Source organism: Nicotiana sylvestris, chromosome 8, assembly GCF_000393655.2.
Source record: "Nicotiana sylvestris chromosome 8, ASM39365v2, whole genome shotgun sequence".
In the NCBI taxonomy this organism is placed as follows: domain Eukaryota; kingdom Viridiplantae; phylum Streptophyta; class Magnoliopsida; order Solanales; family Solanaceae; genus Nicotiana; species Nicotiana sylvestris.
This window is the reverse complement of record NC_091064.1, coordinates 222,098,342-222,170,430: the sequence shown is the minus strand read 5'-3', so window position 1 is coordinate 222,170,430 and position 72,089 is coordinate 222,098,342. Positions and strand designations below refer to the sequence as shown.

General features: G+C 35.0%; 5 protein-coding genes and 1 non-coding gene across 12 annotated transcripts; 1 reads left to right on the top strand and 5 right to left on the bottom strand.

Annotated features, from left to right (window-relative positions):
- Window positions 1-3,715: 3,715 nt before the first annotated feature.
- On the bottom strand, window positions 3,716-8,889 carry LOC104225138 (UDP-glucose 4-epimerase GEPI48-like). Its single transcript, XM_009776906.2, has 9 exons — window positions 8,373-8,889; window positions 7,293-7,342; window positions 6,867-7,002; window positions 6,675-6,776; window positions 6,203-6,430; window positions 5,758-5,836; window positions 5,381-5,463; window positions 4,465-4,556; window positions 3,716-4,187 (listed from the first exon to the last, which is right to left on the bottom strand). The coding sequence occupies exons 1-9, from the start codon at window positions 8,553-8,555 to the stop codon at window positions 4,088-4,090; spliced, it is 1,053 nt and encodes a 350-aa protein (XP_009775208.1). The 5' UTR covers window positions 8,556-8,889; the 3' UTR covers window positions 3,716-4,087.
- A 9,399-nt stretch (window positions 8,890-18,288) lies between these two features.
- On the bottom strand, window positions 18,289-18,361 carry TRNAA-CGC (transfer RNA alanine (anticodon CGC)). Its single transcript has one exon. It is a non-coding gene; the product is annotated as a tRNA-Ala (tRNA).
- A 3,007-nt stretch (window positions 18,362-21,368) lies between these two features.
- LOC104225140 (nucleoside diphosphate kinase 3-like) lies at window positions 21,369-25,318 on the bottom strand. Its single transcript, XM_070152834.1, has 7 exons — window positions 25,044-25,318; window positions 23,517-23,651; window positions 22,546-22,583; window positions 22,386-22,436; window positions 22,001-22,168; window positions 21,802-21,914; window positions 21,369-21,722 (listed from the first exon to the last, which is right to left on the bottom strand). Exons 1-7 carry the CDS (start codon window positions 25,126-25,128, stop codon window positions 21,599-21,601), a joined length of 714 nt encoding a protein of 237 aa, XP_070008935.1. The 5' UTR covers window positions 25,129-25,318; the 3' UTR covers window positions 21,369-21,598.
- A 7,292-nt stretch (window positions 25,319-32,610) lies between these two features.
- On the bottom strand, window positions 32,611-40,026 carry LOC138868156 (uncharacterized). Of its 6 annotated transcripts, none has more exons than XM_070152836.1 (8): window positions 39,901-40,026; window positions 36,935-37,073; window positions 36,732-36,848; window positions 36,461-36,543; window positions 35,223-35,286; window positions 35,008-35,128; window positions 33,654-33,808; window positions 32,611-32,998 (listed from the first exon to the last, which is right to left on the bottom strand). In XM_070152836.1, exons 3-8 carry the CDS (start codon window positions 36,792-36,794, stop codon window positions 32,915-32,917), a joined length of 570 nt encoding a protein of 189 aa, XP_070008937.1. In that variant the 5' UTR covers window positions 36,795-36,848; window positions 36,935-37,073; window positions 39,901-40,026; the 3' UTR covers window positions 32,611-32,914. The 6 variants fall into 6 exon arrangements, with proteins under 6 accessions (XP_070008937.1, XP_070008936.1, XP_070008938.1 ...); XM_070152835.1 differs by having other exon boundaries at window positions 36,952-37,073; XM_070152837.1 differs by having other exon boundaries at window positions 36,732-36,843; window positions 36,952-37,073.
- Window positions 40,027-54,523: 14,497 nt separating this feature from the next.
- Window positions 54,524-62,300, bottom strand: LOC104217307 (uncharacterized). 2 transcript variants are annotated; one of them, XM_009767515.2, is made up of 5 exons: window positions 61,104-62,300; window positions 58,851-59,925; window positions 55,883-57,281; window positions 55,717-55,800; window positions 54,524-55,254 (listed from the first exon to the last, which is right to left on the bottom strand). In XM_009767515.2, the coding sequence occupies exons 1-5, from the start codon at window positions 61,777-61,779 to the stop codon at window positions 54,628-54,630; spliced, it is 3,861 nt and encodes a 1,286-aa protein (XP_009765817.1). In that variant the 5' UTR covers window positions 61,780-62,300; the 3' UTR covers window positions 54,524-54,627. The 2 variants fall into 2 exon arrangements, with proteins under 2 accessions (XP_009765817.1, XP_009765819.1); XM_009767517.2 differs by having other exon boundaries at window positions 61,119-62,300.
- Window positions 62,301-68,863: 6,563 nt separating this feature from the next.
- LOC104217308 (NAD(P)H-quinone oxidoreductase subunit S, chloroplastic) lies at window positions 68,864-70,054 on the top strand. The gene has a single exon (XM_009767520.2). It carries the CDS (start codon window positions 69,013-69,015, stop codon window positions 69,742-69,744), a length of 732 nt encoding a protein of 243 aa, XP_009765822.1. The 5' UTR covers window positions 68,864-69,012; the 3' UTR covers window positions 69,745-70,054.
- The last annotated feature ends 2,035 nt before the right edge of the window (window positions 70,055-72,089 follow it).

Genomic DNA, 72,089 nt, shown 5'->3' with positions numbered 1-72,089 from the left:
CTCTCTAGAGCAAGGTGGGGAGTTCTTGGAGCGAGGGAGTTGATGGTCTATCGGAAACAACTTCTCTACCTAGAGGCGGAGCCAGAATTTCAAGTTTATGGGTTCGGATCTAGTCGTATTAAACTACTGGGTTCTAAATTAATAATTTATATATGTTCAATAAATTTTTTAAAACAAATATAGGGTTCGAATCAAAGTTATCGGGTTCGACCGAACCCGCTCGGAATACTCTAGCTCCGCCCCTGTCTCTACCTCAGGGTAGGGGTAAGGTCTGCGTAGACACTACCCTCCCCGACCCCACTAGTGGAATTATACTGGGGCTCTCTAGAGCAAGGTGGGGAGTTCTTGGAGGGAGGGAGCCGAGGGTCTATCGGAAACAGCCTTTCTACCTCAGGGTAGAAGTAAAGTCTGCGTAGACACTATCCTCCCCAAACCCCACTAATAGAATTATACTTTTTTTTTCTTTTCCTTATAGTAAAACTACATTATGTAAAATGGGACGGAGGGAGTAATAGCTCTTTTAGTCCTTTAATGGTTAGTAAATTATAAATTTGGTTATTGTAATGTTTGGTGAAGCACATTTAACTTTCAATTAGACTAAAATGTGCATTTATCCCTTCTTAGTTCATGGGCATAATACATAGTTTACCCCTAAACTTGAGGTCAAATCCCCATGACACAATCCTTCAATATAGGTAATTTTTTACACACACGCAACCTTTTAAAAAGTGTATAAAAAAACACATTACTTTTGCTCATCTAGCATTGCGTGATTTACACCCAATAGAACCAAGTGAGCATTAACTTTTTTTTTTGTGTATGGAGCTATAAATTGACGTCACGCGTTCAGTTCTTTTCGTTTTCCTTTTTTTTATTTATCTTCTTTTTTTATCAAACTTTTTAATCAATCTTAAATTTATTTATTTTTAAATATTTTTTGGCCTCCATATTCACCATCCCTTCATCACTGCTCCGCCACAATCCTTCATTATCGCCGCCCAGCACAGTGGCAGACCCAGAATTTTGTGCAAGCGTGTTCAGTCGAAGAAGTCCATAACTAACATAAGCGGTATAAGCCGTATAAGTGGGTTCAAAAATAATTTTTATACAAAAGTTACCTTGCTTTAGCCATAATTTATACATATATACAGTATTATTTTTTAACGAAGCAGGTTCAATTGAACCCACTTCTCACCACTTGGGTCCGCCCCTGGCCTAGCATTTATCTTTCACTAATTCGTAGAAGTATATTATTGTCAAATATGGAGTGACATTACAAATTTGAATAGTTCACTGGTAATTAAATGATTTAGCACTTAATAGTTCGTCAAATAATATACTAATTCGTAGAAGTATATTATTGTCAAAGTGCACATATCAATAAATTGAAAGTTAAATATGCCTAATCAGAAATTACAAGGACCAAATCAAGAATTTGTTGATATTTAGTGGACCAAAAGGACAAACTTTCTTTTTTACTTTAGCATTTTGCAAGAATATTCTTTTCTCTTCTCCTCTTCCCCTCCCCTCCCTCTATTTATCCCTTTTTTTTTCGGAGGGGGGGGCGGGGGGGGTGGTTTGAGAAAATATGGACCCCCTTACGGATAAGTTTTGAAGTTAGCTTGTTGGACCGGGTGAAATTCAAACATAGCCAGATTTACAAGTGATAATTGAAAAATAGTCACAATTTCAAAAGTAATCGAAATTTAGCTACTTTTCATGTAAAAGATAAATCTGAACGAAAACATTGTTCAAAATCCGAAAAATATTCCGGCATAATATACTGGAATTCGAATTTTTTACATGTAAACTTTCAGCATAATATACTGGAGTTCCAGCATAATATACCGGTCCAGAATAATATGCTGGAAATTCATACACAGGTGCTCCAATCTCCAGTATATTATGCTGGAACTTTTCGTGGTGGAGTTCCAGCATAATATGCTAGAAGTTCATACATAGGTGTACCAAACTCCAGTATATTATGCTGGAACTTTTCGTGTTGCAGCAAAATAGTGGCTATTTTTCAATAACTTTACAAACACTGGCTATTTTTCAATTACCAGTTCAAAAACTAACTAGCCCGTGCTATTTTCACGGTTGGACGTATGTTATTGATTATCTTTGGGTTATTGGCAAGTTAGGTTAGAAGTTGATTAGCAAGTGATCCAAATGGCCCAATGTTTAATGGGCGGTGCAAAACTAGATAATGACACTTAACTAATTGTTTTGTCAAGAAAATTCACTAGGCATAACATTACTTGATTTTGATACATAATGATTAAGCAAATATCCTTTAGACGTCTAATGTAGTTTGACCAACTTCAACAAATTATTTATCTTCTCTGTAAACACCATATTAATCTAGCTATAGACAATTACAGGTAATTGACTTTTAAATAATCTAACGGTACAAAAAAAATTACTTTATTCAAACGTGAAAGTTAAAGTATTAATAATTCTATAAAAAAAAAAAGTGATTGTAATTTTTTAAAATTTCTCATTCGGTATGTCAAATATTTGTATTGGAGTTTCGGCTAATCGGATTTGAGACAGCAGAGCCCATTAAAAGAGGAAAATCGCTTCGTACTAAAGGAATTAATCCAGATTCATGAAGTGTATGGCCCATTAAAAAAGGGAGGCGATTCATACTAAAGGAAATTTTATACCAAAGACTTAAACCCGAGGCTTCTGATTAAGATACAAAAAACTAGAAAATGAATGTGTTAGCTATTCAGTCGTAGATATATAGTGACGTAGAAAGAGTAATAAGCAAAGTTGGCAGGATATATAGTGGATTTGATGGAACTATTTTGCCTTCTAGCTAAATTTAGACAAGTGTTTTAATCAGCCTCTCTACCCTTCGGGGTAGGGGTAAGGTCTGCGTACATATTACCCTCCCCAAACCCCACTTGTGGGATTATACTGGGTCGTTGTTGTTTGTTTTAATCAGCCAGGATCATAGAACTTAACGAAATTGACTTATATACCTGTCTTTCTTTCTTTCTTTCTTTTGTTTTTTTTGGTCTCTTTTTGGATTTACACCGTCCATCTAGTGACACTGGACATGTGAGCTACAACATATTATATTGTGAATTAGATTGACTTTTTTCTAAATTGAACAAGAACAACAATTCCAATATAATCCGACAAATGGAATCTGAAAAGCCTCACCTTATGAAGGTAGAAAAGCTCTTTCCGACAGATCCTCGACTTAAAAAGGCATAGTCACAATACAATTGAAAAAAGCGGTAACAAAAAGCAGTGACTTTTGACGAAGTTAACAGAGATATTTATGTGAAGATGACTACAACAACAAGAGTGGATTGCTCTAGTAGTAAGCGCCCTCCACTTCCAACCAAGAGGTTGAGAGTTCGAGTCGCCCCAAGAGCAAGGTGGAGAATTCTTGGAGGGAAGGATGCCGAGGGTCTATCGGAAACAGCCTCTCTATCCCAGGGTAGGGGTAAGGTCTGCGCATGCACACTATTCCCAGCCCCACTATTGGAATTATATTGGGTTGTTGTTATTGTTGTTGCAAGAACTCCCCACCTTGCTCTTGGGATGACTCGAACTCACAACCTCCTGATTGGAAAGTGGAGGGTGCTCACCACGAGAGCAACCCACTCGTCTATGTTATGATGACTAAAGTAGATATTTCATGCTCTCCGAGAGGGCTTCGCCGCGCCAATAATTGTTGCACCATAATAAAAGGAGATAAATAAAGAACATTTCGCCTCAATATAAATCAACCACGCCTCAATCCCAAACAAATTTGGGTCCGCCATATACTGCTAAAACAAGAAGACTAAAATGCCTGATAATTACAAGCAAAGGAATGAAAGAACAAATGAAATACTGCTATAAGCTTAAACTGAACAAAGCTATTATTCATCAACTTTCCCCCTTTTTATCTTTTCACTAAATAATGAAAACTCCACTTACATTTTTGAAACTTTAAGCTAAAATAATATAAACATTCCCATCCCCTCTACAATCCTAGTACTTAGTATATTCTAAATCATCCCTTCAAAGACTGATGGCCACTGGTTGGTAAAATAATTGTATGGATACATTATGCAGTTTGACTTCAGTGACAATTTGATTCTGGAATTCCTTCATAACCATAGGGATTCTTACTAGCCCAGTTCCACTGATCCCTGCACATCTCTTCGATACCATATTTCGCCCTGCAACATAAGCCATACTGTTTAGAGGCGAATCCAGGATTTAAAGATAGTGCGCGCATCTACTAATACACATACGTATTTTGTAAAAATTTCTCTCGACTTGTATATGCATAGATATATATTCTGAGTTTGGGATGAAGGTAACATGTGCACCTATTGCTTATATGTCGGAACGGCCTATGTTATCGGTGTGTTAAGAACCTTAAAAGGCAATGTAAACAGATCACTTAGTTAACTACATTTTGCATGAGTATATATATTTGCAAATGTCACTTACTTCCACTTTAATTCACGTTCTGCTTTCTCTGTAGCAGCATATACAATTTCAGCATCCCCGGGCCGTCGACCAGACATCACCAATGGAATTTTCTAAAAGAAGCACAAAGAGAGGTAATTAGTCCACCACCATAAACATTCATAAAGGCCTTTACAACAACTAGAAAGTTCTAGAATTAGCAAAGTCTTTCCATGGTTCGAGCTGTGGAAACCACCACTTGCAGAAATGCAGGGTAAGGCTGCGTACAATAGACCTTTGTGGTCCGTCCCTTCCCCGGACCTATTATGGTCTATTGCAAGGAATGAGACTTGAGTCCCACGTCGGTACTACAAAGTGCTGATGTGGGGTTTATATAGCCTTGGGCTCTCCCACCTCAATAGCTAGCTTTTGGGGTGTGGTTTTCCCTGGATTGTATCAGGACCCCGCGCAAAGCGGGAGCTTAGTGCACAGGGCTACCTTTTTTTCTCCACAAAGAGGTTGAAAAAGAAAAATGAATATCACTTGGTGATGAGATGGAAAAGAGCTAGCACTCGTCTTTACCCGGTACCTATTCGGGCAGGATGTAGCAAGTACCGGGTGAATATCTAGGTGCATCAAGCATGTTTGACACCAAAAAAGAAGAGCTAGCAGTTGTAAGAAAACACTAGTAACCACAAATAGCCTCCCAACATTAGGAAAACTGTGAATTCCTTTTTCCTCCACCATTTAGGGAAAATGGAAGCAACATTATCCCCATTTGAGTTTTTTGCAGGAACATGCTCCCAACTCACAAAATCAAATGACAAATCATTCCAGGAAGACTGAATTCAAAGAAAACCAGGGAGTGTGCATTATCCTCAACAAGAATCAGAATATGAGCTCGCAAAGGCGGACATAATGATATAAGTATAATGGAAGAATGCAATAAAAAGACTACCTTTCCTGATGCCTTCTCAAATGCAGCCACCATTTCCAAGACTGAAGTTCCTTTTCCGGTTCCCAAGTTGTACACTTCACAGCCTAAAAGAATCGATCAAAATCAGCATAGTACAACAACTCGAAAACGAGCCAATGTTAAAAATATTAAACTATCATGATAAAAACTCTGATGTTTCTTCCATAATATTACTTGTATGGAAGATTTGTTCAACCGACATGTTAATGACACGGGGAACATAAAGCAGAAAGAAGCACGCATTATTTGAAAATAAACATTGTGATTGAAAGAACATGAATCCGAAAGGACACTTTTCAAGCACGGTTAAGAACTTTAAACATGAAAATAAAACAAGTATTACAAATAGAAGTACACACCTACGGAAGGATCGGATAGCTTCTGCAAGGCAGCTATATGTCCATCTGCTAAATCCACAACATGAATGTAATCACGGACCTGAAAAACATAATCATTCTCTGAGGAAAAGCTCATATAAGGGAAATTTATGATATTTTTGTCACATTTTGACAAACTACAAAAAAGAAACCAGAAGTCCAGAACAATGCATCTGAACAATTTAATGTGAATGCAGTAACTTATGGTATTGCTTGACATTTTTTTTAAATGAATTTATACATTTAAAAACTACATGAACAGTATTGCAAATCACAAGGTTTTAATTAATTAATTCAAGAAGTGTTTGAAAAAATGTGGACATCTCAAATTATAATTTTGTCATATAAAATAGGACGTAGGAATAACATTGGAAGTTTAAACATTTCTAACACAACTAAAGATTTGCTATTGAAAATACAGTCATACCCCTGTACCATCCTTTGTTGCATAATCAGTTCCATAAACTGTCAGCGCCGGTCTTCTACCAACAGCAACTTGTTGAACAAAGGGCATAAGGTTGTTGGGAATTCCACGCGGATCTTCACCAATGTGGCCACTTGAATGAGCACCAACAGGATTAAAGTACCGCAGCAATATGATTTTCCATTCGGAGTCAGAGGATCGTACATCACGGCATATTTCTTCAATGAAGAGCTGACCATTGATTGAGTCTTGTTAGATTATGAACAGACAGGAACAAACAGAATAAACGTAAACAGAATTCTTCAACCAATAAGAACCAAAAAGTAAAACTACAACAAGAAAATAAAAAGGAATATACAAGACTTGCCCTCTTATCAGCAAACTAGACAGAACAGTAGCCAAATTAGGCTACATTTCAGTTTTGAAATTCAACAACTTGAGCGCTGAATATGCGAGATGAAACAATTGAAAGTACCTTTGTCCGCCCATAAGGATTTGCAGCACTTAGGGGGAATTCCTCGGTACAAGGAACCTCTTTTGGCCAACCATAAACAGTAGCTGACGACGAAAACACAAGCTGGAGATATGGAGAAGCAAACCAGTCAAGACAATGACTTGCAAGAAAAGAAGATGTATCTTAAAAGTTCACTGAAGTGCGAGGAATTACCCTTTTGCATCCATGCGCTGCCATGACTTCCAGGAGAGTAATTGTTCCTATAAGGTTGTTGTTAAAATACATCAAAGGTTTCTGAACACTTTCACCTACTGCTTTTAGTCCAGCAAAATGGATAACAGCTTCAAATCTGCATCGAATACGTAATTGACGGCAAAACAATGTATCAAAAGATAATATATTTCAGCAGAATAAACAATATGCTGATACAGACATTAAACACCTATGCTTCATTGCTTATTTTCATGTGAAAGAGTACATAATTCATGCACAAAGCTGATCAAATTTAAGACTCAACACAGCAAATAAACCATCGCAGCGTACAATAGTAATCAATGTCGATGAAGCTAGAAAGAAATCCAGTCTTATAAAAACAACTAAGACAGATTTTTTTCTTTTGCGAGGGATGGTAGAACTTACTTGTTAGACCGGAAAATCTCCTCAATTGCAGGCTTATCACGTAGATCCACCTGCATTATAAGACAAAACAACCATAGAATTCAGTCACAAACTTTTTTAAAAAATAGAAACAAGAAATCAGCTTAATCCTTGTAAAGTAAAGGTACTGTTATACAGGAAAACTATAATGAATTAGAGGCAATAAAGGCAAAGGTGTTCACAAAAGAAAATTTTACTGTGGCCTACACAATACCACCAAGCAGAAAACACCAAACTAAACAGACTACTGAGAATAATTTGCACCCAAATTTCTGGATTGTTAACAGTTTGTCTACACATAGAAAGAAAAAACAGTTTGACAGTTTGTTAAATGGAGAAAGAAGCACATGATACACCAGAAATACTTATTCTACCTTACAATTCAAAAAGAAACAAGAACACAGAGATTGACCACATACAAAAATTTTACTGATTAAACCAATTTCAGAACCTAATAAAAATCCAATCTTTACATTAAAAAAACAAAACCCGAAACTCAAATTCATACAATTCCACCTTTTTCCACAAGCCCCAGAATAATTCTCTTTATTATGCTCATGGCATAAAATTCAAAGAGAAAAAAGAACAAAGAGATTGACCACCTAGCAACACTATACTGACTCAAACAATTCAAGAACCCCATAAAAATCCAAACTTTACATTAAAATAAGAACCCAAAACTCAAATTCATACAATTCCACCTTAACCATAATAATTCTGAACACACACACACACACACAGACCCATGAAAAGGAAAAACAGAAAAATTCAAGAACCCCATAAAAATACAAACTTTACATTAAAATAAGAACCCAAAACCCAAATTCATATAATTCAACCTTATCCATAATAATTCTGATAAACACACACACACACACACACACACACACATAGACCCATGAAAAGGAAAAACAGAAAAATTCAAGAACCCCATAAAAATACAAACTTTACATTAAAATAAGAACCTAAAACTCAAATTCATACAATTCCACCTTATCCTTAATAATTCTGAACACACACACACACACACATGAAAAGCAAAAACAGAGAGAAGAAAAGTACCTTATGAAAGGAAAGGTTAGGGCCATATTGAGAAGCAAGTTCCTGAACCCTTTTGATAGCAATTTCAGAAGAATTATCCAAATTATCAATCACAACAGTTTTGTAGCCACCAAGCAGTAATTGCAACACAGTGTGACTCCCAATATACCCTGCTCCCCCTGTCACCAATATACTCTTTGACATGATGGTAAATGCCAATTAAAAAAAAATTAATTCCAACAATAAAAGAAGAAGAAGATTTGGGTTTTGTTTAAAAGAAGATATAAAAATCCAATCTTTAGTTATTGACAAGACTCAGACTTGAAACAAAGACTCCTGGTCTCCAACCCTTTTATAGGTGTATTTATGGCAAAATAACAAATAAAAAAAAAAGAATTTCTTTGAAACTATTTACTTAAGTTGGGTCAAAAGAATTTTCAAGAAATTTTTAAGGGAGACGCTAAAGAGAGGAAAAGAGGAAGAAGATGAAGAAGAAAAGGGACACGTGTAGTGTAGGTCTAAAGTCTAATGGTGGCTTGAGGAAAAGTGTTTATATGAGAAAGAAGTGTTTATATGGGTAAGGACTCTCTAGATTCTTGATTCTTATTTGCTCCAGAATATATTCTTCTATTACTGTTAACTCATGATTATAAACCCAAATAAGAAAAGGTAAACTCATGATTAACCCAAGTTCCGGAAAAAAAATTATGATTTAACTATTATTTTATAATATTTTATTCCACTTATGTCAGTATTTTAATGTAAAACTAAAGGTGAATTATGATGAATAAAAAATTAAATACGGAAAAATAACACTATATAGTCACTCTCAAAATAATAGCCGAAAAAATATATAATTTTTGTATATATATACATTATGTATGTATATGCAAAAATTATATAATTTTGATACATTTTTTCGATTATCGAATGTAAATAGTTTCTGGCGATGCTCAAAGTGATAATACCCATAAAAACAATTTAATTTAAAGTAATTTAATTATCTAAATATTAATTTGGTTATATTTGAAGGAATATAGAAGATTCACGTAACGGACTTCACCTAGTTGAAATTGGTAAGGAATTGATTTATTTGATTCAGCTTATGTTAGGTAGATAGTTTATTTTAATACAAATATTAAGACTTAAATTCGTGATTTATATATTATATAAAAATAACTTTATCATTACTTCGAGGATTCCTCCATATTAGTACTACAATGCATAACTAATTTGCTTTTGAATAAAAAGAAAGATTACAATAGATAAATAATACAAAAAAGTTTAAAATAGTCAGATATTCTAATATTTGGAAATAACGAGGTAGGTAATTGATTGATTAAACTACTCCTATTGTTTAGTATTTGTCTTTCTTGTTTTTTTTTTTTTTTTGTTGGTTTTTCGTTATGTTTTATGTCACTTTAGGATTCGTGAAAAATATATTATTTTTAAAAAAAATTCTTCTTGTCCAGTCCCAGAAAGCGTATTTTCTGTTAGCAGTTTTTTTGGATCATATTTAATTGCAAAAAAACAACATTGAAAATTGTGGGGAAGATAAAAAACAATTATTATGGTATGTTGATTTTCGAGGGGTATGTTTCCTTCTGTTCTTTCTTCTAGAATTTCTCATATAGACATTCTTGTTTTTTTTATATATTTGAAATTGTCTTTTTCTATTTGTTTTGGTTGAGTCATCAAGTTATTTAATGTTTTGTTTTTATGCAAATCTTATCAACAAAACCTGTAATCCGTTGAAATTAATGTTTTTTCTATTTTTGCAAATCTTATCAATAAAACCTGTAATCTGCCGAAAGTAGCAACAATGCATTTTATTATTATTCTTTAACAAACTTTCCTTATGTATGATATTATTTTGGCAGAATGGTTTTAATGCAAGTATATGACCTTTTTTGGCGTTTTGAAATTCAATGCAATTGTTAAAACATCATGTGACACTATAAAAACAAAAATGACAATATATATTGGTACTGAAATTCATAAATACTTCATAGTTATCCTTAGTGATCGTTTGGTATGAATACGACTTATGCTGGGATAAGTTTTGTTGGGATTAGTTATCCTGTTTTTATTTTTTATCCACTATTTGGTATGTTGTATTAAAAATAATAACTGCATAATTTCTAAGAATGTATAAGTTATCCCGACACTAATTACCCACCCCCCTATAAGGTATAAGTTATCCCGGTACTGATTTTAATCCCGGAATAATTTATACCAGGTTTGCTAACCAAACAACGTATTAAAATTATATTAAATTTTTATACCAGCACTATATCTACTTAAACCTCATACCAAACGACCCCTTAGTATAACAAAATAGTATTATCAATTATTCTCAATAATTTATTAGTTAGAGTCGAATATATAGATAAATGATCAAAAAGAACTGATAATAATCGAATTAAATTTTTTATGTTTTATGTTAACTTATTATACCTCATATTTTATTCTTTTTGGGACTAACTATACTTTATGTAACTATAGACGGAATATCCTTAATATTTAAATGGTGTTAAATTTTCACATTTGTGGGCAGAGTAACATAAATAATATTGGTGACATTGTATAATCTTTTGTCAAGAGAATTTAGGCATATTCCAAAGAATTATTTGTAAAAGTTGGAGTCACATATCATGTTAGCATAATTTGTTACTGAAATGCGTTTATTATTGCATTTTTATTTCCAATAAACGCATGACTTATAAAAGTTGGATTCAGACTAAAACGTTAGCATATTAGTTACCAAAATGCGTTTATTGTTTTTTTTTTTTTTTTGTGGCTAAAAACACATAAATTAAAGAAAATTTTATGTTAACATTTGGTATTAAACTTCCAAAAGATAATAGGAATTCTCATAATCAAAATCCATATTGAAGCTTAATTTCTACGACAAGAATGAGGGAGTGGTAAGTACTCCGTCATCTTTAATCAGAGGTCTCAGATAAGTACCCTTAATATGGGACTTCTAAGTCAAATTTAAATTTGATCAAGACTCTAATGTAGACACTAAATACTGAACGGAAAACAAAAAAAATTCCCTCAAACTTTTTGGAATTGTTACACAACTAGCCGGTTATATTCAATGTTTACTTTTTCTAGCCGTTATACATAGATTATATATTGATTATAGATAATTACACATATAGTATATATGAATTATGCATATGTTATATATCTACCGAGTATTTATAGTTTACAAGATTAGGTGGGGAGCTATTTGGGTTAATTCTTTCTTTCTAGGTTTGGCAGTAGGGATTGGGGGGTGTAAATAGGTAAAAATAGCATGGGCTAGCCAGTTTTCAGACTGGTAATTGAAAAATAGTCCGTATTTGCAACATCATTGAAAAATAGCCACTATTTTGTTGTAACACGGAAAGTTCCAGCATACTATACTGGAGATTGGTGCATCTGTGTATGAACTTCCAGCATATTATGTTGGAACTCCAGCACACTGAAAGTTTCAGCATAATATATTAGAGATTGAAGCACTTGTGTATGAACTTCCAGCATATTGTAATGAACCAGTATAAATATATTGAACTCTAGTATATTATATTGGAAATTCACATGTAAAAAATTCGAAGTCCAGTAAATTATACTGGAATATTTTTCGGATTTTGAACAGTGTTTTCGTTCAAATTTATCTTTACATAAAAAGTGGCTAAACTTTGATTACCTTAGAAACTGTGGCTATTTTTTAATTACCACTTGTAAATCTGGCTATTTTTAAATTTTACCCGGATAAATAGTATGTTCAAAAGTTAGATGTACACATTGTGGTCTAGTTTTTGAGGGTACCACACCTTTTACATGAATAACAACCAAAGATAATGTTAAAAGGAACTTTATCTTTTGCCAATTAGCTTTATTCCAAAACAGAGTAAAAGTATGGTTTATCGCATTCTAATGGGATCTTTAAAATTCTTCATTCTATTTTAAAAATATCAAAATAGTTTACTAATAGTAAAAGGCCAAAAGATTGTCTTGATGTACCCTACACTAAAAGGGGCAAACTAAAGGGTTCCTCCTATTAGAATATACTATAAGTCATGCGTATTGTTATACTATTCTTTATGAACAATTATTTATTTATTTGTTTAAATTCAATAATGTTTCATTTTAAATAGATCATGTGTTGATTTGTGCGTCCATTGCTTACATAGTAGATGATTTAGTGTATAGAATTTAGCTTATACACGGAAGATTAAATCATCGGTTCTTGTAAGACATAAAAGTTAATGTTCACAATCTAATGATGGAATTGGATAAATCATCGGAATGATTGTAGCACAAGATTAAATATAATTTATCTTGATTATGAGAATGGTTTAATTCCAACTTCTTGTGCTAGTACATTTTGTATGTATTAAACGGATCAAGTAGAGATGAGTATTTTATACTGACTTTATAAAATAATTTCTCTAGTCCATTTAATGTACTTATACTCTTAATACTAATATAATTATTATTAGTTGTGTATGTCACTTGTTGTTTTGATTTATTAAAAGGCGAGATTCTTTCGCGAGTCAATAAGCCTGGTAAATTGGATAACAATGATATACATTGGCGAAGTAATAATTAGTTGATGGAATCCATGTCTCGATTTTGAGATTGATGATACTCCTTTATGAAAGCTTATAAGTTTTCATGTGTAAACCCGGCCGGTGGATTTTGTATCCGACACATGAAATAAGTTAAGTGTAAGTCTAAAGGAAGTAATCAATAAATTAAATAGTCAGTAATTTAATTTGATTGATTAGTATCTGAATCTTAACATGAGGAGTTAAATAAGGTTTTATGGAAGAATTTCGAAATTGAACTAAGGAGTGCAATTACGAATTTTTAGTGGAATAATTCGTAATTTATTATGATGGAAATTAATTTCAGAATTTCGAAATTAATATCATAATAGGAAGCCTTGTTAATTAAATTATGTGGTCCCTACTGTGCCTAAATAATAGAAAATAGTGGAAACAGTTACTTAGTGGGAAAGAAAACGTGGAAAAGGTCCCTTAGTGGGAGAAGGAAACCTAACAGGTTTTGAAAACGATTTTGACCTAAAACGCAGCTATATATATGGATATAAGGGCTGGACGTTTTTGACAAGATTCTGACTGCGGTTTCTACTAGAATTTTGCCCACCCAAAATTCTCCATTTTCGGTTATTATTTGGGTAACACAGTAGAAGACTGTGGAAATCTGCTGGTGTGTTTTCAATTGAGGAACTAGAGAACGATATAAATTTGTTGTGTTTACGCTTCAAGAGGTAATCCTAAAATCTCCATACGTGCTAGTTGTTTAGATTACACGTGAATAAGATTCTTTTATTGCTTCCGCTGTGGTATATATTCCTACACCTCCTAGATTAAAGGAATGTTTGTTTGAGCCCGAAGTTTTTTTTTAATCTTTGATTAAACCCCCCAAAATTTAATTTTTCTAATGACATACTATTTACTTAAGGGAAAATTTCACATTAGAACAACTGAGTTTCATACTTTTCAATTTTATAGCTCATATTTCAATTTACAACCAACTAGCCCAAAAATAATATGCTAAGATTCAACATCCAACTCAAATAGGTTCTCAAAATTACTATTTAATTTTTAAAAAAGATTCCTCAAGCTTTTAAATTAATTTTCGAACCAGTAACTGTGAATCAAATATTAATTCAACAAACCAAATTCATTTGGGTGGTGAAAATTAGATTTTTTAACAAGCTTAAATATGTGGGTTTAAATTTCGAATTTGATTTTGTGAGAAATTTGGAGTGGGTGTTATTTAGACTTGTTAGAAATAGTATAAGGAGGTTGTATATAAAATTTGAAGTTATTTAATGGAGATTTGGACTGGTTTTGAACGAGAATTGCAATTGAAAATCGTGGAAGAAGTTCGTCTACAGACGCCTGTATAAAGGTGTATAAAAGTGTATAATAGTGTATAAGGTGTGTTTCTACACTCATTTACACTATTATACAAGATTATACATAATTATACAAAAAACTGACTTCGTCTTTCTCTTTTCTGAAATTTAACTCAAATCTTGCTCAAATCACTTCAAATTTAAATTTTGAACTTCTTTTGATATTTTCAATCAATTGGAATAACACCTAATCCAAACAACTAACAAATTCAAAGAAACCCATTTTCAAAAGCAAAGCTTTGAATGGTCTTCAATGGTGGACTTCTACTCTTCAACGTTCTTACATTACAAGCATGTGACACATTAGGAGAATCAGAAAATACACGGCCCTTGAAGCATATGTAGAAGATGTGAGAAGAAGAGAGAGTGAAAACAATGGTTGTGAGAACAAAGAATTAACTCCATAGCTTTTAGAAGCAATGATTGTAAGAAGACAGGTTTTGAATTTGCAAGTGCTTTCAAAATATGTACAATGTGAGCTAGGTAGGGTAAAACTTAAAACTATGGGCCATTTTTTGTTATGGCGTGAAGTCATATGTATTTTCTTGTAATTCTTTCTTTACTTAATTTGTTCTACTTTATGTGAAATAACTTCCCTATTAGTGCGTTACAAAAGTATGATATTTTTATATATTTGTAAATAATTTAATTTGAAGCTTATTTTGGTCTTAGTATACTTTTATAAGCACAAAATCCCACGGTATATACAATATATATATATGTGTGTGGATAATCTTATAAGTGGGGTCTGGGGAGAGCAGTGTATAAGCAGACCTAACAGAGGTCGATCCAGGATTTATGCTTTATGGGTTCAACCTTCAAGATTTTTGGCATTGAACCTATTATATTTTTTAAGTTATGGGTTCACAACTATTATTTATTATAATTTTAGTAATTTTCACTCATAAATTTATGCTTCGCGTCAAAAATACTAGGTTCAGTTGAACCCGATAATTTTAAGCTCCATCCGCCCGTGAGACCTTATCTCTATTTTATAAAAATAGGCAAAAAATCCCACGATATATGTATAAGACCATAAGTTTCCAAAAAACAAAAAAACAAAAAAAACTCATATTTCGTACCAAATTAAACATCGCCATAAAAATTAAAAACGGATGAGTAATTAAGTTTTTTTTTTAAGAGAATTTAGTTGAACAACTAGGATAAAAGTCACAAATTATTCATGAACCACCTTTACTGCATTTCCAAGTGTCAACTCATAAGTAATCATTTGACTTTAGTCTATTTTAGTCTTAATTAGGAAAGACTTATATTAAATTTATTTCCAAGAAATTTTACACTTTTGGTAGTTGTCAACTGTCATATTGTCACCTTCCTTTAATTATGGCTAACGTGTTGTAACTGAAAAAAACAGTTGATTTTCTTGAGGATAATGAGGTATCACCCCTCCCTTTTTGACTGTCACATTAATTTAGTAATATTAGCCACGTGAAACCCACCCACCCCAGGGGAATGGAATACGGGAACTCAGTAACTCTTATGTAAACCCTGTATTTATATTAAAAATTTACTAAATATTTGTAAATATCTAAATGTGAACTCAGTTATTATTACATATTAATTTAAAATTACGGTAGAAACCCGTAAGCCTCAAATCCTGGATCCGCCTCTGACCCACCCTCTTGGAAAATAATACTATAAAGTAAATATCCAGTTCAAGAAAAGGCAACTTTCTTTTGGTTTGAAGGAATTCGAAAGGTCTGAGTCAGACCTGTAAATGGCGCAACAATATGCGTTGTGTATTTATTTTTTTATGATCGTTTATTAGTATTCGAATTCCATTAATTTTTGGATGATTGTTACGTATTATTTCATAATATAACATATTATATTATGTTGTAGTGTATTATTTTGATGAATACGACACTTGAATAGATTGTATTATTTTCCGTCGTCTCATGATGTCGTGTATTAATAATATGAAGAATAAACTTACACTATTATAAAAAAAAAAGTAGGGTACGAGGTAAAATTATTATATAAAAAAGTAGGGTAAATAATAAAATATGATTGTTTAATAACAATAAAGTCTATCGGAAATCGTCTCTCTACCTTCATATGGCATGAATAAGGTATGCATACACTCTACCTTCCCAAATCTTACTTTGTGGTATTGCACTGATTTTATTGTTATTGTTGTTAATAATAAGGAAGGTCAGAATGAGAGGAGAAAAAAAGGGCAATCATACCAAATCGGTCGTCACGTAAAGTAATACTTTTTGTAATTATGTAATGACGGATTTAGCAATACGATACAATAAAATTTATCAAAAAAAATATTTTATTAAAGTAACAATACGATACAATACAATAGATAACAACCATCCAAACGAGCTGTAATTTAACTAATTTACATTCACACTAAGTAAAGCTCAGTATAAGGAAGACTCTCCTTATCAAAAGTTTTTTATTTTATTTTAAGACTCTAACCCAAAACCTCTAGTCGCTACACCTTCTAATACATTATATTTTTCATTCATTTTTCTATGTCTAGAAAATATTTTATTTGGAAAGATAATTCGGAAAAAGAATACTTGCGCTCGATCCTTGTATCAACTAAAGATATGTGTTCTACACATATATATTTTTCACTTAATCTCATGGTTAGGTAATGCATAATTTACTTTAATTTATGGCTCTTGTGATTATAAATTATTTTATTCGTGATAAACACTAGCTAATTAAGTACGAATATATATTTTTCGTGATTTTTTCCGTAGTATATCTCACTTTTTGAAAAAGAGTTTGAATATAGCGATGTTTACCTAACTTCATAACTAGAATAACTACTAGCTAGAAGGCAACCGACCTAGTTTCCTAATTGGACCACGAATTTTACATGCAAGAAGGACAAAGAAAAAGATTAGAAAATGAATGTGGATTAGGAGCTAATTTCCAAGGATTAAATATAAAAAAAAATATATATAAAAAAAATAGTTCTTACAATGAAGATTTATTTAAAAAAAGCAATTTTGTTGATTCATTACCTTTGAGAATGAAGGAAAAAATAGATTTATATTTTAATAGGGAAACTTGGTTGATATTACTATCCTTCGAAGAGTTGAACAATTTTGACAATAATTTATTTGAATTAGAGTGTGTAACTATAAAAATTTGTGCGTTATATTACTCTTTTTAGTAATTTTTTTTTAAATATGTAAAGTATACTCGAAAAGTATGGAGAAATTGTTATTTAAGATTTACTCAAAATTAGTTGTATTCAGGGGCGGATTTAGGGGGGCGTAAGGGGGTTCACCCGAACCCCCTTCGCCGAAAAAATACACTGTATATATAAGGCAAAATCTGTTTTTTACCTCTATATATTAAGTTTTGAATCCCCTTAACACAACCCAAAAGTGTAGTTTAGTGGTCAAGGGGGTTCAAAATCTACATAAGGTCTTGTGTTCAATTCCCACTAAATACAAAATTTTTTTTTGAACCCCCTTCGTGGAGATCCTGCCTCCGCCACTGGTTGTATTGATTTTCGTATTTAATATGCATAGGAAAAAAAAAGGAAAGAAAAGATGATAATTGATAACCTAAGTTTTAATGTTTTATAGAAGGAACAGTCTGTATCTTTTTTTATTTTCTTATTCAATAATGTCGAAATGAAGTCACTTTGGTCTCCCTTCATATATATTCTTTTTTTTATTCATTACGTAGTCAATGCTAAACATCACATTAAGATTTAAGACTTGAAAAGTCGGTATACGAGGAACTTTTTGCAGTCAACAAACTCATTTATCAATTTTATCTTTACATAAGATTAAAAAAAATTGTTAGTAAGAATCAATTAGATTTTCTTTTATTCGATTACAATATTTTCAGTTATCTTTTTTTAGAAAAAAAAATGAAGAATGATAATATAGGAATAAAAATCTTCGGAAAAAATGGTAATAAAATTATTTTACTTCTAACCAAAAAAGAGGCCATGTGATGCTACAAATTACAAAACATTGAGAAAAATTAAGAAATTGGAGGTGCGGGGAATCGAACCCCGTGCCTCTCGCATGCGAAGCGAGCGCTCTACCATATGAGATACACCCCCTTTGTTGAGAGGGCTTGAGATTAAACTAAATGAAAGGTTTCCAAGGAGAGGTTTGGACACGATGGGAACTATTTGGAGAATTAGAAGTTGCAACTGGAACGAATGGCGAAGCCACATGGTCACGAGGGTGGTCAAGACCACCCTTCTTCAGAAAGTTGCACTATGTATGTAGGTAAAATATTATGTTTTAAAGGTATATAACATATATTGAACATTCTTTGTCGGGAATTTTTTTCCACTTATTTCATATTTGAATACCCTTGGAAAAATTTCTAGTTTCGCCACTGCTTAGAACGTATGAAAATGGTAATTGAGTCACTAACTAATTATTATTGTTTTAGTTTATCATGTCGTATTCCAAACTTATTAGCCAAAAGTAATTAAGATTTGCGCCGCGTAGAGCTCATTAGGAAAGTGCTTTTTAACATAAAGTTTTCCAATTTCCAAAACTCTAACATAAGACATATAGTTAAGAATGGATAAATCATGTCAATCTCACCACATGCCTTGATGGTACTAACTAATTATATTCTTAATTTGATATGACATATCATATGGTTATTCATTGTTCTTAGTTTGGATGAGCTTATTTTAAGTAGCTTTTAAGCCAAAATAGTGTTTAAATCATAAGTTAGGATTTCTAGCTTTTGGCTTGTTTTTGTCTTTTTAGCTTAAAAATAAGTGCTTAAAAGCATTTTTTTACTTTATTCAAACACTATAAAATGGCTTAAAAACTATTTTGGCTTAAAAGCACTTAAAATAAGTCAATCCAAACGGTAGTTTAGTCGGACCAAGTAATGTTCTTACTCCTTTTTCCAAAAAGAGACGTATACGTCACCCATTTTTCAGTTGTCTCTAAACCGTCTATCCCTTTGAAACGTAAAATAGATTTTGGTTTTCCTTTTCTTTTCCCACCTTATCACCAGGGGGTATTCGTCGGTCGGTACGGTACGATACTTAAATATTTCGGTTTGGTATTTTTGGTATTCGATTTCTTAAAATCCTATACCAATATCGTACCTAATTAAATTCGGTATGGTTCGGTTTTTCTCTTTTCAGTTTCGGTTTATTCGGTTCGGTAACTTTGGTTTATTCAGTTTGAATACTAACTAATGCATAGAGTCATACACTCTAATATTCTTAATTAAAGTACTCAAAAATACAAAACTGAAAATGTTTGTTGACAAAAATTTTGTCCAAAACTAGCAAATAAAAGAATATTTGATCATTAGAAATGTCTTGTTACTTGTTTAGAGTTAATTGATGAATTTTGAGAATAAAGAAAAGTAAAATTTTAATTTTTTTATATTTATGCTATAATTGATAATATGTGTTTTGTGTAATATAATATAATATTTCGGTACGGTATTGGTATTTCGGTATTTTATTTTAAAATACTAAATACCATACCTAATATTAATTTTTGTAAAAATTTAAACCAAATACCATACCATACCAAATACCAAAATACCGTATACCAAATACCAAAATTTTTAGTTTCGGTAAGGTAATTTGGTAACCAGCCCTACTTATCACTATACTCTTAGTAATAACTTATTCATATTCGATGTTTATACTAAATCAATAAAAATATAATATATATTTGCACATAAAGTTCTATCACATAATTATATTTAATTAATGGGTGTTCTTGCTTTTCTCATCTTCTACTGTCATATGAATAAACATGAGCTTCAAGGTGTGGTGAGAAGGATAAAATCATTCCAGTCTTATTTAGAGATTTTTGGTTCGAACCCTCAGAATGAAAAAGTTCACGTAGGGAGGCTTCCCCTTAAAAAGGGGTGAAATTCAAAAATGATTAGATTTACAGCTGGTCGTTCAAAAATAGCCAGATTTACAACTGATCGTTCAAAAATAGCCCAGTTTCAAAAGTAATCAAAATTTAGCCACTTTTCATGTAAAGATAAATCTGAGCGAAAACACTGTTCAAAACCCGAAAAATACGCCAGCATATTATGCTGGAGTTCCAACATAAGTATACTTGAACTTCAGCATATTATACTGGAGTTCCAGGAAAAGTATGCTGGAACTCCAGCATAATATGATGGAGTTCCAGCATAAGTACACTAGAACTCCAGCATAATATACTGGAGTTCCAGCAAGTATACCGGTCCAGCATAATATACTGGAGTTTGGAGCACCGGTGCTCCAGTCTCCAATATATTATACTGGAGCCAGCAAAGTATACCGGTCCAACATAATATGCTGGAGTTCATACACAGGTGCACCGAACTCCAGTATATTATGCTGGACCGGTCTGTGTTGCAGCAGAATAGTGGTTATTTTTCATTAACTTGGTAAACGCTGGCTATTTTTGAATAACCAATCCGAAAACTGGCTATACCGTGCTAATTTTACCTTAAAAAGGCGTTATGAAATATAAAGCTGGGTTGGTTTGGTGTAGTACGTCCGAATACCAAAAGGTTAAACAACAAAAAATTAAGATGCGTCCTTTTCTACAAGATACAAGAAAATGCTAATTCCGTCTAGTTGCATAATCAAATTCAGTCGTTCAGAACTCGTTGATCTTTTCTCATCTTCTACCATCATCTGAATTAATAAATGAGCCTTTTTGTTTTAATAGTAGTTATTTTGCAAACTACGTGCGAGTTAATTAGGAGTTGGAAATTAGTTTTAGTATGATATCTTTTATTTATATATGGCTATTACTACCTAGAGTTTGACTGCATTCTTGGATTCGATCTTGTTTCATTTTACTGTTATTCCTACTTGTTGCAATTACCTGTCCCTTTTCAATCGTTCTCTAGCCGAGGGTCTATCGGAAACAACCTCTCCGCCCTTCCAGGGGTAGGGGTAAGGTTGCGTATATCTTACCCTTCCCAGACCCACTTGTGGAAAACTACTGGGTTTGTTGTTGTTGTTGTTGTTAAGTGAGTGTCCATGATGCAAAAGGGTGCGAGTTAACATGCCACAATCCATAACGTAGTGTCAATGAGTTAGTTAAAGCAAAACTAAAAAGGAGCAATAATTCCAACTGATCTTTCCACTGGGAACAGAAAGAAAAAATCCAAGAAAAATGAGGTTCAGTATTACAGTACAAATGATTATTGGAGTGATTCACGTAACAGTATGCTAGAGGTAAAGTTGCTACCAGCCTAAGGAAAAATGGCATCCGATTTATTCTTGATAAATTATGAGTATGCTACTCTTCATGCCGATTTAATGAAAATTTAGATTAAGGTAGAATAGGTTCGCTCAGTTGTCACCATATACCCACTTCTCTGAATTGCTTGTGTAGTTAACCAACTCTTCTGGTTTAAACCATAGGTTGATCTCATCCTTGGCAGTCTCGGGTCCATCGCTACCATGGATGATGTTCCTGTAATGCAGCTTGTGTTAACAGTATTATGAAATCATTCGAGCAGAACGACTTTGGGATCAAGGGAAAAATTTATTACCTTCCGACTACAACAGCTAAGTCACCTCTGATGGTTCCTGGTTCAGATTTCTGTGGATCTGTGGCTCCGATAAGCTTCCTTCCGTATCTGATTACTCCTTCACCTTCCCAAACCTGACGAAAAGTTGTATGGAGTTGCTCATAAAGAAACAGTTTTGGCAAAAAAATAAAATGACATTTGACTGTTAAATTTCTCTAACCATTGCTAGGACAGGGCCAGAGCTAAGGAAATCACATAGGCCATTAAAGAATGGTCTCTCTGACAAGTCATGATAGTGCTTCTGTGCGAATTCCTTGGAAGGAATCACAACTTTGATTGCAACCAGCTTGAAACCCTTGCGCTCAAAGCGCGCTATGATTTCTGAAATCTAAAATGCAACAAAAAATTATCAACCAATCAGAAAGAGAATATATTTTCCCATCGCACGAGTGCTAGACGGTGGGATTGTGACCAGAGATGAAGAGAAGGAAAAGGCATCAAAATATGAAAATGGCAAGTACTTAAGCTGCCACTTCAATAGGGAAAGCACATTAAAGGGAGGTTATATAAATAAAGGAAGCAGCAATGAAAACCAGTTATCGTACCAGGCCCCTCTGCACTCCATCTGGCTTGATGGCGATAAAGGTGCGCTCCATCTTAAAAGAAGAAAAAAGCAGATCATGTATGCTATTAAGAAGAATGAATATAATAAAAAAAATGAATGATATAACACCTCAATCAAGAGGAAGGCTGAGTATAGGGTACCTGAGCAGCATGTGCTTCTTGCTCTTGGAGCATGTAAGCTAAACGATGAAGAGAAGGGGGAAAAATGAAATTAGAATACAAGTTACTAATTCCCCGAATAAGGAAATAAAGCAACTGGTGTGATCACTTGTAATATGATTTCACTCTTCTTTTTCTTTTTCTTTTTAAATAAGTTCAAACATGATTTCACTCTTAAAACGTTCTGTATCTGCATGTGCTAAAGGATAGAGGAGAAGAGAATGTGAGTGAGCTTTTTTTAGAAGATAAGTAGCTTGTACATTGAAAAGGAAAAATGTGAGTGAGCATTCTTATGAATCGAGAGGCATATATAACCAAAATGAAAAACAAAGGAGGTTTGTACGGGAGAAATGGAACGAAATGCTCAGATTATGAGCACAAGTACAGCAAACCATTTCACCACATACCCATGCACGAGTATTGCCTATTTGTTATAGAAGAGGTTCCGGATGCCATAATGCCAATGTTAAGCAAGAGACAACGCTCCTCTTGTATTGATTTCCCACTTGCACCACATTAACTATAAGGAGAAAAAGAAAAGAACTTTACTCTGAGCCACATGAAGCTATTAATCATTATTCTTCTACGTACAGGTGATGGTACTTAACCCTCACACTTTCATGGAATTTTACTTTCATCATAAGAAGACCTTTTTCCCCAGACCCACCAAAAACCAAAAACGGAAAAACAAAAATAAGGAAAACCGGTAGTAGAACTGAGTATTTCTAGCTCCTCATATAGGTGCAGACGAGGTTTTAACGTGACTCTTGTAGTAATCGTCCTAGCAAGGCGTTAAACATATGCACATAGATGATAATAACTATTTCCTAGAAAAGGTACACTGGTACAGGACAGAAGTTTACTCAAAAATCAAAATTTCGCCACAAGAGGCTTCACATATGGGTGTGCAACAAGTCATGAAATAAGCTTGAGGAGCAACATTATATACAAACCTGCTGCAGGAAGGGCAAGGACACCAGAAATCCAAGCTCTAGATGCGTTTCCAGATTCTGTCCTGCCATATGAGGCTAGAGAAGGCACCACTCCTCTCAAAGAAACTGTGGCTGCTGCAGCTGCTGCTCGCCCTCCTGCAACAAATATAGCTCAGAAATACATCTTTTATTCGGACTCTTCTAATTAGTATTACTTTTTAATGGAAATCAGCTTTTTTTATATAAGCACATATATACAACAACAACAACAACGACCCAGTATATATAAGCACATATATATAGTCATTAAACATAAATGATACATAAGGCATCCATTCCAAGTCTTTTGACTCCTTCATCTGTCTCCCCCCCCTTCTTCTTCTTCCCTTCTTCCTTTCCACCTTCTCTTGAGCCGAGGGTCTATCGGAAACAACCTCTCTATGCGTATACATCACCCTCTCCAGACCCCACTTGTGGGATTACACTGAGTATGTTGTTGTTGCATCCATTCCCAACAAGTAATCAAACACATAGGAAAACCGATCATCTTCAATTAGCAAAGCTAGGTGACTTAAAAAGGTCACAAAAGAAACACTATCTTGATCATTAGTGCAAGAACAAGCACAATACATTAGTCATTAAAATTAGTATGGGGCAAATCCATGATTTGAAGGCCACAGGTACACCACTTAAAATATATAGGAGTACAAATTTTAGCTTTTATTCTTAATTTTTTAAATACAAATATAGAGTCCGAGTTTCAGGCAGATGCACATGTTGGATCCACAGTATACTGAAGATCAAAATTAATCCTTTTTTATACACGAGTATAAAGGTTGAAACAAGTAACAACCACTATCAATTATTAACACATTTACAATATATATATACTAAAATATTCCCTAAAATCGAAACATATATACTACTCTAAAGTAAAATAGTTTCTTCTCCCATTACTAGTTTTAAGCAACAACAACAACAACATACCCAGTATTATCCCACACCATGGGGTCTGGGGAGGGTAGTGTGTACGCACACCTTACCCCTACCTTTGAGGATAAAGCATTACTAGTTTTTAAGCATTTTCTAAAATATTATTCACTAATTAGATTTTGATTCTTATGGTACTTTTACATAATTTCTGAGTATATATAAATTTTACATTAAAAAGGCATATGCTTCCAATGACTTGTCCTTTTTGAAATGGAAGATCAATTATCAAGCTTAAAGCTCAAAACTTCATACTTTTAAATAACCAGCTCAAAATCCATCAATTAAAAAGGGGTATTATCACTTCTAGCCCGCGCCAGAAACTATTCACATTCAGTAGCCGAAATAATGTATAAAATTTATATAATTTTTGTATATAACATACATAATGTATATATATACAAAAAATATACATTTTTTTGGCTATTATTTTAAGAGCGACTATATAGTGTCGTTTTCCCAATTAAAAATGATTGCAATTACAAATCTCAATACATACTCGGATTATAAGTGACATAATTAACAATGAAAATGAAGAAAATGGAATGAAAAATTTACCAGAAAAAGCACGAGAACTTTGCTTGGAGGCAGAAACGAGAGACTTCGCAGCTCGTGAAGCAGATCTGTAAATCTGAGAATTCATCACTTCGGCTTTTACAAGAAAAAGAGAGAAAAGTAAGTGTGTGTAAGTGTGAGCATGAGAAAATAGACTGAGCAAATTTATGTGATGTTCCCAATGGTAATATCTGAGAAGGTCATATGAACCACGCGCCTTTGGGAGCGTGAGAGCGAGGAGTATGGTATTCGGCTGGGTTTAAAACCCTAGCCCAATTGTTGGGCTGAAATCTGAATGGTTGATTATAAACCGAAAATTATTAAAACGAATCTGATTCGTTAATTATTCTGTCGGTACAAGCAATTTATGTACGACGTCGTATTTCATGCTTTCTCCTAACTAAGTGGGCGTTTGGACATAAGAATTGTAAAATTCCAAAATAGGGTAAAAAAAAAATTCAAGTGAAAATGTTATTTGAAATTAGAGTTGTGTTTGGACATAAATATAATTTTTGGTTGTTTTTTAAAGTGAGTGATTTGAGTGAAAATTTTGAAAAATAGTTTTTTGGAGTTTTTTAAATTTCCGAAAATTTTCAATATGCATATTCAAGTGAAAATTGAAAATGTTATGAATAAACGATGATTTCGAAAAAAAGTAAAAAAAATTTGAAAAAAAAGAGAGAAAAATTTCTTATGTCCAAACGGGCTCTAAATCTATATGTTTAAAATCGTCTTTTTACCCCAACTAGAACTAAATCACGTTTTTACACATTGTTAAAGGGAAATATCAAATATGGAGGCCAACTAGGTGACAGTCCTTAACAAGTTAGCTGAGTTTAACAACAATAACAATAAATTTAGTATAATTTTTTAAGTAGAAACCAAATTTTTGTAAGGAATTGAATTGATCGATTTCGGCCTTTTATTCCCTCTGATCCACAATAAGTGATCTTTTTACCTTTGACACACTCATTAAGGAAATACGAATTTCTAGAGAAAAAAATATGTATTCACTAAATTAATCTTAATTAATTATTATCTTGACACATTGGAATATGTAAATAAGGGAAATTTTGAAAAAATAAAATTAATTCTTTCTTGATTATGTAAATGAACACTTATTTAGGACCAAAATAAAAAGATAAAATGATCACTTTTCGTGGACCGGAGGGAGTATTGGATTTGGCTCATTCTTGCGCCACTTATAACAAGAGGTGTCAACTGACACCCTTTTACGGCAAAAATATACTGTGTAGGTAGGTAAAAGAAAATTACATTATTTGTTGATTCTCCTTATTTTTTTTGTCTGTTTATTTTTATATGATTTGATACCTTTAGTGAAAATTTTGGCTTAGCCATTTGATTTTATGATTGTCTTGATTGATGCTAAAAGTTACACTCATTAACAAATGATTCAATCAATGGGAAATCATTATTCAGTTATTGTTGATTTGAAAAGTTAATGGAATGTGGTGATTCTTAAAATGATTATTATATTTTTTCTCTTAAACAATTATTTTATTTCGCCTTACTTCTTGTTTTATCCATGATTAATACTTAATCACCAGGCATCCCTTTATAATTAAAAAAGAAAAGCAGTCATTGTGCTCTTGCATTAAGAGAGCGCAACTTAGAGGTATTATTATTTTTAAAGACATCTGCTATCCAAAAAATATTGACCCGGACTAATTTGAGTTTACGTCGGAAGCTGAATAAGCCTTTACGGTAAAATACTTTCTAATAAGTTATCTACTCCCACAGCTCGGGCCAAAGCTTTTTGTTAAGGTTCGAGTTATCTCAACTATCTCACCACACCCCGACTTGGTGGTGTTTGAGGTAATATCTAATATTCTAATTTCGTTGAAGCAATACTGTTTTTCTTTTAGAGTTAAATTAAACCAACTATCATAGAGTAATATTCTCATGTCACCACCATTCAAATGAAAAAAAAAATAAAAACGCCACAAAGAGTCTTTGTGTTCACAAAAACTTGATCTAGTTTGGGGATAACATGAGATTGCAGGAACTAAAGAACAATTCGATGCACTAAGCTCCCGCTACGCTCAGGGTCTGGAGAAGTGTCGGGCCACAAAGATCTATTATATGCAGCGTTATCCTGCATTACCGCAAGAGGCTGTTTCCACGCGTGACCTCCTGGTCACATAGTAATGACTTTACTAAGGGAATTTAATAATCTGTATTATTATAAAAGCATGAATACAATGTCGGTTTACAAAATAGCCCTAAATATATAAAATTAGAGGTTATTTTGGTAAAATATAATAGAAATAAAGTTCTAATTAAATACTACATTTGAATTTTGGTACCTAAAAAACAGCTACTAATTATCTACTTGGATTAGAGAAGTGCATAAACCAAACTCATTCCTACTTATACTAGACTTATAGTTTCACGTTTCTTTAGTTCCATTTAAAATGCTAAATTTTTTTTTTCTTTCTTTTTTGCTTCATATGAAATTAAAAAATAATAGGAGAAAAGGAACCCAACGATAAATTTGTTCATACTCAATGTAAATTTTTTCTACTTCTTAAGTATAATAATTTATTTTAATAAATCTATCATAATTTGTTTCAAAATTCAAATTGAATTGAAATAGTTGTGAAAATCAAGAGGAAAATTGTGTCTCTGGACTGTGCTTAAGTTGTAAATTACAGCAGTGAACTAATTAAAGATCATGAACTTAACGTGTGTTGTTGCATGTCATGCTCGATATGAAAATATTTAAAATTTTAGAAATTCTAATTAAGATGATCTAATACCATTTGTGAGCACGTGATTTTTGCCTTATATGAATTATCCCCATAAATTCAAGAAAAAATAATTTTTTTCCATTATTTGCGAATTCGTAGATTTTTGTAGCTAACTGCTTGCATTTTGTCCGTGCATGTTTAATTTTGTTTAATTCATAAAAATACAAAAAATATATTGCATTTGCATTTAAGATTTAATTTTACATTTTTAGATTAATTGGTAAATAGTTTGTTTCATAAAAAAAAATGGAAAAATCACAAAAAAATAACTCATTTTGCATTTTTCTTTTAGTTTTGAGTTTCGAAATTTGTAGTTTTTCTTTTAATTTGGTTTTTAATTAATTGTGGTAATTATTAATTAGAGTAATTAACTTAATCTAGTATAATTTGGGGTTAGGATTTAGTTTAGGTTTTATTTTAATCTTGAGAAAAGGAAAGAGTTTTGAAATAGAAGAAAAAGGAAAAGGAAAAGGAATTAAAGAAATCAGATTTTTGGGCCAAGTCTCCAAATTTCCCAAGCCCAAAATCCCCTCCCTTAAACCCGTCCAAAACCAGTCCAAAAGCCAGCCCAGATCTGCCCCTGCCCGGTTCGATCCCCACATGAACCAAACGACGTCGTTTTGCCATCCCATCATCTAAGCCATTGATTTCGCTTCATCCAACGACCCAGGGACTTTCTCCTATCCCAAATAAAACTGTCCGAAGTCCATCAGTTTAGACCTAAGACCAAACAAACCCTTCTCTTATCTCCCTTATCAGATAACGCCGCCTTTGAGCGAATCCGCCAATATCACTGACGAGACAGCTCCAAATCGCCACCAAATCTCGACCACATAATCCCCATAGCCCCTTAAACACTAAACCACAACCATTTTTCCCTGAATCTTCTCCCCTTCTCCTTAATTTCGGATCTTAAAATCTGAACCCTAGATTTGTATCCCCCTTCGATCCTTCATTTAAAGGTCTGACCCCGTTACTCTCTGAGCTTTCGAGTTTGATTTAGGGCCAAAATGAGTGTTGGACATTTGTTCTTGCAAGAACAAATCGACTAACACTCCTCTTCGCCCCAAATCGGAGAACACTGAAGTCGTTCAAGCCCTTCTCCTGCTTGGTTATTTTAGGTATTTCTTCGCCTTTCTTCATTTTTCTATTCTGCTTTTCTCATGTTCCTCTACGTCTGTCTCTCCCCCTTTCTATCTCCTATTTTCTTTCTGTCCGCCCTTGTATGCATTTCAATTTGCATATTGTGTGTTTCTTCTTAGTTCTTTTGTTTTTCTGCTTTTGTTAGTTTGAATAAATGTATTGCATGTTTAAGATTCAAGTCACATTAGTTAATTATCAGCATTTTAGTTAGTACTTGTCTTCTTCAGTATCTTGATTTCATTTTGTTGTTTCTTTTTATCTGTTTCATTAATTTTTTCTTTTGATGCCAAAATGGCAGAATGGTTTGGGCTCACTTGTTTTACGGCCTGTGATTTTCTTATCACAATATGGGCCTCAAAGGTTCAGAAGCCCAAAAGGCTATAGAATTTGCTAATCCGTTTAGCCCAAGGCTTTTGGGTCATTTGTCTGCTGATGTTTGGAAGTAAAAACAGGGGTATTAAGGGGTAAATTAGGAAATCTAGGGTAAGGGAATCTCAGTAACAGACTAAAAGCTTCTAGGAAGCTGGGATTGGGGTTAATTTGAAAGCTTGATTTCTGAACTAAGGGTATCTAAGCTAAAATAAAAAATTCAAAAGGTTTAAAGTGCAAAATTATTTTCAGCATTGCTGCCCTAAAACCTTGCTTATAAAGGCACCTTTTCTTCAAGCTCAAGTTAGATTTTAGAGACCAAAAACCCCTGAAAAGCTGAAACGGCTGACTTCTTTAGAAATTTTTGAAATTTTTCATTCCCTGTTCAAAACTGCCAAAAATTCTACTTTTGGTTTTTGGATTTCTGATTCTTCTGTTGCGTAGAACTCTTGAAAACTCTATAATCATATTGTTGAAGTTGAGAAATGGCTTGAATCTAGTTTGAAGTTGGGTTTTGGGTTTGCTTGGGAATTACTGTTCCATTGCTTATTTCGAGTTGGTTTTGCTGGTTTTGGTTTCCTTTTGCTGGGTTCTGTACTACTGCTTCCTCACTTCTTTTTCCTTTCAATTTCCAGGTACATATCCTTGATTCTAGATATGTAAAGATGGTTGATGTGAGTTTGGAAGAAATGAAGGCCTCCCTTCTTATTAGTTGTTTCCTTCTTTATTTGCTTTGTTCCACTTGATTTGTTGGCTTAATTTTCCTGTTATAGCATGTTTAAAGTAAGGTTATGCTGTGAATTTTGAGGCTTACATTAAAAAATTGTAATTGGGCTTTTGTTTGGTATTTGTTGATTTCAATTTGTTTTGGAGTCATTTCTCATGAGTTGGATCGGTTGTATTATTGTGAGATCAATATGGGATAGCTTTAGGATCTCTTTTGAGTGAATGTGCATGCTTAGTGGTATTAGATCCAAAGAGTGTCTTCATAAATAGTGCATATCTTTATGTTTCCTCTTTCTGTACTCATTTGCTAAAGAACAAGTCCACGTGGTTGAGAATGTGAGTGTGATTTTGAAGTCCAAGTATTTTATATGCTAATTTTTCTGGGTTATGATAGTATTGAGAAGAGCTTAATCGAAGTTTAGGTTTTCTTAAGTAGTAGTTAGTGTAAAATGCATGTGATAAGAAAAGGAAAAAATGGTCGAGATTGCTTTTTAAGGTAAAGGCATGCAATGATTACTTTGATTGGCATATGAACATGTTTTAAGTTAAAACTGGTATCTGAATTTCAGAATGCTTGGTTAGTCTATTTGGGATTCAATTAGTTAAAATGCAGAAGTAAAATGTTAGTTCAATGACATGTTTCATTAGTTTTGATTGAATTTGCATTTTGATTGATTTTGTACCAACGATTGAGTTCTGAAATTTGGGCTTAAAGTTGGCCCAACAAAGGAATGTCCTCCCTCAGACTCATTTGGTATGTTCTGAATCCTTGACGACTTTCCTCTTTAGAATTGGGCTCACCTTGGACCCAAGTTGGAAAGCATTGACAAATGGGATTGTATACTCTTGTATTTATGGGCCTGTCTTTTAATTTTCCTTCCGAATGGGGTTGATGACCTAAAACGTTTTCTCTTCTTTTAAATAATCGGCCTTGTTTCTCTTTAGAACATTTCCCTTTTAATTAGTTTGGGCGTCAGTATAAAAACAGAATTCAGTTTCTTTTAATGTTCAAGTAATTAGATCCCTTCAATTAGTTGAGGAGTGTCGTATTAAGCAAAATATAGTTATGGCCCTCAAGAGTTTAGTTTAAGCTCCCTTTTAAAATTAGAAGCGAGGTGTGCCGTGCCAGATAATAATCTCAAAATGCACGGCCCTCATTTAATTAATATTTTTAATCCTTAGAAATGGAGGTGCGCCATTTAGCTGAATTTTCCATGGCCCTCGCAAAGTTGAAAGTGCGTAGTTGCTTTAGGCGCTCTATTTAAAAATTACCTTCCTAAACTCGGGTGTCCATTTTATGTGACCCAAATTCAAATCTTAACAACGTTAAATAAAATGTGTCTCGGATTGCGGGTGCATTTCATGTGACGTGGTCCAAAGACGTGTTTTAGATGACGTTGAAATCTTCCTTAAAATAATTAAAAGCGGTTTAAAGTTAAAATGCACATAGGTTTAAAAGTGTTTTAGAATCAGATAATTAGGCCAATAATAACAGTTGAGCGACCGTGCTAGAACCACGGAACTCGGGAATGCCTAACACATTCTCCCGGGTTAACAGAATTCCTTATCTGGCTGTGTTCGCGGACTGTAAAACTGAGTCAATCTTTTCCTCAATTCGGGTTTTGAACCGGTGACTTGGGACGCCATAAACTATCCCAAGTGGCGACTCTGAATCTTTAAATAAATAAATCCTGTTTCGATTGTCACTTTAAGTTGGAAAAACTTCCTTATACCCTTCCGGGGGTATTAAAAAGGAGGTGTGAGACCATTAACTATCTACAATATACAGAGAGTATTAACCTAATTAAGGGAGAAGAAAATCACGGAAGAGTCAAGGGACATCCCTGTCAATTAACATTGGAAGCATAATAAATTTTTGAAGTTGAGTCTAAGAGTCTGTTGAATTGAAACTTTATTGAGTACTTAATTATAAAATAATTATTCTTACACACACTTAAAAGAGTTTTTAAGGACATCCAGCTTTAGTATGATGAATAAATTAACGTAATGAAAATTTCAGCAAACCAGTTGAACCGCTGAGCATGTGATACAAACTTCTAAGAATTAAAATTGGCTCCTAATACAAAAAATACAAATCGTCTAACAAAATTTTTAACTCTGGGAATTAATCAAGCATGCAATTTTGTAATTGGGGCTGAGACTTTCATGTAGCTACAATGCTGTTTCAATTGAATTGAAAATATATGCCATTACTTAAATGTACATATGAGAATAATTAGAATTTAATTTTCAAAAGAAAATAGATGTATGAAAAGAACCAGTTTAAACTAGGAATACAAATTTATTTTTCTTACTTTACTTTTTTTCCATCTTTCTTTTCTTAGCTGAATATTTGTTACGTGTGAAACACGTACATAGAAACTAGTAAGTTTAAAAGAGCCTGTTTCCCAATACAAGACTCATAGTAGTAGATGACAACATTTAGTCTTATCATTTCAGAAGTCTTAGACACATTATCGAAGCTTGGGAAATATCGTTTGTGCTTCGTATATTTGCTGAAAAATTATCACAAAATCAATGCATATGAGCCAAAGAAAAACTTGCACGAAAGGACGTATCATATAGCTACGAGATGGAATACCTTGTTCACTTTGACATTCCATTAACAATCTTAAAGGCATTGTTTTGTTTTCAGGACATCATTAATGGATGATAACAATCCTTAAACTGGAAACATTTTATTCAAATGGTAACTTGAATGCCATACAATGGCAGTTAGATAGGCTATGTACAGAATAATGGTAGTGACAATTGGCAATCAACTTCCAAGTGAATGATAATGCCTTTGCTTCCATTTTGACCTATTTACAGGTTCTTCTTATAGAATACTGAAAGAAGAACATGTCAAGTCTTAGTTAACTCATCAGGTCCTGTGCTATTAGATTGCAGCTCAGACTCATTCCGTAATGTCGCCAACCAGGAATCAACCTGCAAAAAGAAGCATCCAGGAAGATTAAAAAAGGAGTGCATGAACCTATAAATCAGATTTTGGTGATTCCCACCTATTTGAGAAGGGAACAATTGATGGATTGTATAGTTATGCGGCTGATAACTGTTACTCGTTTTAGCCCCACAAATAATTGTGTAGTAAGTATGTAATATATTATTTTTTCCAACCACACTCTAGTTATCAATACTCCAGCTGAAAATCATGGTAAGACAAAATAATCTTCAACAGCAAAGCATGACATGAACGCACCAGCAAATGTGTAACCCAAATATACTGTGACACCTATGCTACTACTTTCCTGATAAATACATCTCGGTCCATTTGTTTATAATGATCTGGACTTGAAAATATCTAACCGTCCAGAGGAGACTAATTTGAAAAGAAAAGATTCCAATAAAGCATTTTTATGTCCAGAAATCAAGGCAATACTTTTAGACTTCACTACTACCAACAGGCACTTCGAATTCCATCAAATCATGCATAGCAATAATGGAAAACATCAATATTTGCAGAGAGGTGCATATGAATTCGCATTTACACACATGGTCCATCTTTTATACTTCAAATATCAACATATAGAAGAAGGAACCAAGACTAGATAATCGCAGTTAATGATCCAGACACAAACATTACCTGTATTTTAGAAACACTAGAGCATTCGTATCGCAGCCCATGACGAGTTGAGATGTAAAAGCAATATCGAGTACCACCATCTTCTCGTGTCAAACAAGGCAGGGCTCCAACTTCAACAACATCAGATAGGAGGGTTGAATCTTGAGGGCTCAGATCTGTACACGTTTCGTAGTTTACTCAAATTTATTCATGACATAACCTCTATGCAGTGTTAAGAGATATCAGGAGATTCTTCATGGTGTTAGGAGATATCAGAATGTCCAAGTACATAAAAAAGATTTTTATGGCAGCTGATTAAATCAAGAGAAGATAACGAGATGCATGGGCTCATGAGGAACTAAAGAGATATGAAACTATAATCCCAGCATAATAACGGTGATACATACCAATTACAGATGACAATTTCTACATCAAGATGCATGGAGCTCATGATTAATTACGTATACGCAACTATAAGGTCAGCCAATCCCAGTATAACTTAACTGTGAGGTACTCCAAATGGAGATGATAATTTGTACCCTTACAACCGGTACTTTTCCTCTTCACCTACATGCATGAACAGGGGAATTGGAGGATGAGCTTTTGGAATTTTATCAACCGTATAGACTGTGGGGCAGGGGAAGATATCATATGAGGTATTCCCACATACCAATGCACCATTCTCTACCCACAACAAAAAGTATTTAACTCCATATTTTCGGATAGCTCCAACTATTTAACTCATTTTACGGCTCTCTCCATCTGTTTTCACATCTTTAACCACTGTCTTCTACATTCTTGTGACTGTTTCCATTCTCTCTCTTCACGTTTGTTGGTCTATTTTGCTAATATAAATTCTTCATTGATTATAAACTTAGACGTTGAAAATTAGAGAAGAGAAAAAGTACAGTTATAGAGCATTGAAACCAGCAAGGACACTGGACAGTGCAAGTGCCCATTGCCCACTGGTGGGTGTGGACAGAAATTTCACCCACCTGATCATGAGGTGTGTGTGAGATTGATGGAATCTTTGAATTTCAATTTCTAATTACTAAAAGTACCAATCAACCAAGATTCAAGAACAATTACAGCGTGTCAAATTATATGAGCAAATTTGAGGTGGGTCCATCAGACTACGATGAATACCATGAATACCATCAATCAGCATAAGCTTATAAGATACTATAATTTAAGATTGTCTGGACTTCCCCGATAAATAGTTGCAAGATTCTGCCTCTTATGGACACTCAAAATTGACCAATAAATGGAAGAGGCAAACACACAGTGTAATGGTACAGCATCATTGGAATAATACTTGCATCAAAATAGGGCAATACCAAAAAATGCATGGAACTGAAAGTTTCAATCAGATTACCAGTGGATGATGAATACAAGAAAATACACAATCCCTGAAGGACAAGAAATCTAGGAAGCCAGTCATCAACTTCAGTGTCATCGTCGATTGGAAGAGGTTCTCCTGGTAAAGCCGCCCATCTCTGTCGAACAAAAGGATGAATAAGATTGTCATATATTAAAGTCTGAAAAATCCAAGACATATCAAGAAAAGGACAGATGTTGATCTTTCAGTACCGTTCTCACATATAAATAACCCGACAGTCGAGCAGACTGCAGTATTTCATCAACATGCTCTAATCTGTGAAGAAAAAGATATACATAGATATATCAGAACTGAAATAAGTGTATTGCTTAGACAAATCGATGACTTCTCAATAAAAGACACTGGAGGTTGTTCCAAAGGATGCTAACATATTGATAACTCATGCCCTCTCTCATTATTTAGAAAGCCAGTTATACCTAACATTTAGATTTTCTATACCTAGCAATGACGATAATATTCACTTTCCCAATATGTTCTTTCTTGTTTCAAAAGCATGGACCAGAAATGCCTTCATTGAAGAGAACTCTCACATTTCTTGCTCCTATTTTATTAATTTATTTATTTTTATAATATAATGACAGTGTCTTGTCCAGCTTGTGCACCTCGACTAATCCACCGAGTACCAACTGCCTCCCACCAGCCTGGTACTAGGTGGATCTGCCATCAAGGCTTAGGCAGGTGGTGAGAATTCATCTAATGTAGCCTCTGCCGGGATTCGACCCTTAGTTCCCAAGGTGGCACCGGGGCAGATGAGAAGAAATTCCTGGTTTCTGTTTTCGTCCTTTATTATCCACTCAACTATCCTAGATGGTTCTTTTTACCCAGATGCGGAGAAGCACCCAGAATGCATCCTCTTACCGATGGATTTTCATAAATCAAAGACTGAAGAAGTTCACATGTGGGTAATTCGGGTGTATAGGTCAGTTTTATTATGCGTTAAATGTCGTAGTTCCACCTTAGCACATTCGTAAAAAGATCCATGTTTAAAGGCTTATTCACCTAAGGAAATAAATAAATAAATAGATAAAACTTGGCGAAGCTTCTATGCTTTTGCCGTAAAGCAATTAATGCTGGTTAGATTTGTATCAACGCATGTGTTCATACTTCCTATTAAACTGATAATCTACCTCCAAAGAAGTGAAAAAATAGGTCCTTCAATTACATTATGCAGGAGGCATGACAGTAACTTACACCGTGTTTAAAACCTCCCTACATTACAAAAGCATTGTCGTAATGAGAAATTAGCAAAACTATGTAACCTAGAAACACGACTGCATTAACCTCCAAATGCCTTGGAATCCATGCCACAGGTAATAAATCGAAGTACAATCATATCACTGAGGCAACCACACCAAACACAGCATTCAAGAAAAAAGAAAGAGGTGCACAAGGCATAATGTGAGAGCACAGTGAAAGCATCAACACATACTGAGCTTTTAAATGAGCTTCTCTTTCTTCCAAAGCAGCAATTTCTGACCGAAGAGATTCTACTTCTACAGCAGTTAAAACTACCTGCAGGTCATGACAAACTCAATGTTCCTTCACTACACAAAGATAACAAACGAACTTAAATGGGTATTTTTTGAAAACCATATTTGTGTGTTACAAATAGTACCTAACATTCTCAAAAAAAAAATGCGAACAACTAACGAGGCAATACCAAGTTAGATGGTTAGATGATAAGCAAGAATAGTTACTACCTTTTTCTGACCATCTGTACCAGATATCCAAGGTAGCTTCCTGGGGCTAAACAAGTTCAACATTGATGGAGAACTTTTCAATTTTCTTCAAGTCCAAAATCTATTAATAGATCTAACCTAACAGGGGAGAAGCAAAGGGCAAAAAGGTGAGATTAATTTTGAAAAGATGACCCTCATTCACCTTTAAAATGTTTAAGTTATACCTCAGAGAAAAAAGTACCTCCCAATCTGTAGACAACTCTGGGCTCTGAATAGAATTGTCACCAAATGTCTCCAGCTGTGACTGGATAAAGTGCAGCCAGAATTACGTCAAATCAGCATTTCCGACTTATAAACTGCAAACTGCATAAAAACATCATTTTCATAACAATCGATATTTTTAGAAGTTTTACAACTGCTGTTATTGATGTACTACAATGAGAATAAAGACTCAGCAAATAATTTAGAAGGCAAGGCAGGGTTTCCGCTTCTTGGGGACATAAGGTTTTGCTTCTTGATTCTGATAATCGATTCAGAGGTTTTTGACCATTGATATAAAAGTATTCCTCAAAAAATGCAGCATGCCCTGCCATAGCCGAATCCAATAGTAGCTGTCAAGCAACCGTAAATAGTGGACATGCCTCAGATTCGGAGTACAGAACAAGTATCTCATAAACATTGGCTTGCTCAGAAGCATTATAACGGCCCTGAAACTTTCTTCAGTCTTGCGCATTGTGCTGATAGTTAAATAGCAGGAGAAAAGGTGGAGAAGAGATTGGCAACATGGCAACTACAATATCTCTCTATGGGTGGCAGGCTGACCTTGATTAGCAGTGTTATGGATAGCATTCCAACCTATTACATGTCACTTTACCCTATGCCTAGTAAGGTGCTCCAGCTCAGGAGGACCTTTCTTTGGAAAGGGAATAGTGAGGGGCATAAGTTCCACCTTGTCAAGTGGTCCAAAGTAATCCAACTCAAAGATCTTGGTGGATTTGGTATCAAAGATTTGGCAAAACACAACAAGAGCATGCTAATGAAATGGCTAGGAAAATTTGGGGACGAGGATACCAGCCTGTGGAAGAAGGTGGTGATAGCCAAACATAGACAACAAAGCCATTGGTGTACTAAACTAAGCGGAGCCCCTCATGAGTGGGGTTATGGAAACACATAAGTAACCTTTGGGATGATTTTTCACAGAATGTCTCTTTCAAGGTTGGGAATGGTTCTCATGTTAGATTCTGGAAGGATATTTGGTTTGGAAATTGCCCACTGAAGGAGAGCTTCCCTCTACTATTTCAGATAGCCAATGATCCTAATTCTACAGTTAGGGAATATAGATCAGAAAACGCATGGGCCCCTCTCTTTAGAAGAAACATGCATGACTGGGAGTTGGACAATTTTTTTGTGTTGTTGGAAAGACTGGGAAACCTCACCGTGAATGATCAGATTCCAGACAAGCTCATACGGGGAAGAGGTAGTGCAGATTCCTATACAGTCAAGGCAGGCTATAGGCATATGTGTGAACAGAATGGAATCATAGACTCTTGGCCGTGGAAGCTCATTTGGAGGACAAAGCTTCCCACAAAGGTTATTTGTTTTACTTGGACAGCCCTTAAAGAAGCCTGTTTAACTCAAGATAATCTTTGTAAAAGGAGTTTTCAGTTGGTGAATAGATGCTACCTATAGTCAGTCAACCACCTTTTTTTGCATTGACCAATGGCAGCAAATATGTGGAATATGTTTCTAGCAATCTCGGGGCTTAGCTGGACACAACCTCAGGGCATTAAGGAGGCAGTAGAAGGATGGAGCAGATGGAAAGTTGACAGAGCCATCAAGAAAGTCTGGAAGATGATCCCAGCATGCATTTTTTGGTGTCTTTGGCAAGAAAGGAATCGCAGATGTTTTGATGGCATTTCAACTCCAATACATGCTCTTAAAGCTAAATGTCTTGTGTATCTGTTTAGTTGGAGTATTCTAGGCCCTGTAAATAATGTTATTCCCCTTCTAGACTTCATTGGCTCACTTACTCTAAGTCAGCCCCTTTCTACTTTTGATTCTTTTTGTTAGCTCCTAGGCAGGTTTTTGTTATATTGTAATGGAGCTAACATTGATCCTTCTTGTAACTTTTGCATCTTCTTGATGCTTGCAATGAAGCAACTTATCTCATCAAAAAGTTAAATAGCGGGAGAAACTGTCAACCCCTTCGATGCCATGGAAGCTAACTATTGTGGATCAGCTCTTTAAACTGTACCTTGATGAGGTGATAGAAGCGGAAGAAGTTTATAAATAGCAATCACTTCCAATTGCAAAAGGAAGTAATACAACGATAAAGCGGAAAAAGTTGCCACTTTGCAACTCGGCATATAATAGGAAAAACAAGACCAATAAGCAGATCTACACACCAAATTCCCATAGAAATCAGGAGGCATTACAAGGAAAAGCTATTGCCAAAGAATTTGACTTTCTAGCTAGAGTTCCAACATTTAGTGTTTCTTCCATTACCAGTTTCAAGCTCCTTTTACACTCCATATTGGTTTAAATTTATGTCGATTATCCGTGTCAGCTATACACTCTACTCCTCACACTAGCCCAGGACTCAATAGAAGGCCAACTTTGAGCTATATACCACTTCTAATAGAAGGCCACCTTTGAGCTTTACCTCAAACTCTGTATTTCATAACTAAAATGTCTAGAGTGCAATCAGTGAATCATAAAACTACTCGAAAAGTAACCTAAAGCTGGTACCAGTAACCAATTATGAATTAAACACAGTCGAGCATAATCCCCAACGTGATCAATCGATGGATTAACTACCACTAGATCCCAATCAGTTGGCATCCGCTGTACAACTTACACATGAAACTCAGCTAAAAAGAGGGGAAAATCAAGTCTATTTCTAAAGGGGAAGCAACGTTAAAAAACAAATTAAAGCAAAATAGAAACTAAAATTTCTTTTAACAACCTAATGAAGAGCTAATAATTTCTCGACTCACAGGCATTTGTAATACAGCTCAAGCCTTTACATTCGATAACCTAATTAAAGCAGGAAACAAAAAAGCTTCAAAATTCACAAATTTCACCTTACTTCTACTAGGAAGATTATTATGCTAAAACAACAGAAAAAAAAAACTAAAATTAAATTCAAAAAACTATCCTAGTGATCAAGGAAAAAGGAAAAAATTGAAACCTGTATTGGTATGGAAAATTGACTAGGCGAAGACGAAGCTGGGCTGCGAAGGGAACGAGGAGAAAACTTCCGGCGATGGTTTTACGAAATCGTTTAAAATATGGGGTAACGGAGACGGAAGTTATCATCTTGTTTGGTCTCCGTTATCTACGATATAATCCGTCTCAAAACTTTTTTAGTATTTTTTGTAGTATAAATTTTTTAATTTGATTAATTTAAAAAAAAAAAAATCGATGCACAAGGGTGCGAGGGAGGGTCGCACCCAAGGAATGTGAGTCATACAACCTAGCATTAATGCTGCTTAGTAGCGTATGCAGAAATTTTTATAAGCGATGTCATCATTTGAAGAAGTGAACAAATAAATAAATCACTAACTACTAACATCGTCATTTTTTTTCTTATTAGTTATACGTACATATTTACAGCAAAAAAATTGACGAATCAATGTCACGTGACACCATTTGATTAAGGTTGTATTGTGGTCCGGGCCCAGCCCGGGACTGCAAGACCATGGGCTAAACGGGCTGGTCCAAACGGTCGGGTCTCAAGGGATCTTAGGAGCCTACTATGGGTCGGTCCTCCATGTTGAGACCGCGAACCCGGGACCGTTTAGCCCGGGACGGGCTGGCGGGCCTGGGCTGGTTCAACCGGGCCCAACGACTATTTTTCAAAAAATTAAAAAAATTGGCCAACGGTTGGAAGTTTAAAAACTAACCGTTGGCCTGCCAATTTAGCCATTTGGCCCCCAAACTTTTTATAATTACACTTTTTCCCTATTCTCAACTATAAATACCCCCTCATTCTTTCATTTTTACTCACAAAATCATCAATCTCTCTCTAATTTTCTTCTATAATTCCTTACTTTATTATTGCAATTTTTGAAAAATTGTGAAGTTGGTGAATTGAAGTATTCAAGTCTTCAACGATATACAATTTTCAAGAAGTTGTTCGTCAATTCGGTAAACTTGTTCCAACTCTTAAGTTTTAATATTATAGTTTTGTTTGTTTTAGTTTGTATAATTATAATTAATATGGACTTTTCTTTGAAAAAAATATTTGGTGGTAAAGGTAAGGGAAAATCTAAAATTGGTGAATCTAGTGGCCAAGCTACTACTCCTCCCCCGGCTCCCCGACGCAAATCTATTACTCGTCCTCCTTCATCTATTATTCTTGATAGTGATAACCCTTGTTTTCAATTTGCCGATAGTCAGTTTTGCCATGATATTGCACCAGGTCAACAATTAAATGATGAATATATGAATGCTCTTTATGGTAATCCAACTATCGATGAAAATGATGAGAAAATGATGATTTAGATGAAACGCAACCGGATTTAGATGATACACCTACTAGTCATGTTGTTAACCCAACTGATAATAATCCAAATGATGCGCCACCTGACCCTCATGTAGTATGCCCTACTTTTAATAGACAACCTTCTAAACAGCCCGAAACATCTCTTGTTTGGCACTTTTTTACTCAACTAAGAGATCAAAATAAGGCTAAGTGTAAAACTTGTGGGTCTTTGATGGCTCATAAATATACTGGAGACTGTAGTGGTACGGGTACTTGGACTAGACACATAAAGACACACCCTAGAGATAAAGCTAGATATCTTCAAATGAAAGCTGCGCAAGAGGGGACAAGTGTAGGTACTGAGGTTAACTCTAGTACCGGGTAAATCTAGTTCAACCGGGAATTAACACTGTTACCGGTGACATTTTATATTACGATCCAAATAAAGATCGTGAAGAATTAGCAAAAATGATTACTGTTATGTGCTTACCCTATAGTTTTCCTGCTAACCCTCACTTTGTGCATTATATTAGAAGAGTTTTTAATCCTACTTATAAAGGATGGCTTTGCGTAACCATAAAGAGCGCTATTTATAAATATAAACATGAATATGAAGAATATTTGCGCTATTTATTTACTCATATAAATTATCGCGTTGCTATTACTACTGATATTGGTAGAAGTGGTAATGACTGTGATTATCTTACTATTATCACTCATTGGATTGATGAGGAATGGAAAATGCAAAAGCGCATTATTGCTTATAGAATAATTAATTCACGTCACACAGGTAAGTTTATTGCTGACACATTTGCAGATATTTGTAGATATTTTTGCATTAGAGATAAAATAATGTCAGTTTCAATGGATAATGCTTCTAGTAACACTAATGTTATAGGGTTGCTTACAACTACACTAAATCCTGCATTTAGTAATATTTTTCATGTTAGATGTATTTGTCATATTTACCATTTAATCATCGGTGATGGTATGAAAATATTAAATGTTGAAATGAAAAGGCTAAAATGGCTCTTAATTGGCTTTTTTATTCAAACCGTAGAAGTAGACTTAGAGAATATTTTAAAAAATGTGATGAATTTGGCCTTAGAGAAAGAAAGGTTCTTAAACCTTGTCCGACTAGATGGAATTACATGTATGAATGTTTAGTTGTTGCATATGAATGTAGAAACCAAATAAACGCAACGTTTAATGCTCATGTTGGTAGTGATGATGATGATGATGATGATGAGCACCTTACAAATCAGGATTGGACTAATGTTAAAATACTTGTAGACTTTTTAGAACAATTTGATGTTGCTACAAATGAATTATTTGAGCAATATTATCCTACTATTTCTAACTGTTTAGTTTATATTGCAGCACTTGCAAATTTGTTTACTCAATTTTCAGAGGGTGGGGTAATTTATCAGCTTGCTATTGATTCTATGAAAACTAAGTTTAAAAAATATTTTTTCCCAATCCCCCCTATTTTTGGTGTTGCTGCCATGTTAAATCCTACCATGAAATTAGGAGGTCCTCACTTTGGTATACAAATATTTATAAGGCTTTATCACTTTCAGATGAGGAATTTGCTACACTTGCAGATGCAAAAGCCTCAATTAAAATAAATGCTCAAACAATTTATAATGCCTATCAACTTGCCTTAGATCATGCTAGACCAAATGTTCCAACTCCTACTTCGTCTAGTTCGCAATTATCTAAAATAACTGCGGGCCTAAAATCACTTAGTTATTGGACGGAGTTCAGGGGTTCTCAAGGTGATAATATTGGTGACAATTCACAACTAAATGAGCTTGAAGTTTATTTGTCGCAGGGACTTGAATCAGAGAATCCCGACGGCTCCTTTGATGTTTTGGAATGGTGGAAGGATAAAGAAAAATACTATCCGATTCTTTCAAGGATGACTCGAGATATTTTAAGTATTCAAGCTTCAACAGTGGCATCGGAGAGCACTTTCAGTCAAGCGAGACTTCAAATCGGTGATCATAGAGCGTCTATGAGGGAGAGCTTGGAAAAATCAATACTCTTCAGAGATTGGAGCCGTTCGGAAAGAAGAAATTTTGGACTTGCTAAATCACAACCGGATATAGACGAAGCTTATGAAGAAATGCTAGCGGAACTTGCACAGGATGCTGCTTCGCACAGAAGCGGTAATGAACAAGCTTCTTTTCCGCCACCACAAACGGAAATTCCTCCGGACCTTGAAGGATTTATGAAATTTGTTAGAGATAATACATAGACTAATATGTAACTTGTATTTTGACACATCTTCATTAATTTTTTTTCCTTTTAATGGTGGCGTTAGCACCTTGTTGTGCTTCCATTGGGGGGAGGAAGACTAAGAAAGATATTGCAATTTTTTGTTAATGTCATAATAATAAAAATTATAATGCATTCCCTTGGATATTTCTTTGCAATTTATTTTTTGTTTAAATTTGAATTAGAAGATTTAAGTCACAATTGTCACACCTCCTTTTTCCGCACCCGCGAGGGCGCAAGGGAGTTTTTTCCAATTAAATGACAATCGAAACGGGATTGGTTTATTTATTTCAGGGTCGCTACTTGGGAGATTTAGGGTGTCCCAAGTCACCAATTTTAATCCCGAATCGAGGAAAAGAATGACTCCATATTATAGTCTGCGTACCAGAAATCTGGATAAAGAATTCTATTAACCCGGGAGAAGGTGTTAGGCATTCCCGAGTTCCGTGGTTCTAGCACGGTCGCTCAACTGTTATATTTGGCTTGATTATCTGATTTTGTACATGTTAAACCTATGTGCAAGTTTTAAACTCTTGACCGCTTTTATTATTATTTTTACGAGAATTGCAACGTCGTGAAAATATATCTCGAACCACGTTACATCAATGCACCCGTGGTTATTGACATATCTCGACTCGGTTGAGATTTGGATTTGGGTCACATAAATGTGCACCCGAATTAAGAAAAATAAATTATTAAGACGCGCCTAAAGCAACTAACGTATTGTTATTTTGGGGAAGGCCGTAAAATTTGCTAAACGGCATGTCCCGAATTCTAAGTATATTTTTAATATATATACATTTAGAGGGCCCCGCAGCTTCTACATTTTTGTTTGTCGAGGCTCGTCTCATTTATTATTAAAAGGAATTTACAACGTCATGGAAATGCATCTCGGGCCACGCCATAATCAATATACCCGTGATTAGAGATACATTTCGATTCCGTTGAGATTTGGATTTGGGTCACATAAATGTGCACCCGAGTTTAAGGAGATAATATTATTAAACACGCGCTCAAAGAGGCTATCGCGTTATTATTCCGGGAGGGTCGTGAGATTTGCTAAACGACCCACCTTGGAAACTGAATGCTTCGATAATTACATTTAACGAGGGCCCCGCAGCTTGTACGTTTTTCTTTATTTTTTTGTCGAGGCTCATCTCGTCCTTATTTTAAAAGGATATCCTATAGCAACTACGTTTCTTGTCGCGTTTGTCTCTACTAATAGAAAACGGAGATAGTCCTAGTTAATTACATGCTTGCCGGCTTATTTATAGCAGGATTCAAAAATGCTTTTACAAAATAAGTAAAAGGGATTACGCACACGGACAGCTGATCGGACATTATGGGCCCAAATCCAGCTCATACAGGATGGGCCAGACCTGGGTCACTGTTCATCTGATGCGGACCTGCCTGGTCCGTTTCTACCTAGGCTCAACCTCCGTGAGGTTGAGACCGTAAACTTGTGTCTTTGTCCTGTAGGTGTGGCTGATTACTAATTATAGCAAAGCAATTCATCCAAGGGAGACGAGCTTAGCTAGGAATGGATAATTTCATGCTTAGCATGTATTAAACGACATGTTACACGATTAAACCGAATCTGGGATGCAACCTATTGTATTGGGAATATTTTACCTAACCGCATGCATATATAGACTAACATTCAATTGTCCTACATTGACGTCTATTAGACAGGCAAGCTACTTCCAGCATCCAAACAAGAATAAAATTATTATACATTACATGATATTTAATATAACAATCTATGTATAAAAGACATTCTTCAGGTCTTTTCATTTGTATTCATGCTCAATTTTCCAATTACATCTGACAGTGTATTAGCTGTGTACCTGGTATAGAGAACAAAAGAAGGAAAAATCAGTTGAGTGGCACACAGCAGGCACAGCAGCAGCAGGTAATCAACACAACACAGCAACAAACAAAGCAGCCACAATGATGAAGCTCAGCGAGTGATCGAGCAATGAACAGACTATCCCAGAAAAATAGAGTAGGAAACAACAGCCTAGAGTGTTGAATGTAGCAGCAATCCAGTGATCCCAATAACCCCAAAAGCTCAACAAATAACCACTATAGTTCCGATAATCAAAAACTCAAACCAACAGTACACAGAAAGCTCAGTGTAGTAACAATCACAGCAGAAGAACACAGACTTCTCTTAATGGAACAAATAACAATCCCAGTGAGGATAACCAACTTGGTTTCTTTGTGCAGTTTTTTGGACAGTGTTCAGTTACAGTATTTCTGGAAATTTCTTTCTGTTTTTTCAGTTTTCTTCAACTCACAAGACCTCTCTTCAAGACTAAATTTTTCAGCCCCTTTTAAGTTCTGAAATAGCCTATTTATAAGCCAAACAACCAGTGCAGTCAAGCTGCGTGGATTCTCCCACTTGCAGACTGCCCATACCTATTAAATCCCATGCCTAAACATCTTTTTGATGCCAGCCATTTGTTCCCCACGCTTGGCCTTATTCTTTAATCAAGAGTTATGGGTTCATTTAAGTATTCATTTTAAACCCCCATACTCTTGTGTCTTGTTCCCCATTTGCATTAGTTTAATCCTAATTTAGTACTCTACTTGTCAGCTCATTTAAACTAAGCTTTTTCTGTTCTTTTCAAACCCCAGACTACCCCTGTTAAACCCTGATTATTACTGCCCTAAACCCCTTGCAGCATCAGGGCATTTTGAACTTCTGAAAGTTCAATTCAAGACTGCCCTAGCCTGATTTTTTTAATTTGTTTACAATGCAGTTATAAGCTAGTAGTCACAGCAAATGTCAAGCATCCAATTAACAATCAACAGGTTCATTCACTTACGTGAAGTTGTACGAATTAGAATATTTGAACATTCAGTCGTAGGAAGTTAATCGACGATATTTATCAAGTCGACTATACTAATTATAACAGGTAACAATCAGTCGTTCATATAAACAAATATATACAGGGACCTAAAGGGCTTCAGACAACTTTGGTCAATCACTGGGAACCTATATAAATTATTTATGCGACGACTATCCTAGTCGGACATGTTTATCACAGGATATGTTCAAATTATACACAGAAAACAATCGACCAAATAAAAAGGTCTTTGACAGAGATGGAAGAAATTAAGAAAACTATCAGACAATAACAAACAGTCACAACAAGGCATGCTAACAACTCAATCAAAACTAAAACAAAGAAAAGAGAAAACTTACTGAAAAAGTTTAAACCAAACTGACCCAAATCTGATTCAACTTTGACCCTTTGAGGCCAAACAAACTTTAATCAGGGTGTTCTCACATGAGAACACCTTGATTAAGGTCTATTAGACCTCAAACCCCCGTTAAGGCTAGCCGGATTCCCCAGGTTCATGTGTTCTAGGGTCTGGATTTTCAGATCTGGTTTTTTAGAAGTTGTGGGTAGATTCAGACCAAACCAAGCTTGGTTTGGTCACAAGGGAGGTCATGGGAGTGCCTGGTATGAAGATGGTGAGGTTTGGTATAGATCGAGTTTTGTCTCGAATCTTCAAATCCAGATTCGAGACGATGGGAGGTGATTCGAGGCTAATGGATAACAGATCCATGTTCAGTACAATGAGGTGATCCTAGGGTGTTCAGGAGGTGGTCATCGGCGTTCATGCCGCCGGTGTTCTGGTGAAAAGGATATTAGGGCGGCTGCTAGGGTTTGGGGGTTCAAGGCTTGGGGAAGGAGACGAGTGAAGGGGGGGTCGGATAGGGGGTGTGGGGTGTGAGGGAAGGTTTATATACGGCGTAGAGGATTGAATCCAGGCCGTTAGATCATCTGATCTCAACGGCTGGGATCTGATGGTGAGGGATGAGACGAGGTCGTTTGGCATTAAAACGGGGTCGTTTGGGTTTAAGTGATGGGTTGGGTTGGACCGGCTAAACAGGTCGGGTTACGGGTGCTAAGGTGGACCGTTGGATTAGTGTGGTTGAACGGCTCAGATCAGACGCCTGATGCGGCGTCGTTTTGGGAGGTGCCTGGGCAGGCCTGGTTTGGACCGGGTCCTTGGACGTGGTTTTGGGCCTATTTTGTTTCATTTCTTGGGCCCAAATCAATTTTTATCACTTTTCTTTGTTTTCTAATTTTAAAACAAAAAATGAAAAATAACAAATAAATAATAAAACAAATGAAATTAAAACAAACAACAATGTAACACTTCAACACCATTATCACGCCAAATTAAAATGTTTAAGCAAGTTAAATCACAGCCTAGAACGGACGATGCACATATATTTTTGAATTTTCTTTTAACGACCGAATTACGGTTTGATTACCAAGACAGACATACTTTGTATTTTGATTGATAAGATCAAATGCAACATGGACCGAACCACAAATGACTGACAGCACATGCCACGAAAAATCGAAAAATTGTACAGCGGAGTCATTTGTCACTATTTTTGTTTTCTTTTGGAGCGATTGTCCGTGAAGCAAAAATCACGTGCTTACAACAATTATATAAGGCAATATACATATATATATACATATATATATATATATATATATAATTTACAAGAAATTGCCTTAGATAAAAAAATTCAAAAAAAAAAATAGCCCGGAATACTTAGGCCCGTTTGGGCCGTGGGCCTGGCCCATTTAGCCCGGAACCATGTGGGCTTAGGCCCGTAGTGGGTCGATTCCACCCTCCAGGACCGTTAAGCCCGGGGCCGCCAGAGACCTGCCCGCCAGAGCCCAGGACCGTTTGACCCGCCCGTTTAGCCCATTTAGACCCGAGACAAGACCACAATACAACCTTACGCTTGATATAAGGTGCCTACGCCTCTAGTGCTGCTTACACGGCTCAAACATGTGACATACAGCCATATAGGTCACATGGCAACAAAGTAATCATGTTAAATTATTTTTAAAGATTTTGATTTTAATAGGAATATTATCATGAGTTGTCATTCTTTTTAATCAAAATGACAAATTTCAAAATATTATAGCGAGCAAAAAACATAACCAAGCCAAATTGTAGGAAAATTTGCGCACATATAGCAGCATTAGGTGTTTTACACATAAGGCAAGAAAATATTTATATTCCTAGCCAAAACCCTTTAAACATGGTACCTTCAATCACGCATCTTAAATAGTTTTAGTTACATACTTCTACTTAATTAAGATAATTAGTCATTAGTGTCGGCCAATCTTCTTAGTCGTAACTGTCGTATTCCGATTATTCCATATGCCATATAGTATTATATAAAGAGATGAGAAGCAACTAATTGGAAGCAAATAACTGAAAGATCTTGTATACTTATTCTGCCATGGATAATATGTTGGTACATGTTATTGGATAGATTGTGATTACTCTGTCTACCAACATAAAAATAAGTATGGTAATATATATTTATTTCATATATAATTTATGATGGAATATATACCACAGCAGAAGCAATAACAGAATCTTATTCACGTGTAATCTAAACAACTAGCACGTATGGAGATTTTAGGATTACCTCTTGAAGCGTAAACACAACAAATCTTGGTCGTTCTCCAGTTCCTCAGTTGAAAACACACTAGCAGATTTCCACAGTCTTCTACTGTGTTACCCAAATAATAACCGAAAAAAAAGAGAATTTTGGGTGGGCAAAATTCTAGTAGAAACCGCAGTCAGAATCATGTAAAAAAACGTCCAGCCCTTATATCCATATATATAGCTGCGTTTTTTAGGTCAAAACCGTTTTCAAAACCTGTTAGGTTTCCTTCTCCCGCTAAGGGACGGTTTCCACGTTTTCTTTCCCACTAAGTAACAGTTTCCACTATTTTCTATTATTTAGGCACAGTAGGGACCACAGAATTTAATTAACAAGGCTTCCTATTATGATATTAATTTCGAAATTCTGAAACTAATTTCCATCATAATAAATTACGAATTATTCCACTAAAAATTCGTAATTGCACTCCTTAGTTCAATTTCGAAATTCTTCCATAAAACCTTATTTAACTCCTCATGTTAAGATTCAGATACTAATCAATCAAATTAAATTACTGACTATTTAATTTATTGATTACTTCCTTTAGACTTACACTTAACTTATTTCATGTGTCGGATACAAAATCCACCGGCCGGGTTTACACATGAAAACTTATAAGCTTTCATAAAGGAGTATCATCAATCTCAAAATTGAGACATGGATTCCATCAACTAATTATTACTTCGCCAATGTATATCATTGTTATCCAATTTACCAGGCTTATTGACTCGCGAAAGAATCTCGCCTTTTAATAAATCAAAACAACAAGTGACATACACAACTAATAATAATTATATCAGGATTAAGAGTATAAGTACATTAAATGGACTAGAGAAATTATTTTATAAAGTCAGTATAAAATACTCATCTCTACTTGATCCGTTCAATACATACAAAATGTACTAGCACAAGAAGTTGGAATTAAACCATTCCCATAATCAAGATAAATTATATTTAATCTTGTGCTACAATCATTCCGATGATTTGTCCAATTCCATCATTAGATTGTGAACATTAACTTTTATGTCTTACAAGAACCGATGATTTAATCTTCCGTGTATAAGCTAAACTCTATACACTAAATCATCTACTATGTAAGCAATGGACGCACAAACCAACACATGATCTATTTAAAATGAAACTTTATTGAATTTAAACAAGTAAATAAATAATTGTTCATAAAGAATACTATAACAATACGCATGGCTTATAGTATATTCTAACAATCTCCCACTTAGACTAATAACCATGCGTCTACAATTTTGACACCCATTCCTTCTACATGCTTATCAAAAGTCTTCTGTGGTAAGCTCTTAGTAAACGGATCTGCCAAGTTGTTCTCTGACGCAATCTTGGTGACCACTACATCCCCTCTCTGCACTATATCACGAATTAAATGATATTTACGCTCAATGTGCTTTGCCCTATCCATTTGTTTTGCCTCTAATTCGGTATAATAGTTTTTCAATATATATATATATATATATATATATATATATGTTTAAGTTGTAAAAAAGTTATATGCTTCTTAAATGAATAATTTTTTTATATTATTATTGATTGCAAGTTTGGGATATTTATTTCAAACCACAAGATCATTCTAAATTGAAGATTGGTGCTAACAACAATATTTGCATTGTTCAAACATTGATGAAACATCTGAATTCGAGATAGTTTGCAATGTTCAGAAAAACTTGTTTTGGGTACTTTCTTGATTTGCCAATTGTAGATATGCAACTCCGTTTGATTCACTCTCTATTGTTGAGAGGGGTTGTTCATGATAATAGAGATAAATTGTGGCTCTCCTTGAATGGTAGTAAAATACATTCTGGTATTGGTGAGATTGCACTCATTACCGGTCTAAAATGTATTGGTGTAGCATATAAACGTTATGATTAGGGCTGTTCATTCGGATTGGATATCCGAAATCCGAACCGATCCATTCAATTTCGAATTTCAGATTTCGGATTGGATCGGATTTCGGATTGTGTTTATTAAAATTCGGATTTCGGATCGGATTCGGACTGGTATATTTTAATCCGATCCGATCCATAATTCGAAATTATTAGGTAATGTATAAATACTACACTTTTATTTCGGATAGCTAGACTTCCTTTGCATCTTCCTCCAAGTTATTACCTTTACAATTGCTAGATTTAGTTATATTGGCATCATAGTACTCTCATAATTGCATAAACATGAATTTTTCTTAATGTATTGCCTCTTTTACAAAGAAAATATACATATTAGTTTGCAACTTTGAGGCATAATACGATCCGAAATCCGATCCGATCCAAACTTTAAAATCCGATCCAATCCGATATAATTCGGATCGGATTCGGATTGCATTTTCTAGAATCCGAAATCCGAAATTCGAATTCGAAATGTGCTAAATCCGATCCGATCCGATCCGTGCACAGCCCTAGTTATGATGACAACAAAAGTTGTAGTTTGATTGATCGTTGTTTTTCAGGAATTAAGAAGCTTAATAGTCAAGTTATAATCGATTGTTTTGAAGGAAAGAAATGATCATCCGGTCAGGATGCAGTGAAGATTGTTGTGTTGTACTTCATAAATAATTTGATTAAACATTATTTATATGCTCTAAATGAAGAGAGGAAATCTTATTTCTTTTAAGGATGAGAGAGTGAGAGAGGGTGAAATTTCCTTTTATGTAATAAATAGAAATTGCTAATATTTTATTAAATATTTTTTAAAAAGTGCTTAGCCATGTATATTTCTCAAGAAGGGAGGGATTATTTTTGGGTCTTGAAAGCAAAAGGGTACGGACATTTTGAGAAGAGTGAAAAAAAATTGTGTTTATACAGCTAGACGCTAGTAGAGTTTTTGGGTAATGTAATTAATTTTTCAGTGATTAAGCAATTGTACATTTAGAAAATAAAGAACCTCTAATATATTATTTGTATTTGTGTAATATTAACATGAAATGAGTTTAAACAAAAATAACATAGTCCGTGGGGAGAAATTCAAAAATAGTCAGATTTACAACTGGTCATTCAAAAATAGCCCAGTTTCAAAAGTAATCGAAATTTAGCCATTTTTCATGCAAAGATAAATCTGAGCGAAAACACTGTTCAAAACCCGAAAAATACGCCAGTATATTATGCTGGAGTTCTAGCATAAGTATACTTGAACTCCAGCATATTATACCGGTCCAGCATAATATACTGGAGTTTGGAGCACCAGTGCTCCAGTCTCCAGTATATTATACTGGAGCCGACAAAGTATATCGGTCCAACATAATATGCTGGAGTTCATACACAGGTGCACCGAACTCTAGTATATTATGCTGGACCGGTCTCTGTTGCAGCAAAATAGTGGCTATTTTTCATTGACTTAGTAAACGCTGACTATTTTTGAATGATCAGTCCGGAAACTGGCTATACCGTGCTATTTTTACTAGTCCGTGAGCTGCTGTTGTAATATATCTCACGAGAAATTTGTTAAATACAATTAATAAAAACTTAGAGCACGATCTATTAGGATTTACACATTGTTTTTTCAAAACCTTTTAACTTAACGTCAATTAGTCAACACATACTCTCACCTAAATGTCACATTTGCGCTAAATTAACATAATTTGATTCAAAAATCATCATGTATAACGGTGTGGCTTCTCCAATACGGTCTAATTACTTATAATCTGAATTTCATTGTGTTTCAAGCACTTAAATATTTCCTTTCCAACAACCATCCGAGCTTTGTTGTTACTATGATTTTAAGTTACCACCAAAGGAAGTGGTGCAATGAACATGCTGTTTTTTCCTTAATCAGAGGTCTCGGGAACGAGCCATGGGTATAAAAAATCCTTGATAGGAAATGCTTCCCCCGATAGGAGCCTACATAATGCGAATCCGAATATAGTCAAACTCTAATGAAAGTTTCGAACACCGGATGAGAAACCAAAAAAAAAAACTATGATTTTAAGTTTGAACTGAAGGTTGGGAGAAAAAGCTTACAATTTATGTTTCATTTTGCAGTTTTTGATGAAAAACTTTTACTACACAGGCTGAGCCGGATAATGTGGGCCTTTACTTTCAGCTGAGCCTAAATCTAAATAAAACAAAAGATAACATAATATTTTCTTTAAATAGCCGCCTACCCAAACGCTTAGACTTAAAATAGCTGAAAAATGAATAATATACGCATAATCCATGTATAATATACCTATAATCATGCATAATTATCGTATATTCTTTGTATAAAAAATTAAATAGTAAATTCAACCAGCTATTTGTATAAAGATCCCTTTTCTTTCAAAAAAAGGTGAACAAACTGAATCAGAGAGAAAGACAATCATGTTTGGTGGATTATAATCCTTTAAGATCGTAATTTTTTTAATTTCATCTTTAAGATCGTAAATCAAATAATAGAATACCAAATCCGACCGAATAAGTTGAAATAACCATGAAAAAGGAGTATATGCTACAGAATATGAGTGTCAAATGGGTGGTTGTACAGAATTCGGGCAGGTCAAAATGGCTAAGTTAATAAGTGAGTTGATTGGATCAAAAAGGTTGAACAATGAGTCATAGGCTAACCAGCCCAAATCTTTATAAGTTTTAATTTCTAAATTTACTTTCTTATAATTTATTTAATTATCGAACAAAATTAATAAAACTTTTATTATCTTTATTGTAGTTATATATCATTTTTATTTCAGCTAATTTTGCCACCTCTACTAGTAGTACATAACTTGAGACGAACACTTCTTAGAAACAATTAAAAGAACACAAGAAAATCAAGTTTACGAATTCTCTATCAGAGTAAGAAGAGATTCCACCACAGTAATCACAAACGACAGTACTTGCAAAAATCACGAACACTCAGATATCAAGGTAAATGTTTTATAAAGTACATTGTAGATAAACAGCACAAGGTGTCTTAACTATCTTCCTGGTCTCAAATATTATATATAAGCACTATTTACTTTCTAAATTGGTGGCCAGTTCAAAAGCATTTCTTTTTCAAATGAGAACTTTAAAATAGCAAATAGCACAAGGCAGCATCAATGACATATAATATAAACACTTCCACAGTTCTACTGGTATTTTAAAAAAGAATTGAACACTATTTTTTTTCACCAAAGGAAAACAACATTTGAAAATATCAAGATATAAGGGTAGCAAAAAAAGGTAGAAAATAAAAAATGTAACTGGCGTCAAATGGTCCAAAAGCAGTAAAGCAGAGATGCATGCTTTACTGAAATAAATATATTGATAAAGGAAGTAAACAGAATGCAAGGAAGGAAAACGAAAAAATAAAGGATGTAACAGGAAATCAGATAAAAGAGACAAATAGACGTCCATACCAGAAATCAGCGATGAGCATGGTGAGGTAGGCGTCTAATCCTTGCTCGACCAGTCAACCTAAAAGCACTAGTGAGGAATTGTATACACCAACATCCCAAATAAAATTGGAAACCCAAATAGACGAATAGGTTAAAATCCCGCAACGTTGTAGGAGTAGTAAGGGTTGACGTTGCTTTCTGGGAACAGAAACACAAGAAGAAGAAAAAAGGCAAGAGCATAAAATGAACCGAAATGTTTTATTGATTAGCTACGAGCAGCAAGCAGACAAAACATATGATGGATTATAAGCGGCATTTCAAAAACTCAGGAAAATAAATTGTCTCAATGTGTACTTTCAGGAGAATGATGTATCCGACTTAAATTTACTGACCCAGACTCAATTGACTCTGGCATCACTGCCTCAAATACCTCAGAAGACACATCAGGGTGTCGCAAGGGACCACATTTAGCATCAACAGACTCCTCTTCCTCTTTGACATTAACTAGAATTGAAATGTCGGTCCTTATCAAATCTTTAGATACCTGAGGTGCAGGGGCATCAGATCTACCCACCTCTCCGAGAGACGAGGAGTTCTCTTCAATTTTAATTTCCTGAGCCACATCCGGAACGGTATCCCCGTCCATGCCAACTCTTTCCACCACGGAAGGAGGGAGATCTGATTTCTCAGCTGTGTTCAGACTCATTGGCTCACACAGCTCGTTACAGGTGGTGGTTTGTGAAAGCCCTACAACTTCCTCAGAACTAACAGGGAGATTAGCCCCCTTAGAACCATCTTCTGCTAGCGCATTATCCACTGGAGCAGTCTCCTCAACTTTAACATAATCTGAACTTGAATTCTCTAATTTAGTTGCTGGATAGGACTCACCTAGCCGACCAGAAAACGAACATTTCACATCGTTTACGAGTTTAATTTCTTCTCTCCTCTTCTTGTAAAGGGAAATGGCTTTCTGCAATATGGTCACATGGGATAAGGGAAAATTAGAAAGCAGAAATTTATGCATATAAAGACAAAATTGGTTCACTCTAAAACTGAGTAACCAGATTGGGTAATTAACCCATGAAAAATCCTTTCCTCATCTCACGAATAAAAAGTAAACACAACTCCTATCCCCCATTCTTTTCTTTTTTGAACAACTTATAGAGCACATCAGTGAAAAGGGCCAAGTATGATTGTTCCTCTCATTGCTTTTCTCCTAAAAGGTGAGACAAGATATGTGCAGCCAATAACACTGTAAGTAACCCCAACAAACATAAAATGTATTTCATAGTCCTCATAAGACACTAATCCAACAGGTGGTTCTGCATAAACGGTATAGCAACAGCTGATAAAATCAATACAAGAGAACATAGTTGATCAAAATATATCACTTTCCAACTCGATATGCATATGCAGCTGGCACAAACCACACCTGAAAAACAGAATCAGCCACGGTAGCAATGACTGGAGCACTTGAAAATTTGCCGGGCAGCGCCGCATTATGTTCCACAGCACCCTGATAGAGGAAGAATGAGTGGTACACTTTTGGGGATGAAAGTGATAAATTTGCAAAGAAACGATTCTGTTATCCGATTTACCTCCAAGAACAAAATTTTAGAGATATCTACATCAGATGTCATGTTCTGATCAACATCCATTAGGCTAGCACATTGATCAAACAACTCGGGCTCCGTAAGATCTGCTGATATATCAAGCTTTTCGAGGTAAACATTGCAAAGGCGAGCCTCTTCTTTCCTGGATGGCTTCACCTCAATTGGTTGCTCTTCAGAATTAAGTTTCAAGTCTTCTGGAGTGCTCCTTCCAGGAACAATGCTGGACTGACTGATATCATTGCTTTCAGCATCTTGATCTGTCTGCTTTTGCTCACTCTGGGCTTGCTGAGCCGACTGAGCAGCAAAAGAATTATCTCCTCGACCCTGAACTGAACAAACCTCCTTCTGTGAACCAGATGGCAGCTCCACACTGGTGCCCCTTATTGGCCCTTTCCATACATCACCACTAGTCTCCCAACTGCGACTATTGTTGGACAGCGTCCTATTCTGGTCCCAGTCTGGCCTCCCATAAAGGTGAGCTTCTTCACCAAAATTGTTAGCATCCCACCCATGCAATGGAGGACCGCATGAATCATCCAGTGGAGTTCGCCAACCCCCCATCGGGCGCCCATGGCCAGAAAAGCGGTCTGCATCTGGTATATGGTAAGGAACCCCTGAGTGACTTAAGTCCATTGAAGGTCTGACACCAAACATTGGCGGTCCAGGAAACTGCTGCATCGCAGGATGAAAACCAACAGGAGGTGGACCGTGCTGAAAAGGCATGAAACCATTTGCCAGAGGTGATGGCCAATTTGGAACCCCTTTCCAAGCATTTCCTTGCATTCTTCCAATATTGGGATCATTAATTCTTCTGTGGCGGTTGGTCGACTTCCCTCTACTATCATCCTCCAAAGAGCCAAACATTAATGGGCTGTCAACTCCAGATCTAAATGGGGGAGGGGGAGGTAAAGCAGACTTTGAACTGCCTGAGAAGTGACTCCCTCTGATAAAAGGTGAAGAAACAGAGACGGTATCTCCGTCCATTTGTGATAGTTCCTCACCTGCAAATGCATCGCCAGCAAAGTCACGGTTTCCTCTGCCTTCCTTTACTTCCCTGGAGCCACCACTTCTCTGTGTTGATTCCTCAACATCAAGACTCCGGCGAACCTCAGATCTACTCAAGTGTCTTCGCTCATTGCTCGCTGAAGAAGGAGATCTATCCACCAACTGCAGGGGAGAACTGCGAACATCTGCTTTAAGCCGCCGTTCAGCTGAGAACTCTCCATGAAAGATATCCTCCTTCTGAATCAGCCTCTCCGTTGATCGAGATGAAATCCTCTCCATTGATCCCCCAGAACCAGCATAATCTCGAGAGGTTCCACCATGTCGAATCCTGTCTTCATAAGGATAATCCCTGTACTTAGACTCTTCTTGCTTTGACAGCCTGGTAGGCAAAGAAGGGCAGTACATATCATTCTCAGCTTTTGTTAACATAAAGCAGACAGACAGACTGTTGGTAACAGAATACTAATCATCATTAGCATCATCAATAAAGCAGAACACAAGGGCCAAATAAGACAAAACTAGATCTCTGGATTGAGATCAAGAAGGTTTTATCAAGCAAAATTCTAAAATCCTCTGGTGTAATGCACAAGATTGCCAACGAAACAAGCACCTCTATAACTGTTTGTGAAGTATAGCTTAAATGACTTAGCATCCAAATGTTGCAATAAAACAGAGAGTAATTATGTTCATGAGAAAGGCATGAGTAAATGTCACCTCTGATTAAGAACCTACACAGAAGATCAACAATTCCAAGATTATTTTTTTTGGGTAAGGAACAATTCCAAGAAAATTTATTACAAACCAAAAGAACAGAAACCAAACAGAGTTCTTAGCCCTTTATACCATTCTGACCAACTAATAGATTACCCAAATATACAACGCTTAGAAGCCAAAAGTCAGTACAAAGACTACCACTACTAAAACCATATAGCAAACACAAGTAGTGGCCCCATCTTCCTTCCCCTATTTCACATGAATATACCTTCAAACAGTACAAGGAAAAAAGCTTCTGAAATGCACAGAAGGAAATGGTTGGACAGAAAATTGAATAATTCACTACAGGCATCCATTTTTCAGTCAACAACAGGCCTATCTCTGAACTACATCACAGGCCCATCAATCACAACCAGAGGAAGCAACTCTAAGTGATAGGAAAGCCAGCATACATACATAAATGTGAGTTATTCTACAAATCACAAAAGCCACTCTTGAAAGAACCCAGAAGGTCACTCTTTCATAAACGAATCTAATTAACCTTGCGGAAATAGCACTTATCATAACCAGAAAACTTAGCTAGCTTTCCCAAAACTGAGCAGATCATGCATAGAGACATAGATTTATCTCTACTCATGGAATAAGCATGCAGCGGAACATTAAATTATAACAAGCCAAAATGGATTTTAGCATCACGCTGTATTCAGTTTCAGCATATTTTCAGAAAAATAAATTCCTACTTCTCATATTTGAAACTGGTGCAGTCTAAAGAGGGTCAATCAAACATCCTCATCATTCCATCAACCAGCTACAAGTTTTCTTAATAATAAACCTCTCCTGCCCAGGAAAGAACATGATACCATTCAAATTGTAGTAGCTTTTTTTATTTCAACAAAGGTGGTCTCCGGGAAAGCTAACACACCTCGACACCTGCTACAACACACAAGAGCAGGTGATGTATAAAATAGGCTCATATTGAGGGTTCTTGGCGCAATCCTAGACTTCAACTGCTTAGCCAACCCTGTGGGACAATACAAATTGTAGTAGCTAACGCTAGGTTCAAGCCCTATAAAGTTACACCACGGGGGAAAAAATAAGAGGATAGCATGATTATTCAAGAAATCAAGATCCTTCAAGTAATCAAACAGATGATTTCAGTTCTAGCTGATGAATCACATCTATATTGTTGACATATATGAAACAGCAGGAAGAAAGAAAACTGATAACTACTTGCCTGTAATTATCCCTAGTAGAATGAGGGCCAGCACCGGGTGAAGTCCTCCACCTGCTCTTTTTTGGAGTAAGTTCTACATCAGCATTCCTTGAGGTAGACCTTCCACGATCAGTGACAGACTCTACTCTAGAACTGATGGATCTCTTCTCTGTTTCAGAGCGCTGCTCTTTAGAACCCCGAGACCTAATATCCCCAAGGTCCTCTTTATCATGAGTTCTCCTTCTTCCGAGCTCATCTTTATACCTTGTACGATCATCATAACCAGGGTTACCATCATGCAAACCTGATTTCCTTAAATGCAAATCAGAAGCATGACCCTCATCCCTAGAACGTTTCGCATCAGACCGGTCACCTGAATGGTCTCTTGGAACACGTTCATCCCCGTACTTGGCATCATTAATTCTCCTCTTTTTATCACTTTCATCTGCTTCATCACCATCTTTGGATCTTCCATGTCTTTCAAAATCTTCCCGGTGCTTCTCATCCTTGCGCCTTTTATCTCTTTCACTATCTTCTTTATATTTGATGTCCCTCTGCCTATCATCCCTTTCACCATCTTCATGATATCTATCTTCATCGTGACGACCATCTTTTTCTGCATACTCTCGATACTTATCATCCCCATGCCTGATATCACTGTCACCATCTTCACGATATTTTCCATCCCTACGACGACTATCTCTTTCATCATCTTCTCTATACCTATCATCTTTGCGTCTATTATCTCTGTCACCATCATCACGATATTTGTCATCCCGGCGTCTGCTATCTCTGTCACTATCTTCCCGATATTTATCATCACGTCGTTTTCTGTCCTTATCAACATCCTCGCGATACCTATCATCCTTGTGCCTATCATCTTTATCACCATCTTCCTTGTATTCTTTATGTTTTTCATGCCGGTGTTTTTCATCTCTAGCACGTTCGGATTTCGAAGATAACCGCCTGTCGTCGCTCTCATTTATATCATCTTCATATTTATCTCGATCACCAGGGACTTCTCTCCTCTTCCGTGCCTTCTTTTCAGTTTCCTTGTCCAAGTCAAGGTTCTGTACCTCATTTTGGATAGACCACTCTGTAAAGGTCAAAGAAAATTTTAGAGCTAAAGAAGGTTAAACACCTAGCAATTTCTCCTTTAAGGAAAATGGAGGAAAAAAAAACTAACCAACATACTACAATTAAAGCAATGACGTAATGGAAATAATAACACCAAAAGTATTTTGATACCGTAAAATTTAATACTGGACAACCTATAACACCAATCTTTACATGTCTCCCGCAGTACATAGGCATATAAGATCATAAAACTTAATCCTCGTCTACCATGATATTCCTACAGCTTGACTTAGCATATCCAGGGCAAACTTGACCATTTAAAAGAAAAAGGAGTAATAATGCACCAAACGGATAATAATACTGCATCTAGCATGTGCGGAAAAGATGATCCTGAAAACAAACAGCTAATGCAAATCAATTTCATTGACTTGCAATATTCAAGCTACAATGCCAAGCCAAAATCCACCATTCAGAGGGGAGAAGTAAGACAATCCATCTTCACCTCTGTTTCGCCTCAAGTTACAAAAAATACAATCTTCAATACATGGATGCATTGGGGAAATGCCACAAATGGGCACCCAAATATACATATTTCTTACATATGATAGACTAAATGAATGCAACAGGAACATAACTACAGCCGGGTTCCCTCAAAATTCTCCCCATGTTCCCCGGAAACAAGATCACTTTTTATTATACGGGCCCCGTAAACAACATCACTCAACAAGAAAGCAAGGGAGGGAGCCTTTTTATTCCTTATTTCCATGAAGTGTTCCTAGTTTAGAATATGGAACTGTCTCCCACTATTGTTCTCTGCCCAATTAACGCAGTGAAGAGTCATCTAAATTTCGAACAAATTTCACATGGAATCCTACTATTCTTATACCAGACATAGAGAGGACTTCCGCCAAGAAAGCTTCAACTTGCGCATCTCTACGGCACATTCTCTACCAAACAATAACCAGATGCTTGAACAGAAGGTTACAGAATTCACTTTCCTAGAGTCATACCGGACCAGAATATTGTCCCCACTATTAGTCTCGGTTAGACGTGCGAAATTGAACAAAAAAATGCATTTTTTAATATTTAAATCCTTTAAGGTTTCCATTAGATTATATGGGGATATTCAGACTAACAACAACTCACCAAAAGCTTAGACATTCCAACAACAAATACTACTCAAATAAGTTACCTTACCAGCAGTTTCTCTACCTTTTTTGTTCTGCTTTTCCTCACAAACATCACCTAATTGAGACCCTTGCTTCTTCACATTGTCCACATCATCGCGTTTACTCTCATGACCTTTCTTTTCCCTATCTGACCCTCGCTCCTTTTCCTTCAAATCCTTGCCCTCTTTTCGAGCAGAATCCTTCTCAGATTTCCTCTTTGACTCCACTTTTCCACTACTCTTGCACTCCTCTTTCTCCACCAATGAGACAATACTACCTTCTTTCTTACTATTTTTACTCTTGGAATCACTTGAACTCTTTGTTTCCTTCCCTTTAGAACCCTTATCTGCATCACATTTCAAACTTTCTCCCTTCATTTCACTATCCACAGCACCATTCCACCTATCTGCGCCACCACTAGTCGCCTCTGCAGCCTTCTCTTTGCGCCTCTTGGACGAAGCATGCTCCTCCGAAACATCACCATTTCCATAGCCACTTAGATCTTTACCTTTCCGCTTCTCACCAGAAGCTACGTGGCTTGAATCCTTAGAAACCCTAGCCAAACTCTCCTCTTTACTGCTCTTCTCCTTCTCTTTCTCCTTCATCTTCACATCCGAATCCGAATCCGAGTACGAGTAATCCTTACCCTCTTTCGGACTATGTTTGCTCTGCTTGTGCGACTTATGCTTAGAACTTCGAGGCATAACTGTAAATATACCAAAAACTAAACCTTTTTTACTCTCCGAAACCCTAACCCTCTTAACGTTTCCACCAGAACAACAACAACAATAACAACAAAACTCAATCAGATTCCATTACCATCACTCGCTCGTCGCCACTTTATAGCCAATTCGAATCTGAACAGGCACCGCCGGTTTCCGTCACCGGTAATAAAATGACAAACTTCCAGAAACCCTAAGTCTCTTGCAGTTCAAAACTTAAACAGGTTCCATTACAATCACGCGCTGCGCTATAGAACCGAATCAAATGCGAGACACGCCGCCGGTCTATTTCCCCGAAATCTGAGAAAGTTGTTCAAATCGGTCGATATCGCCGAAAGCAACAGAGATACATACAACAATAGTGTACAGTATACGTATAAATATATATATACGTATAAATACAAGTCTAGAGAGAGAGAGCTATAGAGAGAGAAATTATTGAGAGGAGACTGAGAAGAGAAAATTGGGAAATTTTAAGAGAGAAGATCGGAGGCGATGGTTTGCTGCTGCTGGGCTGCTAAATTAAAATGTGATTCGTATTGGGGTATCGCAGATAATAGGATGTGTTATGTCGAGAATACCCTCAATCAGAGTTTGTATTTACTATAGAGTTAGGGCTGACACGCACTCCCCTAGTCGACCATGAGTAGTGAGTAATAAAGGGTATTTTCTCATAAAATTCCTTTTTTTTCCCGACCCGATGTCCGGTACTTGTGTAGGTTTCGACTAATCCTACCCTTCGAATCCCTATCAAAGATGATTTTATTCTCAAACTCGAATAATTTTTTATTAAGAGTGAGAGAGTACTTATTGATAATTTACTTACTGTGATATAATTAGTGTTCAATCTTTTAATTTGCTATTTAAGAGTATGGGACATCAAATACAATCTAAGCAAAACGACTTGATTAGTTCGAGGACTCGGCGAATTTGTCTATTTTAAGTCTTCAACTATGATCAATGCTTTGGTGACCAACACCATCGGCATGGATGAGTAGGTTGTTTCAATGGCACAAACCATTGATTCCTTGAAAAAAATATTGTTGTATTACTTGTAAGTTTAATCTCATCGACGTCTTATATTACATAAAACAGGATATTATTTTATAAAAATTATGCAAATATTAGCTATTAATTAAACTTTTGTATTAATTATGCTAAAAAAGTTATTTCTTATGGGCTCAGCCAAACTATAATACTTATACAAAACTTTATACTGAGATTAAATTTGTGTACAACTGTACAAGACCAACCAAACAATCCTGAAAGCCTAATTAAGATGCAAGTATTTGAATTATAATTCATGATAAGAATAATACAATCTGAACAAGCAAAATTAAACATGGTTGTAAAGCTTCAAACTTGGTTTGGCGCTCTAAAGCGAGCTCTAAGTTTGAGCTGAAACTTGATTCGATGGAGTTTTAAGGAGTTTAAATTTATTTCGTAAACTTAGTCGATATCAATTAAAGCTAATTTTCGTTATTTATTTCACACACTTTTCTATTCCTCTGAACATAAACAACACTTACAATTTCTTTTTGGGGTTTAGTATCGCATTAAATAGAAATAATTTACGGAATGAGAATAATACCAAGAATAACTAAAAATTAATGAAACAACATCTTTTCGTAAGTAAGTCGAAGTTAACTAATCAATCAGTTGTGCTCCGATTAGTACCTCTTTGATGTCGATTATATTAATTTTCTGTACTTGTTGCTCCCTACTAGGTCTTAGTTCATTTCGATAATTAATTGTCTTTTGTATAGATAGATTTGAGATTTTCTCAAATTAAAGGTCTAAATTAACCAAATTTTATTGTGTCATAATAAAAAGTGTTAGGCTAATTAGTAACCAGTCTTGATAATGGCCTTCTCTTTTCGTCTTTTTGACTAAAACTATACTGAACCACCTATCTATTCGTTTTTTAGCGATGTCCCGACACTGATGAGCATCACTTAGGCCTTCATTCAAGATACTCAAATCCACTTTGAAGTTGGCTTATTCGCTCGGCCAATCGTCGGAATGTGTACGAGATACCATCTTCCTAATCTCTCCTATAAATAACAAGGCCTTTGCCGCATATCAGCTACGCTCAATGCGAGATTTCTGTTGGATCAGATCTTTTGGACCTAGCAAAAAGAGCTCTAAGCCTCCACGCAAGCAAGCGCGAGAGAAGCGGAGCACGAAGCGGTAGGTTTTTCGGAAACAGTCTCTCTATTTCCGAGGGGTAGAGGTAAGGTTAGCGTACACACTGCCCTCCCAAGACCGTACTAGTGGAATTTTACTGATGGTTGTTGGTATCGTCGTCCTGATAATGGTCTTGAGTCCAGTTCGTGTAGTTTATTAACTAGAATTAAGAGCGCATTGTGCTAATTATAATTATTGATTCTTTAACAAGTCATTACAGAATTGTCAACCAATTTTCAATGTTTGAAACGCGAGTACACTATGAATTGAGCAAATGTTGCTTTAAGAGTCGTTAACAATTGAATTCAACAGCATAAGAAATTAGTAAAAATAACTACAAAGGCAAACTTCACACCAACAGTGGTATAATATGCTGTCACGGGTGATTGTTTAAAAGAATGACACGTGAAATCGAAAACAATTATTTTATTTGGTACCAGAAAGAATGACATTCATAAAGAGATAATAAATATCCTCCACCCGGTGGTATTAATGAAAAATATTTCACAGCATTAAGTACTGCCCGTTATAAGGAATTTGGCATTTATGGTCACCGTTACATCTTCATCAATGGCCTTCACAATTAACATTAAAGAAGGGCACGATCCTAGGACCTCGTTCCGTAGATATAGCTATAGATAGTGAGTTTTGTTATCATTGTAAAGGACATTTGAGTCAATTACTCAAATGGTCACTCAACTATCCCAAATTATCTTCTAAAGTCACTTTACTTTCGTTCGTAACAACAAAGTCACTGAACTATGCCTATTGCACTCACAAGGTCACTCAACTAGATTTTTTAAATTTTGGGTTGCTAAATACTTATTTTACCCTCTAAATTATAAACATTTATCTACTTTTTTTAAAAAAAACTTTTTAATATTGTGATTTTCCATTTTTAATTTATATTATGGACTTACTTATATAATAAATAAATATTATTTATAAATTCAAAAAAATACAAAGTATTTAAGCATATATAATGCTGGAATAACAAAATAATGAGCATAGTAAAAAAATTAATTAGAATAATTTGTTAGTAATAATAATTTTAGTATTAACAACAAAATTCAAAATTTATTTACACAATTCAAAATGAAAGAAAATAAAGGTTTTAAAAATTATATTACATGCACATAATATAAAAATAATTATTTAAATAAAGGTATTTTTATAATATACATTATATATTCTTGAAAATTATGCTCAATTATATTATTATGCTTCTAATAATATAATATGTTAAGTCGTGCATGGAATAAATAATTATATTTATATTACGTGCATGGAATATATATTCTACAACCTTTGTTTTCTTTCATTCTGAATTGTGTAAATAAATTTTTGAATTTTTATTGTTGATATTAAAATTATTATTACAAATAAATTATTCTAATTAATTTTTTTACTATGCTCATTATTTTGTTATTCCAGCATTATAGATGCTTAAATACCTTTTATTTTTTTAATTTATAAATAATATTTATTTATTCTATCGGTAAGTCCGTAATATAAATTAAAAATGAAAATTCATAATATTAAAAAGTTTTTAGAAATTAGATTAATGTTTATAATTTAGAGGGTAAAATTGATATTTGACAATCCAAAATTTGAAAAATCTAGTCGAGTGACCTTCTGAGTGCAATATGCATAGTTGAGTGACTTTGTTGTTACAAACGAAAGAAAAGTGACTTTAGAAGATAATTTGAAATAGTTGAGTGACCATTTGAGTGATTGACTCCAAATTTTATGGTAAAAACTGATACTAGAATCTGCTCAAAACTCTATACAATTTTATCTTCTTGTTTTTATTCTTGTTGTTGTTGCGCCCGGAATCACTATTTCTACTATTTCATCTTTATATCAAGGCTAAGTATTACATATTTCTTCAATTACTTCATTATTTTAGGATAGCATAAATTCACTTGTCTAGAAATCACATATAAATTCAACTATACTGTTATACAGGTAAACAAACAATTAACTACTTTGAAATTAAAATGTCATGTATAGGTCAAGATTCTCTTCGAGCATGTCCTTCCATTGTTCAATGTACAACATGGGTAATTCATTTAAGTATTATTTTTTAGCTAATTAACCTAAATAAAGTAAATTATTTTAGCAAAAAATGATATTGTCGCGTTCGAGATTTCTTTTATTTTGTGAAGATTTTGGTATATCATTGCTAAAAGTATTGGTCATGCCCAACTCTAGTCCTAAAAAGGATAAGCGATCGCTGCAAATATAATCCGGTCTAAAAGTCCGGAGTCGAATCCCACAGAGAATTAAGGCTTAGCTATATCTGTTTAATATCACTAAAAAGACAAGTTTGAACAATTTTCTAAATTATAAAGATTGAGATCTATATTTCTAACTACTTAACTAGCAAATACTATAAAGCGGTAAAATTATCAACTAACGAAACAAAAGGTTGGAGACTAAATTAAGGAGGTCTAGAATTATGATTTCCCCCAATTGTCGGAATCCTTCTAGCTATGTTCCCTACAATTTCGCCAATGTATTCTCTACTGATCGTGAGCACTTTAGGTGTCGTAATTCTCTCTCGAGCAACTACAACAATTTACTAGATATATTCTCTCGAACTACGCTAGTTGACTTTATCTAACCGCTCATTATGACCACGTCAAGGCTTTGTTATTTCTTAAACCTACCTTTAAACCTGTTGTATTGATTTCTCACATACGTTAAGAGTGACGTCGTTCAACAACCACCTAAATATGTATCTTTTCTCAAGCAACACATAATAAATAGGCACAGTCAATCGATGGTCATTCAATCAACTAAAATAAATACGTAGCTGAACAAATAGATAAATTCAAAGGCTAAATTATATTAAAACCTAACAAGAATTCATCCTATAAAAGGTTCTATCAAAACTCTAGATAACAAATTAGTTATTCATAATAGTATGTAAAACCACAATACTAAAAGTTATAACCAATAATGAAAATAGGAAGAAGGAAGTAAAAAACTCATAGAAGAATTCTCCGCCTTACTCCTAGTGTGTTCTTGCCTACTTAGATCGAATCTCCGGTCTCCTTGGCCTCCTTAGGTCTAAATTATGCAAAAGTATGTCAAAGGTCCTCAAAATACCGTTTTCCATGTATATATACCAAGTATGGTTGTGCCCAAATAATTATACCTTCTCCTATACGAAAAGGACACTTTTCCCGGATAGGACGTCCGCGGCCGCGGATTGGACCATGAACCTGACTGCGGATTTTGGCCATGTTCTGACCGCGGCTGCGGATCTAACCGCGGAGCACTTTTCGCGCATTTTTCACCCTGTTCTGTTTGGAATTTCGAAAAATATAAAACATAAAAGTTGTAGCCCTTTGAGTTATCTTTCTAACCATATATTGTGAATCCCAAATGGAGTTTTGAGTGAAAAGTTATGTTTATTTTACTAGACAGTGCGCAATATACCTACTCGATTCTTCGTTTCGTTGCTCTATCATCCGTTGATCCCCGAATAAGATCCCGGCTTAATTCCTTGGGCTTTTACTCAGATTTCAAAGCTCTAAATCACTTGAATTTATTCCATAACATCTACATAGCTCGGAATCACTCCTATAAGGCATAAAACACACAATTAGTGCAAAGCACTAGCGATTAAAGCGCAAACTCCACGAAAGTGCGGTAAATTAGAGTGTAATAATCAACTAAAATACGTAATTATAGCCTATCATCAAGTACCTTTAATATGATTTTTTTTAGTAAGAGGGAAAACCCGTAATCGCTACAATCTCTGCCATTCAAGTGAGCACTCTGCGGTGAGCACTTTGTGTCAACTGGTAAACCTCATACCGCACTAGGGAAGCCCTGTGCGACCGGTTCAACCCACAAGGCATTGAGGAGGGATTCGATCCCAAGTCATCCGTATGGATAACCGTCCTCCAAACCGACTGGACAACCCCGATGGATTACCATTAATATGATTAATAGAACTAAATATGCTCATTTTACGAAAATTGACGGGGCAAAAAATGAACATGTAAAATTTGGATGGTCTAGCTGGTATGTTTTAAAGGACGACACTCTTTGCAGCTCCTGCTATTCCCTCAAGTTGTGACTATAATAGGAAAAATGTTACACATATTTTACTTTTACATTAAATCAATAAGCATATGATATGCGTCTTTTATAAGTACTTTTTATTTCTACTATGTCTAGTTAATATATACTCCCTTCGTTCCAAATTACTTATCCTATTTAGTTTTTCGAGAGTCAATTTGATAATCTTCAATGATAAATTGTAACTCAATATTTTAAAATTTAAATTTAGATATTTAAAACTATATAAAAAATACTACAAGTTACAATTTATTTCATACCAATATGATGAAAAAAATATTTCAATACATTGATCAAAGTTCATATAATTTAACACTTGAGAAGCGAAATGTGAAAGCTAATTTGAGACGGATGGAATATTATTACATCTCTATTGATAATTTAATCAATGATAATTAATATAATCTAATGTAAATACAAGTACAAGTAGGAGCGGATTTAGAGGACATAAAGGGGTTAACCCCCTTCGCCGAAAAATTATATTGTATATATAAAACAAAATTTATTTTTTACCTTTATATATTATGTTTTGGATCCTCTTGACATTGTCCAAAAGTGTAGCTCAGTGATTAAAATAGTTCAAAATTTTTGTTATATTGGTTCAATTTCAAATGGCCACAATCTCTTTCAATTTTTTTTTCGAAACCCCTTAGAGGAAATCCAGCCTCCGCCGCCGAGTAAAAGGTAAGTAATTACACTACTTATTTTTTTGCGGAGAAAGAGAAACAAATGACGGAAGTGAAAGGATAATGTACTACTACAAAATTTAAACAGCTCTTACAAATGTACACAGTACACTGACTCAGTGTCTTTCATTTGTCAATTGAAGATATCAAAGTACAAACAAATTCGTGGTCAGAATTCAGTCTCTCATTTCTACAAAACACTTCTCACCATCTTTCTTCCCAAATCCAAATTCTTGATAATCAAATCATGGCTTCTTCTTCTTCCTTTCAACTCTCAAGCCTTCAAATTCAAACCCCACCTCTAAAAAAATCCAACTTTTTTGGTCAATCTCACAACCTTAACCCTAGTAATATTCATACTAAATCAACTCTGAAACCATCTTTTACCTCAATTACTACTGCAAAATTCAATCTTTATGAGATTCTTGGAGGTAGAGGTCTTTGTAATGGAGAAGAAGGTATACAAAAAGAGCTAAAAAAGTCAGTTTCAGAAGAACAATCCTCAGCAAAATCAGCAACTGTTGATAATAATAATAATAATCAAGAAAAGATGGAAACTGGGGAATTTCCTGAAGATGGATTTGAGAAAGAAATGATGGGGTTAGTTGGTGGATTTCCTGGAGGTGAAAAAGGTTTAAAGAAATTCATAGAAAAAAATCCACCACCTAAGAAAACAGAATCAAGAATGGAGGGTTTTAATCTGAGTCTTGTGAAGAAACCAAAGCCACCTGAATTACCGCTTTTATTACCTGGAATGATTGCTATTGTTAAGAATTCTAATAATCCATATTATATGTATTGTGGGATTGTGCAAAGGATTACTGATGGAAAAGCTGCTGTGCTTTTTGAAGGTGGGAATTGGGATAGATTGATTTCTTTTAGGCTTGAAGAGTTGGAAAGAAGAGAGAAAGGTCCACCAATGGTGAATCCTAGGTCTGTGATTCTTGAAACCATGTTAGAAAAGAGTTCTGAATCTTGATTTGCTGTCGAAGGGGAGCCTCTCGTAAAGTTGTTGTACTGTGGTCAGGAGGTGGGTTCGAGCCGTAGAAACAACTTCTTGTAGAAATGTAGGGTAAGACTGCGTACAATACACCTTTCTGATCTGGTCCTTTTCCGGACCTTGCGCATATCGAAATCTTAGCGCACGGGGCTGCCTTTTAGTCATATCCTTTGTTTCTTTTTGTCTTTTGGTTGTTGTACATACAAGATGTAATAAGAAATGCAGAATGCTTTTGTGTAGAAAGAGTGTAATTCTATTGATTCTGGTAATATATGTTCCATTGTTGAAACTTTTTTCTTTACTTATGGCTAAAAATTCAACAGCATACACTACCTAAATAACACATGACTCAATCTAATCCATTCGACCAGTTTGGGGTTCGAATCCCGAGCAACCCACTATCACATTGAAATTTTAATTCTCTATAGAGACGTTCATGTTTTTCCAACCAAATTCATGAAAATTTTGAATAGATCTACATACACCTTGACTGACACGAGTATATAAGTGAATGACAAGCTCCCACCTTACCCTGCACCCTGCAGGGACTAGAACATGAACTACTTTTCACAATCATGAAGGAATGTCCCTGATGCCATATGGTGGATATTTCAGGTTCCATAATTTGACAACATGTCTAACTTAAGACAATTCCAATAATGTTAGCTAGCCTGAGACAGAGTAACAGGATTGCAAATTGAACCTTCAAGGCTTTGGCTTGCCTAACTGTGAGACCGACTAGTTGAATAGAGACGAAAGTGGGTTATAGTGATTCGGGAGTCTCGTGTGAAAAGGCTCTCACTCAACGGATCAAAGGTATCCAGAGATAACACGCTGATGACTCCCAAGAGCTACTATCGAGGGGTCGTTTGGCACATCCGATTTCGACTCATTACATTTTGGGGCCGATGAAGGTCCCAAGGATTCGGTTGTTCGCCAATTCAAGTGGTACGTGAGTTGGGTTTAGAACGTGGCGAGAGAGCAAAAACATGATATGTGGTTTAAGCACACATCACGTATTTGAACCATGCTGAAGAAAAAAGCTTGGTATGCAAGTGGAGAAGGGTAGAACTGTGTGCCAATATCTATAGAATTTCTGGCCCTCGAATTAGCAAAAGAAAAACGTGCATGACTTTATTGGGTTGATATCTCTCTATGTATGATTTTTGAAAGAAAGAACTTTAATCAATACAAAAAGTGTATGACTCTATTGGGTTGATATCTTAAACATCGTCTTCTTGATTCATTGCATTTCTCGTTTTAAACTTTCATACGGTTATATTTTATTCACTTGCTTTAACCCCTTTTCCTTTATGGAAACAACCATTAAAACAACAATAACAACAACCCATTAAAATCCCACCAGTGGGGTCTGGGGAGGGTACATCCCTACTGTTAAAACGGGCAAGCGATTTTCCCGGTAAACAGCCACCCAATTGTGAAAACTGAAAAAAGAGTCAAAGGGGCGGTTATTGGGAGTTTTGCATAAAACTATCTCATGAACAAAATGTTCGGATTGAATTTATCAAATATGGCATGGGAATCCTCGTATAACCAGGTCAAGAGTCAAATTTTTACTTTTAATCGCGAATTTGGATATATAATTTTAATTTCTTTTAAAAAAAGAATTTACATATTTGAAAATTATGTACTATAAGTCACAATAGTTAACAACAACTTAAAATATTTAAAAGCCATGCATAAGAAAAAGTTACTATAAGAAAAAAGTTGTCTGACCCTCAAGATTAAAAATGAATTAAATTAATGGGACAAAGGATATATATATATATATATATATATATATATATATATATATATATAAGACCATAAATAGTTAGATGGAAAGATTGAGTCCCCCAATCCCCATGCATGCAACGTCTTCCAAGCAAAACGATGAGTAGAGGCGGAACTAAATTTTTTAGTTTATGAGTTACGTTGGACCATAATCCTTTTTGCTTGTTGAGTTCTACATAGACTATTGTACTATTCAATAATTTTTTAATTAATACAGAATTTGAGCCAAAGTTATTAGATTATGTCAAACCCGTAACTATAATACTGGCTCCGCTGCAGACGACGAGCCTGTAAAGATGAAAATCTCAAATTTCAGAGGTTCTTATCTGTATCTACAAAGTGGCAAAAACATTTTAGTATAGGTTTATAAAACTGAAGAAAATACAACAACCTTATTGATTTATAAAATATTAAAAATATTAGCTATGATTTATGGGTGATTATCGTCTCAAAAGGTTCATATATTAAAAAAATGGCAAGAAAATGATAAGCTTTTTCTATTTTAGTTACTACCACGAGAAATGCACATA

Coding starts and splice junctions, on each gene's coding strand:
- LOC104225138 (XM_009776906.2), bottom strand. CDS start 8,555: ATGTCAAAGAGTATATTGGTGACAGGGGGAGCAGGGTATATTGGGAGT. Junction 7,003..7,292: donor GAGATTTTCCGGTCTAACAA/GTAAGTTCTACC, acceptor TATTCGATGCAG/ATTTGAAGCTGTTATCCATT. Junction 4,188..4,464: donor GAACGTGAATTAAAGTGGAA/GTAAGTGACATT, acceptor CTTATGTTGCAG/GGCGAAATATGGTATCGAAG.
- LOC104225140 (XM_070152834.1), bottom strand. CDS start 25,128: ATGAATTCTCAGATTTACAGATCTGCTTCACGAGCTGCGAAGTCTCTC. Junction 22,169..22,385: donor ATGGAGTGCAGAGGGGCCTG/GTACGATAACTG, acceptor GTTGCATTTTAG/ATTTCAGAAATCATAGCGCG. Junction 21,723..21,801: donor TTAGCTGTTGTAGTCGGAAG/GTAATAAATTTT, acceptor GCTGCATTACAG/GAACATCATCCATGGTAGCG.
- LOC138868156 (XM_070152836.1), bottom strand. CDS start 36,794: ATGTTGAACTTGTTTAGCCCCAGGAAGCTACCTTGGATATCTGGTACA. Junction 35,129..35,222: donor GTTATTTATATGTGAGAACG/GTACTGAAAGAT, acceptor TTTGTTCGACAG/AGATGGGCGGCTTTACCAGG. Junction 33,809..35,007: donor CTTGTATTCATCATCCACTG/GTAATCTGATTG, acceptor AAACGTGTACAG/ATCTGAGCCCTCAAGATTCA.
- LOC104217307 (XM_009767515.2), bottom strand. CDS start 61,779: ATGCCTCGAAGTTCTAAGCATAAGTCGCACAAGCAGAGCAAACATAGT. Junction 59,926..61,103: donor AAAAGGTAGAGAAACTGCTG/GTAAGGTAACTT, acceptor TGACCTTTACAG/AGTGGTCTATCCAAAATGAG. Junction 57,282..58,850: donor TCTACTAGGGATAATTACAG/GCAAGTAGTTAT, acceptor TTTGCCTACCAG/GCTGTCAAAGCAAGAAGAGT.
- LOC104217308 (XM_009767520.2), top strand. CDS start 69,013: ATGGCTTCTTCTTCTTCCTTTCAACTCTCAAGCCTTCAAATTCAAACC.